Here is a 60,948-nt window from a genome sequence, read left to right as displayed (position 1 = left end):
TTTTGGAGACCATGGCATGCAAATAGATAGAGATAGCTATAGAAAAGGTTATACGTTATTTGCTTTTGACTTAACACCAGATCTTTCCGCACATAATGCTGGTCATTGGAACTTAATTAAGAGTGTAGCCTGCGTATTGAAGTACGCTTCAGTGAAGCTTTGACGCAAGTCGTTAATTGTCTTGTTTATGCCGAATATGATAATATTATCGAAATAGACTCCAGCCGTCAAGTTATAATGGATTATAGTAATTAAATATAAAGAAGAGTGAAAATAAAAATATATATTAGTCTCAGCAGCGCAGGATAGCGTGATTCATCTCATGGATACTCAACAGCTAGCTAGAGCTTTACCGTATACACACGGAGAGAATTTTCCTTTTGATTTTCGATTAAAATACTTATATAATTCAGGGAGTATCACGAGTCCCCAGGACGTAAGACCATTCCTTTTATTTTTACGTGTAGAAACCAAAAGTTTACGGGAGTATCATGAAAAGTTATGAATGTCATCATAATAATTTATTTTTACGGGAGTTTCACGAAAAAATATTTGGAGCATTAAAATAGTGACAAATGCTCACCAAAAAATAATTTTAAGTTTTTTTCTATCAAATTGAAAAACCTTTAATTTTTACAGGAGTTTCACGTAAATTTCTAAGGGCTTAAGCTGAAAAATAAATAGATGTTAACGTGAAAATAAAAAATTTTTTTTTACAAAATTGAAAAACCTGCAATTTTTACAGGAGTTTCACGTAAATTTTCAAAGGCTGTAGCTAAAAAATAAAAAGACGTTCGCGTAAATATAAATTTTTTTTTTTTACAAAATTGAAATACCTGTAATTTTTACGGGAGTTTCACGTAAATTTCCAAAGACTTAAGCTGAAAAATAAATACATATTCACGTAAAAATAAAAAAATTTTTTTTTACAAAATCGAAAAACCTGCAATATTTACAGGAGTTCCACGTGAAATTTTGAGGACTTGCACTGAAAAAATAAATACATATTCACGTAAAAAAAATAATTTCCTTTAAAATTTAAAACTTTATTTAATAATTAATTATTAATTTTATTGATCAAAGAATTTTTAAATACATATAAAACATAAAGTAAATTTTAATGGTACGCTAACATATTTTTTTTTTTTTTTTTTAAATTTATTAACTATCACTTTTTTAATTAACAGTTAAGTTACTTATAAATAACTGTTCACATCAAAAATTAAATTTCAAAACTAATTTTTATAATAAATATTAGTTATGAAAGTTTTCTACAAAAAATACAATTAAATTATTGATTATGATATTTAAATTCATAGGTCAGTAACTCTTCAGTCTTAACAAACTCAAAATTCACTCTATTATTAATATTGATTATATATAAAATTAACAAACTTTTAAACTCATGTCCAAGTTTTCACAATATATGACGTACTAGTAAAACTACGAGAAATCTTAGTAATTACGCACCCTGACGTCAATTGTTTTTCTGAAAAACTTGTCCACTCGTATAACTGAGAAAAGACTTCATATGCCTGCATATGATAATCAAAAAAAATATCTTTCATTAACTTTCCAACAATAAAAAAACTATCTTCATCTGTTATGAAAATTGTTTTGACGATAAAAAATAAAGGACCTTCGTCAGAAGGATCATCAAAATACAGTCAACAGATAACTCATGGCCTTCAAAAACAATTTTATTTGAACAATAAACTTTGTCAGAATTTTTTATATTTGCTGGCAAAATATCTTGAAAGTCTTGATAATTTTGTAGCTCTATTAGCGAAAGTTCTTGAATTTCATATTTGTCATTTTCATTTGATGTGAGAGCTTTTAAAAATCGATTATTAAGAATTAGTTGATGTTTGATGGCGATCGTTCTAGTTATATTCAAGCGACTTGTTGTTCCTTTGCTGTTTTCTTACCTTCTTGGTGTTTACTCTCGTAACGCATCGCGCAAAATTTCCAAAATGGCCCGCACGTGGCAAAGACTGTTGGATAATGAATTAATAGGTGATGCTTGGGTTTGAAACTGAACGGAAATAAATTTTGCAATGATTTAAGATAGTCAGCTATTTGTTCACGAAGAAAAATGACAATGTTAACTTCTAAACATGGACTTACAATCATTTCAACAAGTTCATGTAATTGTATTAGTAGTTTCCAATGAATATTTCCACGTGGTATTGAAGACCCGAGTATCGTTGGGATATGTCGAATTAGGCATAGCATTTCAGAAGAGGACATTTTTATTTTTTTGCGAATCACATGTTTTTCTAAAATTTGTGTCGGTTTATTTTTTACATTTCCATAATTAAAACCGGAAATATATTCATTCAAATTTTTAAGAGTGATAAACTTGTCAACTTTAATAAATTGATATAAAATAAGACCTAAATCGTACTGACAGATACCCTCAAACAAATCGTGCATGACATCGACTACAATATTTTTCGTTAAATGAAAGTCATTCAAGTTATGAAAAGCATATTGCTTGTTAATTCCTGTTAATTTAGGATTGCCTACTAACAAATCTTTTTCGTAGCTTGCTTCAGTTCTCATTACGCACTCAGATTCATAAAATACAGTATTAATATTTTTACGCCTAATATAGCAAAATCTACAGAAATGAGTTGCATTAAAATTTTCAGCCATTCCAAAAAGTGAGTTAATCCCCAAATTGTCACCTAAAATTAATGCCAGTTTGAAATGAATAGTTTTTTTTTCTCCAAGAAAATCAAATTCAATTCCATGTTCTTCGAGGTAATTCAATTCATTAATAGCTTTCGAAAATACAATACTATCATCGAATGTTTTCCGATCGAGACTATGAAATAAATTAAACAAAAAGATATTTTCTACTTTTGATAATAAATTAGGTGGTAAACATGCGACAGATATATAAACGCCACCACACTTAGCAATTTCAGCATGACTACCCATAGGATTATTATTTTCGTAATCATCATAATACATAAATAACGGTAAAACCAGTTTTCCAGAAAAATTTTGGTTAAATTTTTCCAAAGAGGACTTTGTATAATGTTGAAAATGATATCTGTACTTTCATTTAAATGATCTATATATTGTAGTGTTTTTTCCAAGTGCCCAGAAATTTCGAAAAACTTCTTCAACACATGTCGTATCGGAATGAATTGAGTGGTGACAAGGAGTAATTTTAAAATAGGGGTTTGTTTTTGACGAACATAGTCTTGGCGCTGCCCTAAGGTATAATGCTCGGGTCGAATAAACGTTTCTTGCTTACCAAATTGTTTGAAGCAAAGCCATTCAGATTGAATAGTTGAAAATTTAGCACGATATTTATCAAGAACATTGCTTATTTTTCCGGAACACACTTGGTTGCTGTTACTTAATGCAATCTCTTCCTGAATATCTTTTTCTATGTCATCAATAGTAGTTTTAAATAACTTATCAACATCATGAATAATTTCTCCCACGCGAACTCGAGATACATCAGGAAAGCTATGTCATTGAGATGCAAATAGAATATGTTGATCGACTTTTTTACTAATCAAATTTTGAGGACAACTATCTATCACTGGTGTTTGTAAACAATCTGAATTATCGATTTCTGAATTTTTAAGTTCATTATGCTCGGAAAATTCAACAGTGTTGCATTCTAATTGGTTTTGACTGATTTGAGAATTTATATTTTGAATTGAATTTGAAGCGGACACATCAGCTGATAATTGACTACTTTGTGAATTTACATTTTGAATTAAATTTGAAGCAGAGACATCAGTTGATAAAATTACATAACTTTTGCTAATAACAGGCATCGAAACATTTTCATTTGAAACATTTGTTAATTTACATCCATGCTGATTATTTACGTGTCGGCGAAAAGTATCATAACAGGCATATGTTTTAGCACAAATCAAGTTAGTATCAAGAGATTTATAACCACATGAGAATGAATTTAGATGTTTATGAAATGTAAGAGTATGCTTGATAAACTCTTTATTATTGTTACTAGTAAACTCACATTTAGAACATTGAAACATTTTTTATATTGGATAAAAACAATATTACATATAAAATATTTAAATTAAATAGTATTTAAAAGAGATTTTGAAAATGCCGTCAAATTTTTATGAAAAAAAATTTAATTTAAATATTTTAAATTACATATAAAATATTTAAATTAAATAGTATTTAAAAGAGAATTTGAAAATGCCGTCAAATTTTTATGAAAAAAAAAAATTAAAAAAAAAATATTAAAATTCATAGTGGTGGGTTGGCAATATTATTAGCAGCATTTATTTTTTCATTGATGTTATGATTCAATGTAACAACTGCTTGAGTTAAACGATCTTTCGTGGTTATTTGGTATCCAGCAGTTTGTAAAAACGACCAAATTATGTTTGCACGTAATGGATACTTACAATCTAATACCCAGAAAATTTGAAAGCAGTGATTAAGTGCTTCTAATGGAGAACTTACAGGATATATGATTTCATTGACAAAAACATAAGACGATTCAACAGCATCCAAAGGGCCGACAAACGCGATTGTTGGTTGGAAGCTCAATCCTGAAGATTTTAATAATCTTTGATGTTCTTGAACGCATGAATTGAAATTTGTAGGGTCCTGAAAAAAATAAAAGCCACGATTCTTTGAACTCGAACTTTGTCACTCTTTTACTTAAGTATCGTAGCAATAGCTAAGGAAAAAATGAAGCTAAGGAATTAATGTAGCCAAGGAAATTATGTTTTAAACAACATTGATTCCTTAGCTACAGCCTTTCCTTAAGTACTGCTTTTTCTTGGACATTTGTATTTTTAAAAAATAAATTTACACGTATTTTATTTATAAAATAAATAAAAAATGTCCATGAAAAAGCAGTAGCTAAGGAAAAGATGTAGCTAAGGAATTAATGTGACTAAGGAATTATTTCCTTGAAACATAATTTTTTGGCAACCTCAATTCCTTAGCTACATCTTTTCCTTAGCTACTGCTTTTGCTTGGACATTTATATTTTTAAAAAATAAATTTACACGTATTTTATTTATAAAATAAATAAAAGATGTCCATGGAAAAGCAGTAGCTAAGGAAAAGATGTAGCTAAGGAATTAATGTGACTGAGGAATTATTTCCTTGAAACATAATTTTTTGGCAACATTAATTCCTTAGCTACATCTTTTCCTTAGCTACTGCTTTTTCTTGGACATTTATATTTTTAAAAAATAAATTTACACGTATTTTATTCATAAAATAAATAAAAAATGTCCATGGAGAAGCAGTAGCTAAGGAAAAGATGTAGCTAAGGAATTAATGTGACTAAGGATTTATTTCCTTGAAACATAATTTTTTGGCAACATTAAGTCCTTAGCTACATCTTTTCCTTAGCTACTGCTTTTCCTTGGACATTTGTATTTTGAAAAAATAAATTTACCTGTAATTTATTTATGAAATAAATAAAAAATGTCCAAGGAAAAGCAGTAGCTAAGGAATTAATGTGACTAAGGAATTAATGTGACTAAGGAATTATTTCCTTGAAACATAATTCTTTGGCAACCTTAATTCCTTAGCTACATCTTTTCCTTAGCTACTGCTTTTGCTTGGACATTTATATTTTTAAAAAATAAATTTACACGTATTTTATTTATAAAATAAATAAAAAATGTCCATGGAAAAGCAGTAGCTAAGGAAAAGATGTAGCTAAGGAATTAATGTGACTAAGGAATTATTTCCTTGAAACATAATTTTTTGGCAACCTAAATTCCTTACCTACTGCTTTTCCATGGACATTTGTATTTTAAAAAAATAAATTTACATGTATTTTATTTATAAAATAAATAAAAAATGTCCAACGAAGAGCAGTAGCTAAGAAATTAATGTTGCCAAAAAAATTATGTTTTAAGCAACATTAATTCCTTTAAACAATTTTTTGGAGACATCAATTGAGGGTCCGGATGCAAGAATTTGCCGAGCAATCGAAGACAAGAAAACGCTATGTTGCTACGGGTAAAAAATAGGAAAAATTAAAATTAAATAATAAAAAAAAAAAAATTCGGTTCTTGATAGAATAGAAAAATACACATTTTTCTCCAAATAAATTTTTTAACGGCAAAAAGCGCCATACTATTTGTATTTATATGGATATACAGACGCGTAAACATAGACGTTCGCGAAAAAGTGGTTGACAATCATGCATACCCGAGTAGAAATTCAGGTCAGGTTCGGATCAAGCCCTGATTAGGCTTGCCTAATTCCAAATCCAATCTGGATCTAGATACTGGATCCGAACCTGATCAGGATGTTACGCTTTTTCGTAAGGTTTGGATCCAAAATGAATCAGGATACCTGATCAGGCTGTAGTAAAGATACATGATCCATAACGGATCCAGATTCCGGATCAAAACTGGATCAGGATACATGATTAATTCAAAAATGAAAAAAAAAATTACTAATTTCAAATTTATTTTTTTGAAGTGAAACTTCTTTACGGAGGGTAGCAAAAAAATTCGAGGCCCTGCTAGCGTTACGCGCTCGCGTATACTCTGGCGTATATTCTCGCGTTTACTCTCCCGTATACTTTCTACTATACTCTCTGTTATACCGGCAAGCATTATACATGCACTATATATAGCGTATAAACTTGGAGCGTCAGTGAGCGTCAGCTTCTATGTGTGTATGCGTGTGCGACTTTTTGTTTGTTTATTTATTTAAATATTATTAAACAGTTCAACTGAGTTTAATACTTAAATAATTGATTTTTTAAAAAAATTCATTTGAACGTATCAAGCAATAGTTATCTCGCGGGTTTAAAGAATCATTATTATAATAACAATAAAATTATTATAAATATATATAAATGATAATTATAACAACAATAATTTTGATAATATTACCAATTATTCACAATAGTATTAATATCAATAATAATATCTATAATAATAATATTTTGAATATCAATACTAATAATTATCAATATTTATATTTGAATGTTATTGTCAATATTATTATTCATATTATTAATATCACTGATATTATTATAAATCGATAATATTATTGTTATTATTACTAATATTATATTGATATTATTATTATCGATGATATTTTTGAAATTATTATTTTATTTATACTATGGTTATATATGAATAATATTATTATAAATAATAATAACTCCAATAATATTATGATTAACAAATAAAACAATAATATCAATATAATATTAATAATAATATCGATAGTATCAATTATATCGTCGCATTAAAGAATGAAGGGCCTAAGTGCAAAAAACGTCAATTTTAAAGGAAAAAAAGGAAAAAGGGCGTAAGTGCAAATTTATAAATTTTCGGGTTTTTTATCTAATTTTAATACTTGAAAAAAAGCGAAAATGGGCGTAACAACCTTTGATAAAGGATAAAGAGCGTATGTCCAAGGATTTACGCCTTTTTTCCCGTTATCAAAATAATTTTTGATAAAAGATGAAGGGCATACTTTCAATTTTATTTGAAATTCATTTAATGGCAGGATTTTTTAAATTATTGATTGTTTACTGATAATTATACATAATTTATTATCAATAAGAAAAACATAAAAATAATTACAAATCTTCATCTTTTATTAAAAATGATTTTGAGAATGGAAGAAAGGCGTAAGTCCCTGAACATACGCACTTTTTTTTTTTCTTTAAGCCTTAAAATTGGATGCAAAGCCTGAAAATTTATAAATTCGCACTCACGCCCTTTTTCTTTTAGAAAAAAAAAATTTCTAAAAATGGCACTTACGCCCTTTTTCCATTAATGTGACGATATAAATAATAAAATTTATAATAATAATATTCGAAATATAAATACTAATAATTATTATTAACTAATAATATTTATATTTGAATATTATTGTCAGTATTAATATTATTATTATTATTATTATTATTATTAATATTCAGCGTGACATTACTCTGAAAGAAGTTTCACTTCCCCCGCGCGTACTCGCAACACGCTAATTTTTTTTTTTAATTTGAAAACTACCGCTTAACGGAATACGGATTATTATTACAAACTGACCTCACTGATAATTTATCTAATTATTGCTACGACCAGGGTTCGAACCCTTTGACACGGGATTACAACGCTGGTACTTGACACCCTCGGCCATTGAGGCATTCGATATTTCGTACTAACTTTTTGTCCTCATAGGTTCTACAAATTGCCTGGTAAGGATAGCATCAGGCCATCTCTATTTTGTCCTTAATAGGGATAGCCTGATTCATTCTTCATGGATCAAATCTTGATGAAGAAAAAATTATTAAAAAAAAAATAAATTCAATATTCTTTTCTTGATCCAGTCTTGATCCAGAATGGATCAGGCTATCCCTATTGAGGATAAAATACAGATAGCCTGATGCCATCCTGATCAGGCAATTTTTAAAATTTGAAGAAATAAATTTGATACTTGTTTCTTTATCCATTTCGGATCCAGCTAGCCTTATTCTATCCTTAATAGGGATTGCCTGATCTATTCTGGATCAAATCTTGATCAAGAAAAAATTATTTAAAAAAAAAATAAATTGAATATTTTTACCTTGATCAAGTTCTGATCCAGAATGGATCAGGCTATCTCTGTTAAGGAAAAGATGTAGGTGCCTGATCCAGGCTTGATCAGGATGTGACGGAGTTACTTGAATAGGGATAGCCTTACGATATCCTGATCAGGCCTGGATCAGTGTTCAGGCTATCTTGAACAAGTTTCTACTCGGGTATATAGCCCTAACGGCAGCTTGCATTTTGGCTACATTAATTTTTTAGCAACTTCTTTCTTAGCTACATCTTTTCCTTAGATTTATTTAACAAATAAAACAAATGGAATCTATTTCTATAACTTAAAACAGCTTAGAACAAGTAGTATCTGAGAATAAGACTTAGCTACGGAATGGATGTAGCCAAAAAAAATAGGTGGAAATCTACACTGAGAGAAATTTTAACTAAAAATTAAAACCCATGTTGAATAGAAATTACTATACTGCTTTGTAATTTTTGTTTTATTTCTGGGATTGGCCGCGAGAGATGATATTCTACAATAAAATTATGTAAAATGTCACACAATGTCAAAAAATTGTTATGTTACTTCAAGTCTCTGTACATCGTTATCTATTGCAGATAGACATGGGGTTGAGTGGAGTTAATTATTGAGAATTCAATTCTAAACAATTTATAAAGAATTACTTTTTTTGATTAATCTTTCAGATAATGAGTTATGAGTTAATTAAAATAAAGCACATACATGTTTTGTGGAAACGATAAAAAATATTATAAGTTCGAATAAAAAATAAGAAAAAATTTAATAAATATTCTAATATATATAATAAAATTTATCATGTACACATATAAAAGTTAGCATAGACTTCAATATTTTTTACTATATCGCTTTGTAAAAATTCTGGTTGTGGGGCGAAATAATACAAAGATGGCCGACTGATTGAACAAATGATTGCATTGTCATGCAATTTCAAGCATTTCTACAGCCTTATCTGTTAAAGCTAGGTATGGGGTTAAGCGAGGTTTATTGTTGGTAATTTATTTCTAAACAATTTATCAAGAATGAATTTTTTCTATTTATCAATTAGTTTTCAAGTTTTAAGGGATTTCGTCGATTTTTTAAAACGAAGAGTGAGACAACATTTTTCCTGTGTTTTTTGTCTTTTTCGCACTCATAGAAATATTGTGTTTCTCAAAGTCATCCGCAAGAGGTCTCTAGTGATTTTTCGATAATTCCTCATAAAAATCAATTTTTTCATACTTTAATTATTAATTGTAAAAAAACTAAGCTCCAAACCTCTTTTATTTTTATTCTATACGTTTTGTTTTGTCTCATTTTATAACCCGATAGTTTTTTTTTCACGATGTCATATTATCGATTAGAGATATTGGTATTTTAATGGACTTTTTTTTGACAAAAATCGCATTCTCCATAAGAGCCCATGTTAAAAGTTGTCAACTTTGAAAATTAATAAAAAAATAATGAGCTTCCAAACAATTACCAAAAAATTACGTAAAATGTATTAGTATTTCAAGAATCTATTGTATAAATTTCAAAGCATTCTCATATTCGGAAAAAAATCGACGAAATCCCTTAAGCGTGTAAACAGAAAAGAAAAAATCTTGCCGGGAATTGATTGCCGTTCTCCGTGAATCTAGCACAAACTGCCGAACTTAGCACAAAAAATGTCCAACTTTTAAATAAAATTTATAATAGAATATGGTGAATTCTAAAACCGGTAGTGGGTAAATTCTCAGTCTGCTAGAATTTACTTGTGAGTATCGTGAATTTAGTCATTTTTTTAAAAGAAAAATTACAATAAAATTATGTAAATTTTAGGACTTAGTATTGTATATAGTCAATGGCCAAATTTTTTACATAACTTTATTATAAAAATTATTTATCAATATACGAATAATTCTTACAAATAATCGGAGGAACGCAGTTTTTACTATTCGCTTTGTAATTTTTTCTTATACGTTTGTAATTTTTAGTTAAAATTTCTCTCAGTGTACAAAATTTAGGAGGAAACTGAAGCTTAAGGTGTCGTTGACGGTTTTTACGGATTATTAAAAGGTTATTTGCCCTATTAAAATTGATATTGGTGTTATGATTGTATATATTATTAAATATATTATATTACCTCAATTTGAAGGAAACAAGAATCACGACGTTCTTTTAAAGACAATCGATTTCTTCCTTGTCTTGAACTAGTAGCACTACTTGTCCCTTCATTAATGGTAGATGTGGCTGCTCTTTTTCGAGTATTATCTGGTAGAATACAAGGTAGCAAAAATAAAATCACAGCGACTTTTTCATCTGAAATAAGATTATATACATGTTGAGTCGTAATAAAGATACCTATGAAAACTCTCCTAAAATTTTTTCTCCACAATGTCTCCAAATAACAGTATCGTTTTTTTTTCTCTTCAAATTATATCACTCCCAAGTAAAAAAAATATATTTATTGGAAATATAAAATAAATTTAATTTATATTTAAAATATATGTGAATTAAATTTGATTAATGTTTTAAAAAATATAAATTAAATTTAATTTAAATGTAATTTATATTTAATTCATATGTAATCTATATCTATACAAAAAGTTAATTTATTTCATATTTTTGAAAAATATAAATTAAATTTGAAGTACATCTAAATTTTTTTTTTTGCAATGTCGAAAAAAAAAAAATTTTAAGTAAATTTATTTTATGTTTTGAAAAAATATAAAATACATTTACTTTTTGTATAGATATAGATTACATATGAATTAAATGTAAATTAAATGTAAATTAAATTTAATTTATATTTTTTAAAACATTAATTAAATTTAATTCACATATATTTTAAATATAAATTAAATTTATTTTATATTTCCAATAAATATATTTTTTTCACTTGGGCTTCAAGTTTTTTTTTCATCTCGGTTTTTTTTACAACTCACAAAAATATCGGAATGATAAAATATATAATAATTTTTTTTTTTAATTATGTCGGATTAGTTTTTAAGAAACACAGAAATCTAGATCAACTCCACTATATTACGGAAAAATGTGAAGAAAAAATTTTTCAATTAAAAAATACAGATTATACGTAAAATATTTTTTTACCGTCGCTCAATCGTGGTAAAAGACGTGCAAATTCTGGCTTGTCAATAGTAGAAACTACGCTTGGTCTTATTAGATATTCAGAAAAATAATCAGCGATTAATTTCCAACGTTGAATGAATAAAGCACTTTTTCCAGGAAAGATTTTTTCGAAATCTCTTTTCAACTAAAAACAAAAATATTAATGTCAGTACTGCTAAAATGAAATAATTTTTTTTATGAAGATAAAAAGTATTTGAGGCCGAAAGTTTACTACTTCGTCAGCTACGTTGTGACTGGTTTCGGCATTGAATTTATGTACTTATCATTTAAGGAAGTTATGCAGAAATTACTCTTTTTTTTTTTTAAATATAATGAGAATGTTCTGAAATTTTGTACACAAGTAGATCTTTTCATTCTGAATACAACGGTATACATATATTTTCTTATGTTGATCGGTTAAATTTTTTGTAATTAATTATTGAAAATAATATTTAACATTGGTTCTTATGGAGATTTCAACATTTTTTTCGGATAAAAAAAATGATGAAAAAGTCTTGAAAAAAATCACACATATACTAGAAACCGATTTTTCTTAATTGCGCGAAAAATTTTCATATGTTGAGTGGTCAATTAATGAGAAATTAATTATAAACTTTACAAAAATTAGATGTGGCAACGTATGGCATGTTCAAACACGCATTGTATACGGGGCACAGGCGCTTTTTACTTTATTTTTTTACAGTGTAGCCAGATTTCAGTTTTGTCTGTGACGTCAAAAGCTCCCCGCAACACCCGCAATGAATTTGTGCATAACCTCCTTAATAACTTCTGAAATCCGAGCTAGACATCAATGATGCAGCTGAAACTAGCCGATAAAAGTTAGCGTGAATAGGCTATAGCATGAAACTTTGACACGCTTCAAAATTATTGTTAAGCAATTATTTAATCGACTAGTGATAAGTTAGATGAAAAAAATATAAAAAAAGTCGCGTTTTGATAAATAATTACCATTTTTTATTTGATTAAGGTACCCCTTGGTTGTTTAAAAATCGCAATTTCTCTTATAACAATAGCAAATTAACCGTGACACGTTTTAAAATTATTATAAATAAATAGCTCGAATACGTAACAATATTGGAAAATTTGAAAATTATGGAAAAATGCCCATCATAATAATTATTTATTAACAAATGTACTGATTTTTAATTTTTTTTCGTACTCCACAAAAAAGAAGAACTAAAAATCAGTACATTTGTTAATAAATAATTATTATGACGGGCATTTTTCCATAATTTTCAAATTTTCCAATATTGTTACGTATTCGAGCTATTTATTTATAATAATTTTAAAACGTGTCACGGTTATTTTGAAATTTTTATAAGAGAAGTTGCGATTTTTAAACAACCAAGGGGTACCTTAATCAATTAAAAAATGGTAATTATTTATCAAAACGCGACTTTTTTTATATTTTTTTCTTCTAACTTATCACTAGTCAATTAAATAATCGCTTAACAATAATTTTGAAGCGTGTCAAAGTTTCATGCTATAACCTATTCGCGCTAACTTTTGTCGGCTAGTTTTAGCTGCATGCATCAATGATTTTTTAATTATTATTTTATTAATCAAAGAAGTAAAAGCCGAGCGAAATGGAAGATTTTTGTGAATGGGTTTGATAAATACAACTAAAAACGTACAGAAGCTTCTTATGCTTGTGTGCCGAATGGTTTAATTGTTCTCGATATCTTTGACACTAATTATTTTGGTTCAAACGAGGTAGAAAGTTTTTTAAAAATTTCATAATACAAATAAACTTCACGAATAAACTTTATTTTTTATAAATGAGATTATCTTGGAATCAACTTACTAGTTCTTTGCCAAAATTAGTTTTCAACGCAATGAATTTGTTGAAATATTCTTCTATCGAAATTTGATTGTTTCCTGCTGCCATCAATTGTTTTCGAACAGTGTAGGTTGCAACCCAGTTGATCATAAGCTCATCTTCAGGGCTTGTGTTACTTTGCAACCATTGAATTTTAGCAGTTACCGATTCTGTAACAACGATGCATATTATTTATGTTTTTTATTTTAGTCAATAAGTGTGGAGGATTGCCCTCGGGAAAAAATTTTATAGAAATTATAAAGAAACTTCATGAAACCATTTTATAAAAATAGGCTAAATGAACGACAAATTTATGTCAAAGTTTTGTAAAAATTATATGAAAATTTTTCAAATTTATTTGACTTTTTGCGAATTTTTTATAAAATATGTATAAAAACTTATGAATTAATTTTGAAAATATTTACCCCTCCCCTTCTTCTAAGTTCTATTGCAGTCAATTAATTTCAGAAAAACTTTATGAAATTTTAATCAAGAAATGATCAAAAATAAATTCTTTAATAAGGAATCGAACCCAGGTCTTTCGTGATAAACTTTCGTTTTCGACTGTTATCCGGAAGACCTGGATGCGATTCCTGATTAAAGAATTTGTTTTTGTTAATTTTTTGATTAAACTTCAATAATGTTTTTCTGAAACTAATTAACCGCAATATAAGAGGGGGGGGGGCGGAAAGAGTAAATATTTTCAAAATTAATTCATAAGTTTTTATAAATATTTTATAAAAAATTCGCAAAAAGTCAAATAAATTTGAGAAATTTTCATATAATTTCTACAAAACTTTAACATAAATTTGATGTTCAGTTAGCCTATTTTTATGAAATGGTGTTATAAAATATAATGTTAAACGCTGCTCTTGCAGCATGAAACGGAAGGAAAAAGGTAAAGATATTGATCAATTTATGTGACAGTACCTGAAGGTTTAAAATTAGTTGAAGTAGCACGGTGGCCTAATGCTTTTAATAAATTTTTTTTTCTTAAGTTAGTTTTTATATATTCGAATGAGGAATACAATGGTCCACCTGCATTAAATTGACCTTGAGATGGCCGAAAGTATAAAGACTGATCTTCGTCAAGAAATGTCTGCTCAATCTCTTGAGCTAGTTCAATAAATCTGCTTCTTGAAATTCTAGAAAATTTATTGATATTAGTATCATTGTCTAAAAAAATTTTGTTTAAAAAAATTTTTTAACAAAACTTCATTTCGTTTTAAACATTGTCGCTTTCAAGATTGAGATAAGGATTTATTAAGCATGTCGACAAAATCATTTTGCATGCAAAATAAAAAAAAATGATTTTATTTAAGGTTGATTCCAAGCTGCACAAATAAATAAGTTATGGGAATTGTAGTCAAGTTCCAAAATTACTTTCGACACAGTTGCTCAAGAAGTGAAAATTTATTTTGAACTATATAAATATCTAATAAATGTCAAAATATATTCTTCTTCAATACTACAAGCATCTAACGTCTAGAAAGTTAGCACACTAAAATGAGCACAAACGATTATGGAACCAACAAGTATTTTATGCTCTTTTTGTGTTGTTTTTTAGTGCACCTTGCGGATTCTCGCGCTATAGTATATTTTTTTATATTCAATGTTGTGCCACCTCAAATTTTAGTCAGCAAAACTTTGTCATCTATTATTCGGTTCACGCTAGAGTAGGCGAATAATTATGTGCTTTTAAAAATAGCGAATTTTCTACCACAAAAAAGTCTAAAAAAAAAATTAATTGAATTACTCGGAGTCAACCTTAAAATTAAAAAAAAATCATTTTTTAATATTTATTTGAACGAATAAAAAAAAAATTATGTACACGTTGTGATGATATGGATGATATCGTTCATACTATGTAATTTACAATATTTTTATAAAAAAAAATTTTATCAACGCGGGTAATAAAATTTTGGACATTTGTGAATCTTTTGAAAATCTGAAATCGACAACACAAGGAGAAAAATTTTCAGTAATTTTTTATAGTGCCAGATTATCAAAAGAATATGTTCTGACTATTAAAATATTTATCATCATTTTAACAAAAAAAAAAACAATTCTTGTCTTAAAAAAATTAAAATGTACCATAGCAGTTTTATTTTTTTTGCTATTTCCCGATAAAAAAATTACAAAGCATAAATTAAAATGCGCTAGTCAAATTTTTTTATAATGCGATGTCATAAGGCAGGGAATACCGCGTAAGATTTTTATCCGGAAGTTATGGGGTTTAAGTCTCGGTCTGGGTCAGTTTTTTATGTTGCAATATTCATCGTAGGAAAAAAACCAAACAAGTAAATTACAAGTATTAAATTTGGAAAGAAAAAATTCTCTTTTAATATTTTCTTACGAGCGGAAATGACCAAAATAAATTTTGCGTTTGACCATAGTAAAAATTCCTATGGCACACTGCAGAAGATTGCAACAGCCCGGAGGTAGCGTTCTCCAATAAAAATCGCTATGGTCCATCTCAATTTTTAATATGATGCTCTTATGTTTCTAACTTATTGTAGCACACGGCAAAAATTACTATTGTTTTATAGTAAAAAATAATCTCCTGAATCAAAATCAACAAAACGAAGTCGTCAAAATATTTTTACTAGTGTCAATTAATGATGTCGATTGCAGGTCTTTAAAAGATATGAAAACCATCAAAATTTTATTACGGGGGAAAAATTAATCCTTTTCTCATTCCATCAATAAAGAAGGTTAGCATCGACTTTATGACACCATTACTTGCGACCATAATAAGAATTTTGTGCAAATTTTCTGTAATTATGCGGAAAAAAGAAAGTTTTTGCCCATATATTTTTTCCAGGGAGTTGGTGCTACCTTAATGCCAATAAAGCACTTTTTTTTTTTATTTATTAATATATATAAAAAAAAAAAACAAGCATCGAAATTCATTTCACCACAATTAATTTAAAAAAGTAATTAGTCGATTAATTAGAAAACTACATGGTAACTTGCACAAAAGTTGCTCAAAATTCTGGTTAAGGTCCCAAGTAATAGTGTCATAAAGTCTGTGATAACTTTATGGACCTCAATAAAGAAATAATAAACCATTAAACGCTTTTAACCTAATTTCGTCAATTATTTCGGATTGATTTGTTTCCCGTGCAGTCTTACAAATTTTTTCAACTTCATCTCCCATTACTATGCAAGCCAACGCGCATCGGTGAGATCTTTGAAATTCTTTTAAATTTTTGTACGCGTAAATAATCGACCTTCCATCGTTTGTTTCCTTCAAAAGCGCGGAAAGACGCTAAATAAAAATAAAAAAATAGGATTAAGGTCTTTTTCAGTTTCTTTTTTCAAGACCGATTGAAAACAAATGTTTATAACCTTTAATTATAAAACCCAAAGCAATACAAGTAAAATCATAAAATTATTTTAAGGATGAACAGCTGTTTTCGTAAAAAAAACGCACTTCTTTTATGAAACCTGTTTCTTATTGGGAAACGCACAATTCACCACGACGTCTGGTGGTAAATTTCTGGAAACTATTTCATACACCCATTCATATGTGGTATACACAGTATATATGCTAAATTAATAAACGAATAATATTTTTACAAATTGTTTAAAAGGTCTGGTACAAAATTTCCCGCAAAATTAATTAAAAAAAATAAAAAACAGGACTTTACGTTTCTGGGTGCAACAGTAATTCCAGGAGAAATAGAGATCTCAGTTTCTATGCATTTTCGAGGTTAGACAAACAACAACCTGTCAAAGTGAAATCACATTTTGATAATATATCAAGTGGCAAACACATGATACTCATCACTTGAATCAATTTTTACACCAATACTCGTAATATGTTCCGCATATATAATACGATTTTCTTCAAGGGAATTTCGTGAGGAATTCGTTTTTCCTGCCCATGAAAGTATATACTCAATAGTTAATAACATTTTTTTAATAAACAATAAAATTCAATGTTAATGGGATATACGTGGGTGTGTGTATTTAGTTTCTTTTTTTGCCGACTGCTTACAGCGATTGGCCACGCCCACAGTGCGTTTCTCAATAGTAAAAATTTTCCTTCCTTTAAAATTAATGAACACTAAAAATTTTATTAAAATCAACTTAAAAGAAATTTAAGGAAAAGTACGTAGAAAAAAATCATTCAGATTATCATTTAATTAATTGATATATTAAAATCGAGGTCTTTTTTTTAAATTAATATAGATAATACAGCAAAACTGCGCAATCAGAAGAAAGGGGTACAGAGTTTTAAAAAACTTTGATGGGCAATAAGTTTGTTACTGACTTTTCTTTTTATATTCTACTCACTCGAGAAAAAATTGAAAATATTGTAAAAATAATATTATAAAATAACTCTAAAATAAAAATCTCAAAAATAAAAACGGCGGTCCATCCTTATAGTAATAATTTAAGAAGAGAAAGTCTCGAAATTGCCTTTCATCATGCATCAATTTTCATGCTGATAAAAAAATTTAGCACTGAAAACGCCAAGTCAACTTAAGAAGTATATCTCGTTAATAATAATTGCAGTTGTAAGAATATATCGTAGCTCAGAAATACAGAGATTGAAAAGCAGATCTATGAAAAACAGACCAGCACAATGATAACGTCTGGTAAAAGCATGATCTTAGGTTACTTCTTAATTATGTATACGTTCCAGAAACTACACATACATTTAAATGAATTTGAAATATTCGTTAGTTAGTATCATTTGATAGGGAATAATGGAAAAATTGATGTAAGTAATTAATCTTCAAGATTACATGCACTTTAAACACACTCAATAATCTTAAAATAGCAAATAATAAAAACCTACGGTGCTTTCATTGATTCGACGCAATGATTTATCCGGAATCTGAAAACCAGTAAACATGGTTATCATATAAATAATATAGTAAAGTCAAATTTTACTTTATGAATAATATGAAGAAATAAAAAAAGAAAAGATTATTGATGGCATGAATTCAGTGTATAATTATTATTGATTTTAATGTAAAGGTAAGGAAGTCAGAGGATGAAACTCTTCATACTTTTTTGGTATCCCAGTTTAATGTAAAACATTTCTTTCCCAGTAATTGTAACGCGCCGGACACGTCAGCGTATTTTGTGCCTCGCAGGCATCATTTGCGCACGCTCAACCAAATTAAATTATTAATTGTTAATCATCAATTGAAAAAAACCTGAATTATTCAAATCTTTTTTTTTTTTATTCCAAAAACTGATAAGTTTGTTCGAAAAAAAAAAAAAAATGTAGTTGATATATTCAGCCTTAACTTTCTTTAGTTGTATACGAAAAAAAAATCAAGTAAAATCATATCGTCTTCAGCTGCCTATATACTGTTAATAAATTTGTGTTTCGATCGAGATTCAAACCTGCGGTTACCTAAACTACTCAAAAATTTCCCGCAAGTCTAATTTTACAAGTTAAAATCTGAGATGATTTTCGTTCCCTTAACATTACTACAAATGAATATCAATCAAACTGAATAATTTTTAACTATCACAAAACAGATTTCTGATTGAAAAAAATTATCGATTTAAAAAAAACACTTGATTAAATATTTAAATCATCAGAAATATTGATTAAAAAGCCGTTGAATTTCATACAATTTGAAAAAAAAAAGAACAATAGACTATCATAGAGTATTCATTTTCGAATCTAATGTTTTAACATAAATATAATATAACACTTACTGCAACTTCTTCTTGAGACATTATTTTAACTGTAAAAATAAAAATAATTATAAGTTTGATGAATTAAAATTGTTTAATTTTAGTTTTGTATTTTTATCTTATTTTTTCAATTCACGTTTTTTTTTAAACGCCAACAAGGTATATTAAAATTTTTTCATCTGGAATATTGCTTGAATAAATTGTTTAAAACAATTTAAAAACTAAAATTTTCAAACTTTTCTACTTTTTGATGGGCAATATTATGATATCCGTGGCGACAAAAATTTATGACAGATCCATACATACTTTTCAAAATATCGAAAAAACAAGACATGACGCTGAAACTGGCGTCCGAGCTAGCATCCAAATCAGGAGCGTAGAATAACCGGTGCCCCAAACTAAAATTTTTTTGGTTTTTTTTTAGACTTCGATAAGGTCTCACGTAAATATGCAAAATCGATCTTCCTCGAACTACCCTGATAAGTTTGAACCCTGTAGACCATGTTCTAAGTAGTAAAAATGGAAAATGTATCTTAGTGAAAATAGAAAAAAAATTAATTTCTTCAAAACGACTCGTAGCGACCTCGGAATTTTTTAACCGTAATTATTATAGATATAATTTTAACCCCCTACAAAAATTTCAAACCCCTAGGTCGTGTTTTAGGTGGTGAAATTAAGGTACCCGTTTTATTAAAAATAAAAAAAAATAAAAAATTTCTCTAAAACTAGTCGTAGCTACCTCGAAATTTGGTACCGTAATTATTATCGATTTATTACTAACCCCCAACAAAAATTTCAACCCTCTACGACGTGTTCTAGGGAGTGAAATTAAGGTACCCGTTTTATTAAAAATAAAAAAAAAATATTTTCTCTAAAACTAGTCGTAGCTACCTCGAAATTTTTTTACTGTAATTATTATCGAATAAATTGTCTGATATCCGCGTTTTCTCCCTTTTTACCCCGTAAAACGCCATGCTAAGAGTCGTAATTTTTTTTTCAGCTTGTTACCAGTTTAATATTAATTTATATAATAACTTTTTGTCCCAATTTTTCATTTTAAAATTAGTAAAAAAAATAATTAAAGTTTTTGTCCCCCCTGGCCCCTCTTAAAACGCTATGTTGGGAGTTGATATTTTTTTTTTAGCTTTTAATTAGTCGACCTTTAATTTACATAATATTTTTATGCCCCAATTTTGATTTGAAAATAGAAAAAAAAATTAAATTATCTGAAATCCGCGTTTTCACCCCTTTTCACCCTTTAAAACGCTATGTTGAGGGTCGTAATTTTTTTTTCAGCTTTTATTTAGTTAACTTTGAATACAGATAATATTAACATGCCCCAATTTTCATTTTAAAATTAGTAAAAAAATAATTAAAGTTTTTGTCCCCCTGGCCCCCCTTAAAACGCTAATGTTGGGAGTTGATATTTTTTTTTTAGCTTTTAATTAGTCGACCTTTAATTTACATAATATTTTTATGCCCCAATTTTGATTTGAAAATAGGAAAAAAATTAAATTATCTGAAATCCGCGTTTTCACTTCTTTTCACCTTTTAAAACGCTTTATTAAGGGTCGTAATTTTTTTTCAGATTTTAATTAGTTGACTTTGAATACAGATAATATTTTCATGTCCCAATTTTCATTTTAAAATTAGTAAAAAAAATAATTAAAGTTTTTGTCCCCCCTGGCCCCCCTTAAAACGCTAATAATGGGAGTTGATATTTTTTTTTTAGCTTTTAATTAGTCGACCTTTAATTTACATATTATTTTTATGCCCCAATTTTGATTTGAAAATAGGAAAAAAATTAAATTATCTGAAATCCGCGTTTTCACTCCTTTTAACCTTTTAAAACGCTTTATTAAGGGTCGTAATTTTTTTTCAGCTTTTATTTAAATAACTTTGAATACAGATAATATTTACATGCCCCAATTTTCATTTTAAAATTAGTAAAAAAAATAATTAAAGTTTTTGTCCCCCCTGGCCCCTCTTAAAACGCTATGTTGGGAGTTGATATTTTTTTTTTAGCTTTTAATTAGTCGACCTTTAATTTACATAATATTTTTATGCCCCAATTTTGATTTGAAAATAGAAAAAAAAATTAAATCATCTGAAATCCGCGTTTTCACCCCTTTTCACCCTTTAAAACGCTATGTTCAGGGTCGTAATTTTTTTTTCAGCTTTTAATTAGTTAACTTTGAATACAGATAATATTTGCATGCCTCAATTTTCATTTTAAAATTAGTAAAAAAAAAAATTAAAGTTTTTGTCCCCCCTGGCCCCCCTTAAAACGCTATGTTGGGAGTTGATATTTTTTGATAGCTTCTTATCAGTTGATTCTCAATTTAGAAACAGGCCTAATTTTGTAATAAAAAAATAAAAAAATAAAAAAAAAAAATTAAGCGCGGGGCACCCGACACACCATTTGTTTTCAGGTCCAATTTACGTTTAGCGGCCAGAGTGGCGGCCAGCTTCAGCGTTATGATATTTTTTATGTTTTTAAAATGTGTATTTTTTAATAAAATAATTTATGCACCACTACCAAATATTTTTTTTTATTATTATTTTCATGATGACAATTCTAACGATTCTATGATTCCCAACAATTTATTTCTATTGACAATTTTTTAAGATAATAAACAAATGACAAAATGAATATTTTTAAAAAATTAAATACAGACTAGAAAAAAAAATTTTATTTAAACAATTACTAAATAAAATAATTGTCAATTGAAATAGGAATCATTAAAAATTACACAATTGTTAGTTAACATTGTAAAGATAATAAAAAAGGATATTCGGTTGTGGTGCAATGATTATTTATTAACAAATAAACATTTGAGAAAAAAAATATTTTTTTTTTCCTCTGTCCTCGCTTGCACACACATTCACACAGATATCGTAATCTTGCCTTTTTGTGTTGTTTAAACAATTTAATTAAGCATTATTTTTATATGAAATAACCTTCAATATACCTATAGTTGCCCACTTATAGAATCTAATTGACATAATGTGTCTCGACCAATAAACAATTAAAATTTAACATATAACACAGAAAAAAAAAAAAAAAAAAAAGGAAACAACAACCTGACGGGCGCTACCTCGAGCCGCATTATATTTTGCCGTTGGAACTAACTAAAAATGTACACACATATACAACTGGAGTAGCGACGCGCATAGATCCCCACCTGTGTCATAAGAGTGAGAGAGAAAATAATCTTCTCAAACACGTACTTGAATATTAATTTTTAAAAATCTACAACTAATTATCAATCATGTCTAATTATAAATTATACTAATTATTAATTATACCAAAGAAATAAAAGACTTACCGATTTTTATTTATCTGCTTTCGTTTCCAGAAACTTCTTTCAATAAGTTTAAATCACTTTTAATTATTGACAAACAATTACTAAATAATTGTCCTTACAAATAATTGTTCCCACAAATAATTTATGTATTGTTTTTTGCACTGTAAGCACTATATTATAATAAACTGTGTTTTATTGAATGTTACTCGTAAACGTAAAAAATACAATTATATTTGACAGATTATACAGGACGCTCTTACACGCTTCAACACAATATGGCATCTATGTATGCTTCTCGAGAACAATGGCCTACATCTTGCTGATTTTAATTTTATTGACGCCACCTATATTTGAAAATGATATATATATTTTTTTGGGATAACACTGATAAATTCAAAAGAGACTCCCGTAAAAATAAATCCTATATTTTTAAATATAGGTGGAGACAATAGAATCGAGACTAACATGAAAACGTATAGAGAATTTCGAGGAAACTCCCGTAAAAATAAAAATGAATATGAGATATTTTTTTTTTAGATTATAAAAAACATTCGTGTGTTTTTGTTAGTAAGTTGTTTCACAGGAGTTGCTGTATTTTTTACGTGAAAATCACGTAAAAAATTGGTTCACTCCTGCAATCATAAAAGGGTGATATCAAAAAAACAATGCATCGAGAAGTTTGCGGTGTCCACACTGTAAACATTTCGTGAAATAACTAAAAAATTCACGTATAATAATTTGAAAATTAAAGTTTTACTCGTGATTTCGAACAAACCAAAATTTTTACGGGATGCTCCATCAGAGTTTAATAGAAGCTAACAAAATTTTATAAAAAAAACCCTGAATTATTAAATAAATGGTCTTACGTCCTGGTAATACTGGAGCATCCCGTAATTATAAAAGGAAAATTCTCTCCGTGCAGATATCTCTGTTGGTGGGATTTATCCTGTAGACAAACTACCTTTTGTCTGGCCAAAGCCGTGTGCAATAATTAGATATTTTTGAATTGGCTTCTGCTGGATTCTATTATACCGGAGTTGGTAACTTTGTATGTTGTTTTGAATGTGGAGTTAAAATTAACGATTGGACTTTGGGTGATAATCCTTGGCTTGAACATCATCGAAACAAACCAAGCATTTGTACGCCGAATACCATGTGGAAATGTCCCTGTGGGCATCCACCCTGACACCGTGGCTGTACCTACTTTCTACCCTTATCGGAAATATATTTCTCCTGTAATTTCACCGTCATTCCGTTATTCATATTATTCAGCGGCGGTATCAAGACTTGAACATCGAGAATTTTTAAGTCTTTTTGATTATGTACCACCACCGTACCCTGATCCACAACCTGAGATTGATGTTAAAACTGCCAAGGTTCGACAATACTTGACTTATGACGTACGCCTGAAATCATATGGATATTGGCCTAGGCACATGAGCCAGACAAAAGAAAAGCTAGCTGAGGCCGGATTTTTCTACACTGGTATTGGTGACTACGTTCAGTGTTATCACTGTGGTAATGGTATAAAAGATTGGCTCCCAAATGAAGATGGGCGGAGGTGGTAATTTTACTAAAGAAGACCCAGGATTGACTGGTCTACATAAAATATGTCAAAAGTAGAAAAGCAGATAAAATTGTAGAAAATAATTGTGACTTTGTATCACGACGCCTTCTTTTTTTGGAACAACAACGAAAAAAAATCGCAATGTATACAGAACAAATTAATTCATTATTTCATAAAGACGTTATAAAAACAAAACGTAATGAACCGATCTACCCTATCGTGGGTGCAATATCAAGCTCTTTATTGGGGATCCTGAATAAAGACGATGCCAAGATGATCAACGAAGAAATCAATAAATTAAAACGTGATAATAAAAAAACAATTTCTGTTTTAAATAATACAACCCATTTATTACAAACAGAGCTACATACAGTGCAGACTCGATTAAAAAACAATGACGGCCTTATCAATTATTTTCGTGCACAAATGGAAGAATTTAGTGTTGGATGGAAAAGCAAGGATACACTTTTATGGAAAGTTCACTTTGAAACTATGGTAAACCTCGGTCGTACCTGACTTCAGAATATAAAGCTGAGTTATGATGAATTTCTAATTCCTTAGAACTCGTAATTCAAATCGACTATTTTGCTAGACTCGGATTAATCCACCCTCGAATAACTTTAATCTTTTTTTACAAAATAATAATAATCAGTATGCCATTATCAATAAATGAAGCGGGTATTGATGGTCTGCGGAAAATTGCAAAAATATCTATTACCTACCATGAGAGACGAATTTTTCTGAGTATTATGATACCTCTACTATCACCAAAAATTTATTCAATATATGAAATCCATCCAGCACCGATAAAACAACATACTTTCCAGTCACATATTGCGGCATACATTAAACCTAAAAGTTCTTTGATTCTTATAGCCCAAGATACAGTACCAACGTTAATATCCAGGCATGTCAATTTTCACCAGTCGTACCAACATCTTTTTGGACTCACTCTTTTTCTTTACAAGATACAAGAAATATAAATTTATGTGAAATTAATTTATTAATGACAAACAAACCAGATAATATGTTAGATTGTGATATTCAATTTTATGAAAATCCTCAACCAAATTTTATTCAATTATATAATAAAAAAATCTAGTCAAGTGCGTCCAAGGTGCACCCTAAGTGTTCCGTAGGATTTTTTATTATTTTTCTTCTCGTTTGATTTATTTTTTTATTTAATTGTAAAATAAATGACTATTTTTTGTTTTGTTTTATTTTCTAATTTTGTTTATTTCGTTGTTAAGGAAGGACGAAAGAAAGAAAGAATAATATACATTACCACAGAAATAATTTACTAAACCAATTTATAAACTAATGGTAAATTGATGTTTTATGTGTTCTTGTTTTATTAATTAAATTTTATTATACAACTAATATTTATTTCTTCTCGATTATTAAGAAAAAAGGCTTTTTTATTGAAAAAAGGTTATTAATTGAAAATCAATCGGAGTGTTGGAATTCAATTTCACAGAAATAATTTACTAAATCAATGAATGGCAAATTTATTTTTTAACATGGTTTATATGATAACATTTAATAATATTTTATTATACAATTTTTTAATTTTTTTTTTCCAATTACAAAGAAAAGATCAATTAACATTGTTAATTAAAGAATTATCATACATTTGGAGTACTGACATTTCCTGTTTTACGCTCATATTTCCTGATAACATGTAAATATTATTTATTTTTACTATTCTATATGAATAATATTAGAATACGTCAATTTTAGTTACGTGATATCTACATTAGCCAATTTTTTTTACGTAGTCATTAACTGTTAAATTATTTTCTTATATAATGTTTTATTCTAATAGAACTTTTATTATATATATCGTTGTGTTTGACACCTGTGAACAGTGTGTAGTGGTGTGAGTGAGATGTTGAAATTAATAAATCATTTACTTCATTTTATAAAAAAAAGAGGGCACTGATGACCAGTATGATGAGCAGTGTTGGGTAGGTATGATACCGGAGTATCATACATCTCTATTATCATACACATGGAGTTTAACAAGGAGGGTAATCTGTGACGTCACACTGTGTATTGGCATAGGGAGCTGTTGAAGCTCACGGAATGGAGCAAGTCAGTACGTTTTTCTGCCGGTGATGACGCTAGTAGCGAGAAGATCCAAAGTCACATGTTGTTTTTGTTTATATTTTTTTTTTTTTTGTGTAGCTCAGTTAGAGTATTCCTTCATTATGTAAAAAAATAATACAACTACATAATACATTATTTATTTAACAAATAAAATTAAAGCAATTTATTTTAATAAAATAAACACCAAGGACAAGCAGTGTCTAAGAAAAAGATAAAGCTAAGGAATTAATGTTGCTTACCATATAATTTCTTTATAGTCACATCAATTCTTTAGCTTCATCTTTTTTTTTAGCTACTGTTTTCATTTGGTATTTTTTTTATGATAATGTTTTTTACTTTAATGTTAAATAAATAATTTGGAATAAATAATACGGATTTGTATTTGTATGGTGATAGAAAAACCATGCTGATGGATCTCTTTTAGGATTGTTGTAAGATAATTTATATCACAATTATTTTAATGATAATATAAATAAATAATTAATAAATATCATTGTTTACAGATTGAGAAAAAAGAACGTGTACATTTTTATTTATTTATGCTAGATGTACATAGTAAAATTCATCAAGTTAAAAAAACAATAAAACGTGTTTATAGTAGTACAAAACTTTGACCATTTGATCCAATACCACTAGTTGCTGATATGATTATTGAAAAATCATGGCTAATATATGTTTTGATGATGTTGCTGATGCAACGATATTGAAACCATTATTTACTGAATTATTTGATCGTGTAATTATTGCAATCATTAACATGTTGTTACAACAAGTGATACAGCTCCAGATGATTTATACGAAAGTGGATTACAAAGAGGAAATTTTATTCCATTTATACACAGTAAAAAAAAGTTGGTAATTCGTTTGTAATTTGTAGACTTTAGTCGTTTGTCAAATTTTTGTTTGTTAATTTAACAAAAAAAAATTTGTAAAATCTTTTTAATAATCATATCAGCAACTGGTGGCATTGGATCAAATGGTTGAAGTTTTGTACTACTATAAACACGTTTTATTGTTTTTTTAACTATTGATGAATTTTACTATGTACATCTAGCATAAATAAATAAAAATGTACACGTTCTCTTTTTTCAATCTGTAAACAATGATATTTATTAATTATTTATTTATATTATTATTAAAATTATTGTGATATAAATTATCTCACAACAATCCTAAAAGAGATCCATCAACATGATTTTTCCATCACCAACAGCACCATACAAATACTAACCCTTTGGTGGTTTTTTTGTCTTTTTTCTTTACCAAATAATTCCTCTAAAAAACTTGGTATTTCTGGTTCATATCCATTAATGTCATCATAAACATTTTTGTTATTTTTTTCAATACTTCAATTGGACTATTATTATTTTTTATGTCAGCATTTGCATCACATTCAATTGAAATAGAATTTATTTGGAATGATCTTTTTAATAAAAAATTATTTATTTAACATTAAAGTAAAAAACATTATCATAAAAAAAATACCAAAGGAAAACAGTAGCTAAAAAAAAAGATGAAGCTAAAGAATTGATGTGACTATAAAGAAATTATATGGTAAGCAACATTAATTCCTTAGCTTTATCTTTTTCTTAGACACTGCTTGTCCTTGGTGTTTATTTTATTAAAATAAATTGCTTTAATTTTATTTGTTAAATAAATAATGTATTATGTAGTTGTATTATTTTTTTACATAATGAAGGAATACTCTAACTGAGCTACACAAAAAAAAAAAAAATATAAACAAAAACAACATGTGACTTTGGATCTTCTCGCTACTAGCGTCATCACCGGCAGAAAAACGTACTGACTTGCTCCATTCTGTGAGCTTCAGTGAAATTCGAGAGATTACCCTCCTTATACACCTCCATGATCATACATTATATGTATGTCATTTTGCCTATCCGCCATTGTACATCCGCCAAAAGCAATATGTCAACATACTATGTATTTTAATAATTACGAAATTATAATCACACAGATAATTTAACATCACTAGCACATTCAATAGCACGAATATATTTTCCTTGTCGTTTTCTATGAGGAACATATTATATTAATCTGGGATACCTATTAGCCAAGTTGACCTCTTTCCCATTAGCCAAATAGTCATAATATTAACTGTTAAATTACTTTTTCATATGATGTTTTAATTCTAATAGAATTTTTTAGACACGTGATGAATTTATTTGTTATTTATCGTTGTGTAATAAAAAAAACAATTTGACAGCTGTGTACATTGTACATTGGTGTGAATGAGTTTAATAAACCATTTACTCCATTTCTGAAAAAAAGAGGGCACTATCAACTATCATACACTTTATGTAGTATCATATGTATGATACATTGATGAGTATGATATCGGTGTACACTGTCAATTATCATATGCTTTATTGACGCCATTTAACTATTTTATTGACGCCATTCTGCCATTGTACATATTTGGCGTCTAAAAGCAATATGTCAACTGATGTCAACATACTTTGTAATCCTCTGTAATGTTAATATTTATTGATCACAACTAACAGATATTTTATTTGAATAATTTTAAAAATTATAATAAGAAAATATTATAATAAATACAGAACGATATTTTTTTTTAGGACATATAATCACACAGATAATTTAACATCACACTACGAACGTTTTATATTAATCTGGTAAACCTATTTGCCAAGTTGACCTCTTTCTTTATACTTTTATATATTTTAGTCAAGTAGTCGTAACATTAACTGTTGTTGATTAACTGAATTATTTTCTCATACAATTTTTTTATACAAGTTGATGAATTTATTTATTATTTATCGTTGTGTATAAAAAAAAATAATTTGACAGCTTTTTACAGTGATGTGTAGTGGTGTGAGTGGAGTGAGTTAATAAATTATTTACTTCATTTTATAAAAAAAGAGGGCACTTTCAACTATTATACATTTTATGTAGTATGATACGTATGATACATATTATACGTATGATTGTATGATATCCCGGAATTCGTCGAATGACAGTTGGCTAACTGACTATGTGCTAACGTCGTGCAAGTAGCAAAAACTAATACCATTGCGCACGTAATAATGACAAGTATTTATACAATTACTCAAGGTCTTTTTGTGATTCAATCTTTTTGTTAATATTATATATATTTTGATAACCCAATGCACCGAGTAATCTAATCAATTACCTATTTTTCTGCAATTAGTGACCTATTCAATTTTTTTTTTTTAGAATCAAAATCTTGTTTACCTATCATGGATCTCGAAATTTTCAAAGTTTGTTTTTTTATTTTGTATTATATTTTTATTATGATTTTACCAATTAATTAATAATCAAAAATTAATAATTATTTCTTTTTTTTTCTGTAAATTAGACTTGTTGCAAAATGATTTTTAATGATAGATATATTTTATTCAAATATGATGTTCTATCTTCAAAAGTTATTGAAAAACAATCTAAAAAAAAAATTTCATATCAATTGATTCTCAACATTTTAAAAAAGAAATTTGTTTTAATTACAAACTACCACGGTATTGAACAGGATCAAATCGAGGTTTCAGAATACGAACAGAATTTCTCAATCGATAAAGCAGGTAGTTTGTCTGCATTTTTGAAGTGAAACTTCTTTACGGAGGGTAGCAAAAAAATTCGAGGCCCTGCTAGCGTTACGCGCTCGCGTATACTCTGGCGTATATTCTGGTGTTTATTCTCGCGTTTACTCTCCCGTATACTTTCTACTATACTCTCTGCTATACCGGCAAGCATTATACATGCACTATATATAGCGTATAAACTCGGAGCGTCAGTGAGCGTCAGCTTCTATGTGTGTATGCGTGTGCGACTTTTTGTTTGTTTATTTATTTAAATATTATTAAACAGTTCAACTGAGTTTAATACTTAAATAATTGATTTTTAAAAAAAATTCATTTGAACGTATCAAGCAATAGTTATCTCGCGGGTTTAAAGAATCATTATTATAATAACAATAAAATTATTATAAATATATATAAATGATAATTATAACAACAATAATTTTGATAATATTACCAATTATTCACAATAGTATTAATATCAATAATAATATCTATAATAATAATATTTTGAATATCAATACTAATAATTATCAATATTTATATATGAATGTTATTGTCAATATTATTATTCATATTATTAATATCACTGATATTATTATAAATCGATAATATTATTGTTATTATTACTAATATTATATTGATATTATTATTATCGATGATATTTTTGAAATTATTATTTTATTTATACTATGGTTATATATGAATAATATTATGATTAACAATAATATCAATATAATATTAGTAATAATATCGATAGTATCAATTATATCGTCGCATTAAAGAATGAAGGGCGTAAGTGCCAAAAACGTCAATTTTAAAGGAAAAAGGGCGTAAGTGCAAATTTATAAATTTTCGGGTTTTTCATCTAATTTTAATACTTAAAAAAAAGCGAGAATGGGCGTAACAACCTTTGATAAAGGATAAAGAGCGTATGTCCAAGGATTTACGCCTTTTTTCCCGTTATCAAAATAATTTTTGATAAAAGATTAAGGGCATACTTTCAATTTTATTTGAAATTCATTTAATGGCAGGATTCTTTTATTGATTGTTTACTGATAATTATACATAATTTATTATCAATAAGAAAAACATAAAAATAATTACAAATCTTCATCTTTTATTAAAAATGATTTTGAGAATGGAAGAAAGGCGTAAGTCCCTGAACATACGCACTTTTTTTTTTTCTTTAAGCCTTAAAATTGGATGCAAAGCCCGAAAATTTATAAATTCGCACTCACGCCCTTTTTCTTTTAGAAAAAAAAAATTCCTAAAAATGGCACTTACGCCCTTTTTCCATTAATGTAACGATATAAATAATAAAATTTATAATAATAATATTCGAAATATAAATACTAATAATTATTATTAACTAATAATATTTATATTTGAATATTATTGTCAGTATTAATATTATTATTATTATTATTATTATTAATATTCAGCGTGACATTACTCTGAAAGAAGTTTCACTTCCCCCGCGCGTACTCGCAACACGCTAATTTTTTTTTTAGTGAGAGAAATTTTACATTCCTCTTTTTCTTGCAGAAATAATTAGCTTATTAGCTATGATCAATGAGAGTGTTCGTAATGATTTTGCCTGTTTTATATGTGAAAAAGGAAAATTGACGATGTCATTATCCGAAAATGCTATTATTTGTTCTTTTTGTCGGATGATTATTCCTAACATTGATATAAATCGACTTCGAAACGCGATCCTAAGTTTACAAAGAGAGCATTCAAATAATTGTAATTTTGAACCTGCATTTCCTTATTTATTAGATAACGGCATTCTGAAATACTTGGATTATTGTTGCGAACCCTGTCTCTTTTTTGTAACTCTTATCTATCCAAATAGAATAAATATAATAAATAGAACCTAACTTAAATAAATAAACAGCTTTTTATATCAGTACTTGTTACTTTTTTTTGGTTATTAATTGTGTGAGTAATTACTATATATTTATACAATTTTTATGAGACAGTCATATAATAATTTACATTATAAATTTACATACCCTAATAGAAAATAGAAAAAAAAAACATAGAATTGATTCAGGTACGTGGATAATTTGTATTATTATTTTACAAACATTTTTATTATTTTATTCGTATTCTATTATAGATTTTGAAGCAAGTCGAATTGTTATTGAAAATATTCTTAATTCAATTGAAGCCATTGGTGTCCGTATGTATTTATAATAGTAACTCTAAAACTAAATCTTTTATACAATTTGATATTCTTTTTTTTCTTTGTGTTTAGAACCACAACCACAACCACAACAAGAGTCTGGTTTAAAAAAAAAGGCCAAAATCATGTCAAATTTAATGCCTTCATGTTCTACAAATCACAATTCTACTGACATTATTTGTATGTATTTATACATTTGTTTTTTAATATAGTAATTATTTATTATTTTTTTTTTCAGATGCATCATCTGTCGATAAAAATACTTCCGAATTTATTGGTTGTTATATAATAACTGTTAAGTAAATATCAAATATTTTAATAATTATTTATTAGTGTTTTTTCTTTAGAATCACCAGTTGAGTCTTCTACACCTGATAAAAGTATTTTTTTTTATCATTCATTGTTTTTATTCGTTGTTATTTTTATTGTTCCAGTAATCCAGTACAATTTATTTTCAGATGTTATAAATAATAAGAGCTTGATAAACATTGCTGACATACACCCCTTCGGAAAGTAAGTTATTTATGATAATCAATTTTTATTACTTGAATTAAATATTTTTTATGGATTTACAGTCAAAGGTTCTGTCATCTATAAATCTGAACTACAATTTCATAAATCTGGTAAATATTTTAATTTTGATTTTGCTGATGAGAGTGGTGAAATTCGTTGCACAGCTTTTGATGGAAAAGTTGATAAATTTTACCAAATAATCCAGGTTTTAAATCATCATTTATATCGTACAAAATATTATATTTCATATTAACATTTATACAATTTATTTTTAAGATTTTCAAAACGCTTTATATTTCCGATGCCAATATTAAATATAAAAACAAAAAATATAATAAAACAAGCCATCTTTATGAACTAATTCTGACTGATAGTACGAAAATTCAAGAATGTGAAAATTTTGAATTAATTGACACAAATATAAAATTAACTAAAGTCAGAGAAATTCTTTTGCTTTCCAATGATACTAGTATTGGTGAGTTTTTTTATTATTTTTTCATTTCTGTCATTTCTGTCATGTTTTCGACGTTTATTTATTTTAGATGTTCTTGGTGTTGTCAATGTTTTTGGTCCTATTCAGTATGTGACCTCTAAAACTTGTCAAACTTACTCAAAAAGAGATCTTTTTAAATAATAAAAGTAATATTGATTGATAACAGTAACATTTCTGTAAGTTATTTATTAACTTTTTTTTTTTTTCAATAATATTATTTTATCGATTTTTCATGGTTACATAGATATCTCTTACTCTGTGGGAAGAGAAAGCCAAATTATTTTTTTCTGAAGGTGATATTTTACTTGTTAAAAAAGTCACAGTGACTGAATTTAATAAAAAGAAATCTTTAAAGATCATCATCTGAATCCACCATTACTTGAAACCAGAAAGTAGGATATAGAATCGATACTTTTATATTATGTTATTATTTAGATTTAACTAATGAATTAAGTTAATTTTTACAATATAATTAGTTTACAGAAGTGGTATTCAAGTGTATCTCTAGATAAAAAAAAAGAACAAAAAAATTCTTATGAATTACTGAATTACACTCCTCATGTCTGGACTCTGCTTGACGAAAGTATGTTACTACCACAAGGAAAATATGTATGTAAAGCTGTTATCTTGAAAATAAATACCTCCAACATAATTTACGAGGCTTGTTTATCAAAAAATTGCAACCGAAAGTTGTCTAACGATAATAATATATATGCATGTGATCGTTGTAATACAACTTCAACCACATTCAAGCCTCAGTTTTTAATAAAAGTAAGTCGAAAAATTTAATAAATTAGATAGATTCAATACGTTGACTTTTTTTTAATTTATGTAGATGATGCTATCAGATTCAAAAAGTGGTTTTGGTCAACAGCATTTAATGACATTTGTGAAAAATTGTTGGATATTTCAGCAGAAGAATTGTTTAAACTTAATGATTATAATAGTGTATTGAAAGATAAAATTGAAAAATTGAAATATAGTGCCTATATATTCAAATTTATTGTTCGGAAATATAACTACAACGTAAGAATAACAATTTGAAAATTTTATTAATACAGCTAATTTTTTCGAATTCATTTTCAGGGTGAGGAAAAATTGAATTTAGTTGTTCAAGGATTGACATCGTTTTATAAAGAATATAATTCAAATCTCCTTAAAAAAATTAAAGAAACATGAAGATAATTAAATCATTTATTTCCTGTATTTGTTTTTTTTTTTTTTTTTCAAAATTAAAATTGTATTATTCATTCAATAAATTTTTAAATTTCTTTCTCGTTTAAATTTCTTTTTTATTTATGTTATTAATTTGCGTTAATTTAATTCCAAAATAATCGCTTTGTTTACGAATCATTGATTTATTAAAATAGATCGGGAAATAATTATTTTGAATATAAATATTTTTTTAATTTCATGAAAGAAGAAAAAAAATACTGCAATGAGTTGCTTAACCAGTGATCATATTAACGCATTTCATGAACTATTAAGGCGACAAACAAGATTTAATCCCTATTCAAATTTATATTTAAATGATCCGATTCCTATTGAAGCTATATCAATAAATGGTGAATATTTGCAGATCATTAGCCGAAAAAAATTGAATAATGAAGAATTGAATAATCATTGGTCCTGCATTTATTATAAAGCGGAAGTATTAAATATTTATGACAATTTATACAATAGTTTATCTGATGAACAAAGTAAATATGTTAATCGTTTGTTTCCTTATAAGCCAAACATTTTATTTTGTAAATCTCATGAAAAACAACCAGTTCTTGTTGATAGTGGTTATTATGCTATTGCAAATGCAACAAGTATATCTAAGGGACGATTTCTGTATTTTTTCATAAAAGCCTAGAAAGTCATTAATAATCAAATTCTCGAATTATTTCCCTTGAACCCAATTTTTGAATTATTTGGAAATTTTGGACCCGAATGATCCTAACAAAGACAGATATTGATACAGAAATAAAATGTACTTGTTGCAACGATGAAAATAATAAAATTCCTTTGATGGCCGATCAAATGGAAACTCTTTTAGATATTAATGAAGATACGATAGTTACTATGGCTCCTGGTGAAGGCAAAAAACCATTGTCTCTTCTCACAGACGAATATATGGAAGAACTAGCTTTTATAAAAATTCATTGTGGCCAAACTAGAAAATTAATTGGTAAATTGAGTATTAATGACATAATAAAATCTGAAGTTTCTCGCTTTGATAGACGAACAATGCGAGTAGATTATTTATTCACTTTGTTCAAAAAACAACAACAAGCAATTTTATATAACAATATATCAACTTGTTTAAGAAAAAAAACGTATAATGGAAATCCAATATTACCATGTAACATTATGAATAATGACTTTTTGGAAAATTTGATCCAACATGATGATGGATATAAACTTTTGAATTCTCTTAGAAATTCACCATCACATTGGGAAAAAGAGAAGAAAAAAATTCTCGCGATGATAAGACAATTTGGAGTACCCACCTTATTTCTCACAGTTTCCGCTGCCGAGTCAAGATGGTTAGAATTGATTATACAATTGAAGAAAACAATCGACCATATAAATACAACTATGGATGAAGCAAAAGACATACGAAAGAATTTAATTAATACAATTTATTGCCCATTTATTTGTGCTACCTTCTTCCATTTGAGATTTAAAGAGCTCAGAAAAACGTGGTCATGCAAAAATGGACCGTTCAGAAACTATGAAATTTCACATCATTATTATAGAATCGAATTTCAACACAGAGGATCTCTCCATGCTCATATGATGTTATGGCTAAAAAATGCACCAGTTTTCGATGAGAATGATGAAAAATCGAGTGATAAAGTTGTTAATTTTGTCGATGAAATTATAACATGTTGAAATCACAATAATGATTCTAAGATTAACAAACTGATTGAATTATAGTACCATCAGCATACTCATACATGTAAACCAAAACCAAAGAGACCATGCAGATTTTATATACCAATTTTTCCAATGGATATTACAAGAAAACTAATACTTTTAGATAAAAATTCTGAAAAAAAAAAGAACTGCCAGCCGAAGCAAATATTCTAGAAAGTATCAACATCTTAAAGAAATAACATAAGAACATTACATAATTTATTCTGTTTACCAGTAAATCAGTTTAGAGGACCTTTACCAAAATTAAATCCAAGCGTAGCAAATACATTAACTGTTAAGTTAGCTCAAGCGAAACTGATGAAATTGATAATTGATGAAATTTCGATGGTTGGAAGTAATATGCTCAATAAACTCAATGAACGAATGAAACAAATTTTTGATAATTGGTTACCTTTTGGAGGTTTATCAGTGATAGTTGTAGGAGATTTAAACCAATTGAAACCGGTGATAGATAATTATGTGTTTTAACCATCAACAAGTCCATCAATGTCTATACTAGCAGGACAAAATATATGGCAGTTATTCCAATATTATCCTCTAAGACAGTGCATGCGGCAACGTGGACATTTATTATTCGCAAAGGCATTGAATAATATGGCAAATAGAACAATGGATGAAGAAGATATAAAATTGATGTCTTCCAGATGTTTTACTTTACAAAATCTTCCTGATGAAGCTCATGATGCAATTTACCTATTTTCGTCGAATTTCGAAGTTGATTCGTACAATAAAAAAATTCTTTCAAGCATGAAAACTGAAGGTACAAAAGTAACAGCGATAGATACAATTACAGGAACGGAGGATATAAATATTCTCCGGAAAATAATGAAAAAAATAAATCGAAAACCAAAAAATGAAACATAAGGCTTATCAAAAAAGATTGATTTAAAAATCAACGCACGCTATATGATTACAGTGAACATTGATACAGATGATCATTTAGTAAATGGAAGTTTAGGAATTTTGAAAAAAATAAATTGGGGCAAAAATGAGAAAGGAGAAAGACGACCTTTACGTTTATGGTTGCAGTTTAAAGATTCGAAATGTGGGCAAATAGCAAGGAATAAATATTCGAGTAATCATGAACATCAACCTCAAACAACATTAACTCCTCTAGAAGCAACAACTTATACTATTCAAAGATCAACAAGAAAACAACCTATAACAGTACGAAGAACTCAATTTCCGATAACACTAGCAGAAGGAATGACGTTTCACAAATCACAAGGTTCAACAAAACGAAAAATAGTACTCCATATATCAAAGTATATTACTGCGACGAAATTATATGTTGGTTGTTCAAGAGTAACACACTTAGAAGGGCTATTCATTGTTAGTGAAGATGGTATATTTAAAGCAACTAAACCTAGATTGGAAACAGATTCGATTAAAATAGAATTAGATAGATTACACAGAAACTTGTTAATTCCAAAATTTGTAAAATTTTGTACAATACCATTTGGTACAATACAAATATGATTTCACAATGTGCAATCATTAAAAAAACATTTACATGACATAATTGTTGATCCAATAGTACTAGCATCTGATGTTTTAATATTCACTGAAACTTGAAATAGTATAAATGGTGATATAAGAATAAATCAAATCCCTCTAAAATATATCATAACCGGACCGAATCAAATGAAATCAAATCCGGGTTGGGGATCAGTTGTCCTTATATAAAAAGGACAGTTGTCATCGATCTTCCTAAGATTTGATTGGTTATTCGTTTTCTTTGTCACTCTCATGTTATTTATTATTTTTTCTTTGTCTATTGTTATTTGAAATAAATAAATGAATTTTTAATTTCTTTATCTCTCTTACTCTTATGTCTTTTCTAACGTTTTTGTTGTTAATGAAATCAACAAATTGCTTTGTTTTATTTTTCAAATTTATGTCAGTTTATTATATTTGACATAAAATTGACTACAATTAAGCTACACATAAAAACGTCAAATAAATAAATAAATCATATAATATTTAAATTATTGATTAACATTTCGAATAAATTATTGAGAAAATCTTGAAACATCAATAATGAGTGAAATCAATTTTACTTCAGACGAAGAGATCAATGAATTCCGACATTTCGAGAAAAATCTGTAAGTTTAAATTTACATTGCTTAAAATCTTATTTACAAAAAATTATTTTTACAATCTATTTACAATATTATTTACAAAAAAGAATAGTATATTTACTTTAGTATAAAATAAAAAAAAAGTATATATATATATATATATATATAACCATTAAAATAATAATTAATTTTTTTTTTACTATGTAGAAATTATATTTACAATCTATTTACAATATTATTTACAAAAAAAAATAGTATATTTACTTTAGTATAAAATAAAAAAAAAGTATATATATATATAACCAATAAAATAATAATTAATTTTTTTGGCATTCGTACTTAAAAAAGACTACATTACACCCGTATTTTCATGTGTAAAGTTTTCAATATACACATTAATAAAAATAATGTGTAGTTTTTCATTTTACACATTGTTTTGACTGAAATAATGCGTAAAATGAAAAACTACACATTATTTTTTTAATTTTTAATGGGAAACCACCAACACAACTAAACATTGTATGACGGTGTGATATTTTTTTTTTTTTATAAACTGGTGCAGCCCTCTGACGACTAAACATGCTGAACATAACTAAACATAACCATGGCTTTGTATACATTCTGTCTAAATATAAGTGACAGCTTGAGACAGTTTAACAACAAAATAAAATCTTATTTCAACAAAAATTAATAATTGAAATATATCATATTAACAAAAAAAATTAAATAAAATTGCAAAAACTGTTTTAATGAGTGATAATGTCATATGTGACAGTGAAACTAATGCCAAAAAAAATCAAAAGAGTTTATATATATAAAAAAGCATACATGGAATTTAAAAAAAAAAAAAAAAAAAAACATTTAATAAATTGATGAGATATATCAAAATAGATAGATATTTTATAAATGTAGGATACTATTATTTTTTTTTTTATTGAGGCCATCTGATTTATTTGTTATTCTTATTTATTCAAAGCAATATTGTTATTTATTAATGTCAATTTTATTTTTTGTATTCATGTTAATTTTTATTTTTTGTGATCATATTAATTTTTTTTTGTTTAATCATATGATTTTGTTTATTTGAATCATATTAATTTTGTTTATTTAAATCATATTAATTTTGTTTATTTGAATCATATTAATTTTGTTTATTTAAATCATATTAATTTTGTTCATTTAAATCATATTAATTTTTTTTTTTTTTTTAATCATATTAATTTTTTTAATAGGTTTCACCCCAGACGATTTAGGCTCCGCCCTTCGAACCCGCCAGGGCTGCTCGCCCTGGACCCAGCCAGGGGTTGCACCCCTGGACCCGCATTACGGCCCCACGTATTTCTTGATCGTAATTAATATCAAATGGTCTAATTATTTTGTAGTCTCTTTCAAGTACTTATGGCAAAAAATAGTATGCTTTACACGGGTGTAATGCTGATGACTCTTACGATATTGAGGCTTTGCTCGTCACATGCACAGCGTTGCCTCAACGGTGGAATCTGATGTCTCGGCTTCGCCTCGACATCATCTCCACCGTCTCAGCAACGCTGCGCATGCGCCTCGCTTTGCCTCAAAATCGTGCGAGTATCATCAGCCTTACACCCTAGTAAAGCAATGTACTATTTTTTTACTATGTAGAAATATAACTGGTTACGTCGATAAGATTGAAGGTATAAAATTAGTAAATGCAGGTCAGAATAAGGTTTTTAAGTTCGACTTGAATAATGACAGTGAGACGAGAATTAAAATATTAATGTGGGGTACCATGGCCGAAGATTGGGAATCAAAAATTAAAATAAATAACATAATCGAGATAATTGGTGGATCAACAAAAATATCAAATGCTACTTATCGTGATCCAGCTGTGCATATTATGGAATTTCATGTCCAAATGACAAGCCAAGTTACAATTTTAGGGAATCATACTGTAAGTAGTCGTCATATGAGTCCATCAACCACAGTCTATCGTTCAATCGACTTATCACAGGTCATGTTTCAAGAGGGGAATGTTGGTAAAATAAATAATAATAATAATATAATATTATTATTGATAAATAAAATAATAATATTTTGTTTATTAGAAATTGAATGTTATATAAGACAGCCATTTAGAGAAGTCCAGTTTAACAGGTCCATGTGTGGTCAAGGACAAGTGACAGATGGGTTTTATCGGTTTACTGTTAACATTACAAACTATATTAAAAATGAAGATTTAAAATCTGGTGTTTTAGTGAAAATTCAAGGAAAAATGGACAAAACTAATTATTATTTTGAAGTAAAAAAAATGGAGGAAATAAAAATAATTGAAAATGATACAACATTAGCAAAGCAGAAAATACAGAAAGGATACCGTCCAATAATTGACGCTAAAAGAAAAATTGATGATGATGTTGATGATGATGAAATCGGTAATAATAATAATAATAAAAATAATCATAATAATAATAATTTATTTATTTCTTTCTTTATAGAAATGAATGAGAATGAAGGTGGTGAATCATCATCCAAGATAAATCCAAAGGTGGATGCAGGTAAAGATTGTTTTAAACAAAAATATGTTGCATATATAATTACTTGATATTAATTATTTCAGTCTTGCAAACAAAAGTTGAAGAAGAACCCTTGAAATTGAATAATTCAAAGAAAAATTTATCCAAGAAAAAAAAATGTTAAATAATTTTTTTGACTTAACGACTTAAAAATTATATATCTATATTAATTTGTTTTGTTTGATGAATAAATATTATCGCAAAAATATATGTTGTATTAAATTTTTAAGTATATGTATTTAATTAATTGCAATGAAGTAATTGATACATAAGACTTTTTTTTAATATATATATAAAAGATAAATAATAAATAACTTCATATTAATTTTTTTTTGTTTTCAATTTATTAATAACAGAAGAAATATTAATTTTATTCTGACTGTGTCATCAAACAGATTGTGTGATTAATTTGTGAATGAATATAATAATATATTACTTGATAAAAAAAAAAAATAGTAAAAGTATACAGTCAATTAATATATAGTGAAAGTATATAATCAATTACTATATACTAGGATTCAAATAAAATCATATTATAAATTGCGAATTAATATCTGGATTCATAATTAAAAGATAACTAACCTTATTAACGTAAGTGTGTTATTTATTTCTTTTTTAATATTATCAGTATATATTTTATAAAAAAAAGTAATTAATTTAATCAATTGATTCCATTGAAGTGATTTATTTATTCAAAAAAAAAAAAAAATTATTTATACGAATTTTTTACCTCAAATGCTATTACTTGGAATAGATTTGTCATATACCTCCTCTCAGCCTTCTCTGATAGACTGTTCAAAATAAAATTTAAATTTGAATATTCACCAGTCTATATAAGAATGTATACATAAATAATAAAGATGATCAAAATAATAATAGCTCGGAAAAATAATTCATATTTATAATATAAATAATAGTCATTTTGAATGTATTAAATTCCATTATCAGAATATTCAAATAATTTCAATATATAAATCACCGAAATATCCAGTAAAATTACTTGTGGAAACTCTGAAATAAAAAATTGATTTTAACATTGATACGATCATTGTTGGTGGTTTCAACGTAGATTTTCGAGAAAAAAAACATAATGAGATAAAAGTATTTTTTGAAGAAAAGAAGTTAAACCAAATATTGGATCACACAAAATCAACAACTAAAAAATATACTCAAATAGATCAAGTTTTCTCAAATATTAGTTTAGAATCAGATGTCATACCTTGTTTTTTCAGTTACCACGATCAAATTTGTATCAGAATAAATAAATTATGATAAGAACATGATTTCAAATTTTTTTGTATGTTTGTTTATTGTAAAATTTTGATTTTTCAAAATATTTATTGATATTTGATTTTTTTTAGTTTCTCTGATTGAAAATGGCAAATTGTTCAATTTATAAAGATGAGAGAGAGTTCATAACAGATTGCAAGATTTATATATCAATTCCAATATTGTCATTAATATTTCTTGTCATCTACAATATTACCCATAAATTGGACTCTGCCATGCAACAGTACGTTAAATATTAGCGTTCAATTTTATTTACAAATTTCATTTGTTTGATGTTTTTTTTCATATAGATGCTTGTCATCAAAAATTTTATAATGAAGAAGATACTTTAATATTTAAAATATTTAATAAACGAAAACCAACTTTTGAATGCTATATAAATCATCTATGTTCAAATTGTTCAGCGATACGTGCACAAAGATGTCGGGGCGTCACAGTGGTTAATTCAAAGGGAGAACCAATGATAAATGATAATGGAATTATGGGTTGGTTCTAAATTACTTATCCACATTGAAAAACTTTCCTCAATGGGATTGGTTGTGAGGAGTATTAAACCAGTTGCACTACATATCGCTGAATAAAAAAAAAATAAAGGACCGAAAAATTTGAAAAAAATATCGTAGAGTCTACAGATGAAGCGTCATCGATTAAAACGTTGAAGGAATTGATTGGTCAATATTTTTAATTGGGCCATGTCCAAAAATTGGCATATTAAATCTAGAAAGGCCCAAAAAAAAAAAAAAAATATCATATCTGTTTTTGGAAAAAAAAGCAAACCTAAATTTGTTTTAACATCGACTAATTCGGTTCAGCGGTTCAAAAAATATCGCGAAAAAACAGTTTGTGACACTACATATCGCTGAAAAAAAAAAAAAATAAACGACCGAAAAATTTTAAAAAAACATCGTAGAGTCTACAGATGAAGCGTCGTCGATTAAAACATTGCCGGAATTGATTGGTCAATATTTTGAATTGGGCCATGCCCAAAAATAGGCATATTAAATTCAATAAGGCCTCAAAATTAAAAATAAATATGACCATTGCTTTTGGCAAAAAAAAATAATGAAAATGAGCATCCTACAAGCCAATTCGATTCAGGACTTCTCGTTTTATCTCAAAATAACAAAAAGTCACAGAAAAGCGAAAACATAAGTGTCCTACGGAACACTAAAAATGGTTATATAGCATGGTTGAAAATACTGAGTTACGAGTTATTTGTGGTGATGACATGAAAACCCGCAAACTAAATTATACAGGTATAGTGGATGTAGAGCCCGTATCGACTCTGTGACATTAGTCAGGGTTCCTGGCATATCCCAAAAGAAGAAAAGTCCTCCATCCCTATATGGTGGATATGATTTTTTAAATTTAGTTGAAGGTAGGGTTACCATATGCACCGAACGCCAAATCAGGACAATTCATTTTGTCCACCAACCCCCCCCCCCCTCTTTTCTAATAGTTGAATACTGTTACGTACCAGGCTAAGTAATTTGAATTAACTATGAAAAGAGCAAAAAAAAAGAAAGAACGTTTAACAAGAAAATTAATAATATATTAATTTGACAATTATACAAATTAATGAGCCTGATATTTAACGTATTTTAATAAAATCTTCTTTTTTTGTTATTCCCTACAGGGTAACGGGTTAGGAGGGAATGTGTAATTATGTAGATTCTACCTTGTTGTTGCGGTTTATCCAAAATTAAAATGTAGAGAGCGTGTCATTCCGGATGGTCACCTGATGATGTTGATAATTTAGAATAATCCAATAGGTAACACAAACTCGTAGCACGGAAAAACCACACCCCGGAGAAAATTCACAGTCAATAATTTTTGTATAGGATTAGGAAAGGTTAAATAATTTAGGAAAAAATAATTTGTCACTAAAATAACAATTTTTAATTTGGATTTATTATTTTGTTTAATTTGATTTATTTGATTTAATTAATGATTTGAATAGAACGAAAGTTGTCGTAAGAGTGAAGCTCCTTAATTTATTAAAATAATAATTCCCATAAAAATTTAATTACAAAGTAGGGATGATTAAAAGTGAGAACATCTTGACCAATCATGTTTAACGGTTCCCATGGTAGTCATTTGTATAAACATTTTATTATTAACAATTTACTGAACTCAACGGATACAAAATATCAAGTTGCAAGGTGACTTTGAACTTCGGTTTGCAAAAATGATTTTAAATAAAAAAATAAAAAAATATAATATTGAGAGAGAAAAGGTAAAATGTTGATTTTGCTAAAATAAATAAAAATAATCTAAAAAAAAAAAAAAGGAAAAATTTTAATTGCTTACTCGGTACTTTATATGCCCTTGAATTTACTAAATTGTTAATTCATTTATTTATTCATTTATTATTGATATCAGTACGTAACAATACATTTTATTGTATCAAAGTTGAATAAATCATATTGTATCAATTTTTTCAAAATCAGTACATGAATAATTTTCAAAATTATATAATGCAATTATAGAGTGTTTTATATTTTATACAAGAAATTTCGTTTCTTCCACTCAACTTATTGACTGTGCGTTTATTATCGAAAATACTTCTTTACAGTGGGCATTATATCCTGGTATAGCAGAAAAATTCTGCTGTTTTTATAATTTCGGAGCAGCTTTCATCACAATTATTTGAAACAAGAAAACCTACAATTTTTTTCACAACTTTGCCTAAAAAATGCATCATAATTTTGTTTAGATTTCTAAAAAATTTTTAAATTTGAAAATTATTAAAAATTTTTGTTTCCTACAATATTAATGTTTTTTTATTAAACAATATTTTATTACTTTTTTGGTATTTCTCAATTATCAAATGCACCCGAACAGATAATAACATTCAATATTAAACACGTGCAATGATGAGAGTTTTTTTGTTATTAATTAGCACCACCATGCTCCGTTGAGTTGGATTTTTTCGCATTGTTGGGAATTCCCGAAAAAATAATTGAATTAAAAAAAAAAAATGCCCAATCAGGACATTTACGTCAAATCAGGACATTTTATCAAAAAAGGACATTTTCACAATTGATGAGGACATCTGTTCTCAAATCAGGACATGTCCTGATCAAATTTCGCATATGGTAACCCTAGTTGAAGGTATAAATGAAACTAATAAAACAGCGATTGAAAAAATTATTGTCAACTTAAGTCCTCTAAGTCCCAAAGAAATTGTAAAGACATTAAATGCTGTGAAATTTACTGTGACTGAAAAAGAAAAAATTCACGATACTCACCTAAAAATTTTACTGTGTCAAATATTATTAGGACTTGTTCTTTTGTACCATATTTTAAAAAAACCAACATTGAATTGTTTTTACACAATAAGAAAAAAAATTAAAAAATTCAACGACATAAACGTTGAAAATGATGTTGGATCCTCAGACAGACCAACCAAGTAGATGTCGATCTATTAAAATCTGTAAGCTCTCCCACTCTTATTTATGATAGAGTCTACACGAGATATACACTAACTTACTCTCTGCATTTATTGAAAAAGATTATCTATACAAATATACTTCTTTGGTTCAAGTTCGTTTTCGTGACCCACACAATCAAGTTGAAGTTGAAGAGTCGAATTGCTGAAAAAAAATGTCTATTGAATGGATCTCAACTCAACGAGTTTCGATTAAGGTGTCACCGATTTTACCAGGCAGCTTGCAGTGGAATACTTAAAAGATTTAATTTTGCCGATCATGACACAAATATTATTAGGAAAATATATAGATATTTTTAGTCAATACAATTAAAGTCATGAATAGTCAAAATTCATCAATTGTGTCACTCGCGAAGTGTTTTCCAAATCTTGCACCACCTGATTTGATAAATAAACATGATAGAGAATGGCGCCAATTAATGAATCATACCTACTACTCCTACTGAGTGTCTCAGTAACTTTGGCGAATGATTTCTAATATAAAACTCGGTAATATACAAAACTTAATCCTTCATTGTCAAGTTTTATGAAATTAGCAAAGTAAAAGAATTTAGAATAGTCATATTCTTATCTATATATTTATATATATCTATCATAAGAATTCCGGCTTCGAGGTAAAGTACTTGCTTCACACCCAGAAAGACCCGGGTTTATTCAGAAAATGCAAGTTGATATTGATACATAAAAAAGAAAACCAAACACCACAAATAATTTCTTTTACAGCAGTTTGTAGTCTTTTCATTTAATTTTAAATTGATTTTATTATTTATATACTTATAAATAATGGCTACTTTGGTGACTCTTGGCTAGATTGGTGACCGTCACCAATCGTGACCGATTGTACATTTTTGGTGACAGTTACGAAACTAGCCAGTATATACCGTCCGGCTGATTTGGTAACATTAAATTACTGATGTGTGTATTAAATGGTAACAATGATTTTCGTGATGAGAGAAATATTATGACAGTCCCGGTGATCACCAACAAAAGAAAAATAATACACGACATTTGTTGCCGGGTACTTTCTGTTTCTTGAACATTATCGGTAAGTTTTTTTTTGTCTGTTTGTTTAACCGAAATTCGAAAATCCCATGAGTATTGATTGTCAGTAAGTAAGTAAGTCAGCTTTGAAACTGCAAAGATTTGTTCTTGGACACTGGTTTTGAGATTCCTTGACACTGACCCAAGCAATAATTAAGAAAAAAGTCAAAAACTATAAAAATCTAACGTTTCGGATATTCGGGCGTAACTATAAGAATCTTACAATGAAAACTAAGAATAAACGACGTTCGTTGACTAGAACTAGATGTTTTCTTTCATATATCATACCACAGATCCAAATTCAATTTGCCTGGAAGCATTAATTTTCTTAGACAGTTAGTTATCAGGGAGTTTCAGTTTTTTAGTTCGAACGGACGCCACTTAAAAATCCTGTCAAGTGGCGAGATTGGTGAGAGTGAAAAAACAGAATCATCGTCAATCATCTTAAAAACTAATGAGATTCTTTCTAAGTCACTGGTCTTTCATGACCCTGACCTGAGCGATAATTCAGAAAAAAATTCAGAAACTATGGACGATTAACGTTCGTTACAATGGACAACATACGACAATAACAAAAAATAGACGACGTTCATTGAAGATGAGTAGACATTTTCTGTCATATTCAATACTCCGATCCTGAGTTATTAGGAAGTTTCCGTTTTACAGTTTGACTGGTCAAAACGTAGAAATCTTGTCAAGTGGCTAGATTGGTGACAGTTAAAAAACAGAAATCACGTAAATTACCTTAAAAACTTTCTTTCTAAGTCATTTCTTGACCCTGACCTGAGCAATAATTGGGAAAAAAATTAGCTAGAGACAATAAAAAAACAGAAATCACATGAATCAGCTTTATAATCGCAAAGATTCTGCCTAAGTCACTGGCTTAACATTTCTTGACCCGAACCTGAGCAATAATTGAGAAAAAAATTCAGAAACTATTGAAAATTAACGTTTCGGAAATTCGTACAACATATGACAGAAACTAAGAATACACGAGGTCCATTGAATAGAATTCGACATTTTCTGTCATATTTTATACACCTGATCCGAATATAACTCGTGTAGAAGCTTTTCGATTTTTGACAGTCCGGTGGTATCTGTTTTTTAATTTAACCGGACAAAACTTCGAAATCCCGTCAAGTGGCTAAATTAGAGACAATAAATAAAAACAGAAATCACATGAATCGCTTTATAATCGCCAAGTTTCGTTCTAAGACACTGCCTGATCCTACTATAACTTCTCTGGAGGCTTTAATTTTCTTAGACAGTTAGTTATTAGGGGGTTTCTGTTTCACAGTTTTACTGGACCAAACTCAAAAATCCTGTCAAGTGACAGAAGTCAAAAAACAGAATTCACGTCAATCATTTTAAAAACTGCTGAGATTCTTTCTAAATCACTGGTCTTAACATTTTTTGACCCTGACCTGAGCAATAATTGAGAAAAAAATTCAGAAACTATCGAAAAATAACGTTTTGGAAATTCGTACGTTACTTCGGACAACATACGACAATAACGAAGAATACAAGACGTTCATCGACTAGAATTAGATATTTTCTATCATGTTCCATACGTTTGATCCTAATATAACTTCTCTGGAAGCTATAATTTTCTTAGACAGTTAGTTATTTCTGTTTCACAGTTTGACTGGACCAAACTCAAAAATCCTGTCAAGTGGCTAGATTGGTGACAGTGAAAAAACAGAAATAGCGTCAATTAGCTTTAAAACTGCTGAGATTTTCTTTCTAAGTCACTGGTCTTAACATTACTTGACCCTGACCGAAGCGATAATTGAGAAAAAAATTCAGTAACTATGGAAAATTAACTTTTCGGAAATTCGTACGTTACGACGAAAAAATTACGACAGAAACTGAGGATACACGAGGTCCATTGGATAGAATTCGACCTTTTTTGTCATATTTCATACACCTAATCCGAAAATAACTCGTGTAGAAGCTTTTCGATTTTTGACAGTTAGTTGTCCGGTTGTCTCTGTTTTTTATATTAACCGGACAAAACTTCAAAATCCCGTCAAGTGGCTAGATTAGAGACAATAAATTAAAACAGTTATCACATTAATCAGCTTTATAATGGCCAAGTTTCGTTCTAAGACACTGCCTGATCCTACTATAACTTCTCTGGAGGCTTTAATTTACTTAGACAGTTAGTTATTAGGGGGTTTCTGTTTCACAGTTTTACTGGACCAAACTCAAAAATCCTGTCAAGTGATTGTTGTGATTCTGTCAAAAAACAGAATTCACGTCAATCATTTTAAAAACTGCTGAGATTCTTTCTAAATCACTGGTCTTAACATTTTTTGACCCTGACCTGAGCAATAATTGAGAAAAAAATTCAGAAACTATCGAAAATAATAAAACAGAAATCGACATGAATACAAGACGTTCATAATAGAAACAAGACTTCATCGACCAAATCTACTGCCCCTAATATTTCTTGGAAGCTATAACCTGAGACAAGTTATTTCTGAGTAGGCACCAGAACCAGTGAAAAAAAAGAAATAGCGTCAATTAGCTTAAAAACTGCTGAGATTTTCTTTCTAAGTCACTGGTCTTAACGACGTTCATTAACTAGAACTAGATGTTTTCTTTCATATTTCATACAACAGATCCCAATATAACTTGCACGGAAGCATTAAGTTCTTTAGACTGTCAGTTATCAAGGAATTTCTGTTTAACAGATTGACTGGACGAAACTTAAAAATCGCGTCAAGTGGCTAGATTGGTGACAGTGAAAAAACAGAAATCACGTCAATCATTTTAAAAACTGGTAAGATTCTTTCTAAGTCACTGGTCTTAACATTTCTTGACCCTGACCTGAGCAATAATTGAGAAAAAAATTCAGAAACTATCGAAAAATAACGTTTTGGAAATTCGTACGTTACTTCGGACAACATACGACAATAACGAAGAATACAGGACGTTCATCGACTAGAATTAGATATTTTCTGTCATGTTCCATACGTTTGATCCTAATATAACTTCTCTGGAAGCTATAATTTTCTTAGACAGTTAGTTATTTCTGTTTCACAGTTCGACTGGACTAAACTCAAAAATCCTGTCAAGTGGCTAGATCGGTAGACAAATAAATTAAAACTGCTGAGTTTTCACACTTCTTAACGACGTTCATTAACTAGAACTAGATGTTTTCTTTCATATTTCATACAACAGATCCCAATATAACTTGCTTGGAAGCATTAAGTTTTTTAGTCTGTCAGTTATCAGGGCGTTTCTGTTTAACAGATTGACTAGACGAAACGTAAAAATCCTGTCAAGTAGCTAGATCGGTGACAGTGAAAAAAAAGAAATAGCATCAATTAGCTTAAAAACTGCTGAGATTCTTTCTGAGTCACTGGTCTTTACATTACTTGACCCTGACCGAAGCGATAATTGAGAAAAAATTCAGAAACTATGGAAAATTAACGTTTCGGAAATTCGTACGTTACGACGAAAAAATTACGACAGAAATTGAGAATACACGAGGTCCATTGAATAGAATTCGACATTTTCTGTCATATTTTATACACCTGATCCAAATATAACTCGTGTAGAAGCTTTTCGATTTTTGACAGTCCGGTGGTATCTGTTTTTTATTTTAACCGGACAAAACTTCGAAATCCCGTCAAGTGGCTAAATTAGAGACAATAAATAAAAACAGAAATCACATGAATCGCTTTATAATCACGCTTAAGTTTCGTTCTACAACCATCACTGCCTGATCCTACTATAACTTCTCTGGAGGCTTTAATTTTCTTAGACAGTTAGTTATTAGGGGGTTTCTGTTTCACAGTTTTACTGGACCAAACTCAAAAATCCTGTCAAGTGATTGTTGTGATTCTGTCAAAAAACAGAATTCACGTCAATCATTTTAAAAACTGCTGAGATTCTTTCTGAGTCACTGGTCTTAACATTTCTTGACCCTGACTTGAGCAATAATTGAGAAAAAAATTCAGAAACTATGGAAAATTAACGTTTCGGAAATTCGTACGTTACGACGAAAAAATTACGACAGAAACTGAGAATACACGGAGTAGGGTGCAAAATTCATAGTGGGACAAAATTCACAGTGGTACAAAATTGCTAGTCAAACTATGAGACAAAAAAAAAGCAATAGATGGCTCTGCAAATGATTTTGAAAAACCCTGACAATGAAACCCCTATTATGATTGATAAAAATTAGAGATTACATAAACAATTGACTATAAAACCCCACATACATTTTTATCATTAACAATAAATTTTATTTCTTTATTTCTTCGTAAATTAATAACAATACCCTTTATTTCTCATAAATTAATAACAATATCTATCACAAAACCCTTTACTAGAATGACCCTTTATTATTTAATAACTTATAAACATTAATATCTACAACGCCCTTGATTCAAAAGGCCCTTTACTTTTTTATAAATTAACAACAATATTAATCACAAAACCCTTTATTGGTAAGACCCTTAATTTCTTTATAAATTAATAACAATATTAATCACAAAACCCTTTATTAGAAAGACCTTTCATTTTTTAATAACTTATTAAGAATAATATCTACAACGCCCTTGATTCGAAAGACCCTTTACTTTATAAATTAATAACAATATTAATTAGAAAAACCCTTTATTAAAAAGACCCTTTATTATTAAATAACTTATAAACGATAATATCTTCAACGCCCTTATTTCAAAAGACCCTTTACTTTTTTATAAATTGACAACAATATTAATCACAAAACCCTTTATTGGTAAGACCTTTTATTTCTTTATAAATTAATAACAATATTAATCACAAAACCCTTTATTAAAAAAACCCTCCTTTTTTAATAACTTATTAAGAATAATATCTACAACGCCCTTGATTCGAAAGACCCTTTACTTTATAAATTAATAACAATATTAATTAGAAAACCCTTTATTGGAAAGACCCTTCATTTTTTGATAACTTGATAACAATTATATCTATAACACTCTTGATTTGAAAGATCTTATACTGAAAAATTATATTGAAATCGACTCACAGATATAAGGGACTTTTGAAAGACCCTGTGTCATAAATATTATAATAAAAAATAAAGAATTATTAAGTTGTTCTGCTACCAAGGGTTAATTGATACAGGGTCTTTCTGACTTCGGGAATTTTCAAGTTTTATAAAAAAAAAAAATTATAGGGGTATGTAATCGAGACTCACGAATCGAATGGTAGGGTTCAAAATTTGATAGAGACAGGAAAAAGGGTTGAAAAAATAATTAATCATAAAAAGATCAATTTTGCGTATCCTGTTTGCTTTAGAATAAAATGATTCAAATAAACGTTGTAGAGAATATTATTTTGGGGAATATATTGATGTCGCGCTCATACTCGGTTACGCTCGGCCACGCTCGTTCATTCGGTTCATACTATATCTGTCTTCTTTAAATATATATCTTTCCTTTTTTCTTTTAAATCAAACTCTGAGCTGATTTTCGTTTTCGAAGCATCCGCGGCCGCAGAATAATAACAAAAGCAATTGTTTATTGTTAAATTAACATTAACAATTGGATACTAGCTTCAATAGTTGACCGATTTCAATAATTTTTTTTCTGTTTTGAAAGGCTTGAAACGTGCTATTATCTTATTGAATAAAAAGAATTATCACTTGAAAAACAACAATAAAAGAAATTGTTTATAGTAAAATTATTATTTAAAAAACGAATTTCTATTTTAATAATTGATTGCGATTTTTTTTTTTTTTTTTTTTTTTTAAAAAAATAAAAAAAACTTCAATATTACTTTTAAAAAAAAAAAAAAAAAATAAAAAAAGCAATCAATAAATTATTAAAATAGAAATTCAATTTTCAAATAGTAATTTTACACTAAACAATAAATTTCATTGTTATTTTTCGAATGGAAGTTTTTTTTACCGTATTATTGAAGTTCTAAACTTTTAATAAAAAACTAAAAAACTAAAAAATTTTTAAATCGATTAATTGTTAAATTTAATTTTGAATAATATCATTTAATATTATTTATTGTAAAAATATTATTTAAAATTGAGATTCCAATATGATCGATTGATTTCTTTTCTTTTTTTATAGTTAAAACAAACTTCAATATTAGAAAAAAAAAAATTTCTCAACTTAAAAACAACAATAAAATTATTTGTTCATTGTAAAATTCAATACTAATAAAAAAAAACAAACTGCAATCAATTATTAGAACAGAATGTCAATTTCAAATAGTAATTTTACAATAAACAATTAATTTTATCGTTACTTTTCAAGTGATAATTTTTTTCGACAGTAATATTAAAGTTTGTGTTGGCCCCTTTAAAAAAAAAAACAAAATTTTTAAATCAATTAATTATTAAAATAGAAATTTAAGTTTTAATAATAATTTTACAATAAACAATTAATTTTTTTGTTGTTTTGCGAGTGAAAATTTGATTTTTACAGTATTATTAAAGTTGGTTTTGTTCCCTTTGAAACAAATAAAAAAAAAAAGAAAATCAATCAATTATTAAAATAGAAACTTAATTTTTAATAATAATTTTACAATAAACAATTTCTTTTATTGTTGTTTTTCAAGTGATAATTCTTTTTATTCAATAAGATAATAGCACGTTTCAAGCCCTTCAAAACAAAAAAAAAATTATTGAAATTGGTCAACTATTGAAGCTAGTATCCAATTGTTAATATTAATTTAACAATAAACAATTGCTTTCGTTATTATTCTTCGGCCGCGGATGCTTCGAAAACGAAAATTGGCTCAGAATTTGATTTGAAAGAAAAAAGGAAAGATATATATTTAAAAAAGACAGATATAGTAGAAACCGAATGAACGAGCGTGACCGAGCGTAACCGAGTGTGAGCGCGACATCAATATATTTCCCTCTCAATTTTCTTCTCTCAATACTTCGAAGTTTTTTGACTGGACTACTAATACTTTTACGGTTCGAGTAAATACAACAGCAGTTTATACGTGTGCGCGTCCAGTCGGATACAGTCGGGTAGCGTCGGGAAGCGTCGGGTCGAAATAAATCTCTTTTTTTGAAATATCTATCAAGGTCGCGCAGGGGAGTTTTGGGTGGGGATTTGTAAGGGGTAACGCGTTAATCGAAAATACAAAACTTTGAAAATTAATTATTTAAAAACGGGTGGTTATAAAAAAAAATTTATAAGAAGTACCCCCCCCCCTCTCTTTCTCCCAAAATAATATTCTCTACAACGTTTATTTAAATCATTTTATTCTAAAGCTAACTGGATACGCAAAATTGATCTTTTTATGATTAATTATTTTTTTAACCCTTTTTTCTGTCTCTATCAAATTTTAAACCCTACCATTCGATTCGTGAGCCTCGATTACATACCCCTATAATTTTTTTTTTTTTTATAAAACTTGAAAATTCCCGAAGTCAGAAAGACCCTGTATCAATTAACCCTTGGTAGCAGAACAACTTAATAATTCTTTATTTTTTATTATAATATTTATGCTACAGGGTCTTTCAAAAGTCCCTTATGTCTGTGAGTCGATTTCAATATAATTTTTCAGTATAAGATCGTTTAAATCAAGAGTGTTATAGATATAATTGTTATCAAGTTATTAAAAAATGAAGGGTCTTTCCAATAAAGGGTTTTGTAATTAATATTGTTGTTGATTTATAAAAAAGTGAAGGGTCTTTTGAATCAAGGGCGTCGTAGATAATATTGTTAATAAGTTATTAAAAATAAAGGATCTTTCTAATAAAGAGTTTTGTGAGATACTGTTATTAATTTATAAAGAAATAAAGGGTCTTACCAATAAAAGGTTCTGTGATTAATATCGTTGTTAATTTATAAAAAAGTAAAGGGTCTTTTGAATTAAGGGCGTTGAAAATATTATTGTTTATAAGTTATTAAATAATAAAGGGTTTTTCTAATAAAAGGTTTTGTGATTAATATTGTTGCTCATTTATTTAGAAATAAAGGGTCTTTCCATTAAAGGGTTTTTCTAATTAATATTGTTATTAATTTATAAAGTAAAGGGTCTTTCGAATCAAGGGTGTTGTAGATATTATTCTTAATAAGTTATTAAAAAATGAAGGGTCTTTCTAACAAAGGGTTTTGTGATTAATATTGTTAATAATGTATTCAGAAATAAAGGGTTTTTCCAATAAAGGGTTTTGTAATTAATATTGTTGTTAATTTATAAAAAAGTAAAGGGTCTTCAAAAGAGTCCAAAAAAAGTTTTTAGAAGACTCCAAATGGTTATTCTAAAAATGAAAATTGAAAGTTGAAAGGGTTTTTTAGAATATCCTTAATGTTTTTGAAACAACCTTCTTTGATAGGTGGCGCCTGAATCAGTCTCAACTGTGAATTTTGTCCCACTGTGAATTTTGCACCCTACTCCGATAGGCATACGCCTATGTATACATCACGTGTACGGTAGTGGTAGTAAACGATACATGCATCGCATGAGTTTGAAATATTTTATTGTTGATTTTTGAATGTTTTCTTCTGGTTTTATTTTATTTTTATTATCCATTTGTTTATTATTTGTCAATTAAAACTTGTAGTTAATATTTAGGTCGATGATCTCCTACTGAGCCATATTTACCTTGCTTTACATAACCATAATATGGTTCAGAACCTCGCAATGATTTAGATATTTCAAAATAATTTTTCCTCGATTCTTTTTCAACTTTTGATTCGTATTGCATTCCACTTGAACGCGAGGAACTATTACCACTTGTATTTTTATCCATTATTTCGAAGCAAAACGTTTTTTTTAAATTATTTTCCTTTTTTTGACCAAGCAGAAAAAAGTTTAGAATCTTTAGATTTCGGTTCGTTGTATTGTTGTTGTTTTCTCTCTTCTTTTTCAGCTTTTGTCTCTTTGATCAAAGGAGTTTTATCAGAATATTCGTCAGTAGATTTATTTTTTTTAAACATTTCGATGTTTACTCCATAAAAGTTAAACATTGAATGAAAGATTTTGAGTTTAGGATTAAATTTAAACTAATTTTCTGACGGAGCCACTGATTGGATTGTACTCGACAATGCGATCATGTAATATTAAACAATAAGCTGATGTTTCAGCGGGAAACTGTCTGAATGATTCGAATTCAAGTCGTATATCAACGGGTCCAGATTTTAAAAATTTATTTTGTTTTGAACAATCAATCACAATAAGAGGAGCCTGATCTATGTATTCTTTTTTTGTTAATAATGGTTCTGACTCTTTTCCGTAATACGAAACTTGAAATTGAGCAAACATGTCATATAATAAAGCATATTGATTTTGTGTTATGTTAATATTAAGATTACCATATGGATATGATTGAGAATTCAAGAAAAGTTTAATATCTCTCATCTTACAATGATCAAAAAGACTGGCATCTTTATTTGCAACATTTTTTCGTGCTGTTTGAAAACCAACGATGACGTATCTTGGTTTTTCAAGTTGTGTTGATGTTTTAACACTCCAAATATGCTTTGTTGTTGCTGGTAGCAAAGGATAATCATACAGCTCCCAAGTACGAAAACTCATTGCTATAGATGGATCTTTTGCAATAAAATTAAGTAATTGAACTTTTTGTTTGTCTGACACTCGTATATATGGCACTATCCACTCAATTTTTTCCAAACTAAAAATTTTCCTGTAAATTTTCCTGTAATATGTAGTGAACTTTTACTTGGTAATAAACACAAGTCTTGATGTTAAACTCCAATTCTTATTTCATCACTATTATTAAATTTTGAAGCGCCATATGGCAGATGAGTGTGAAGCTCATAGTGAGCGACTGATTCATCAAATATTATAGGTTTTTGAATATTTAAGATTTCTTCCATGGTTGAAAGCAAAGAAAACAACAAAATTGTTTAACTACTTTTTCTTTTTCAGTTTTAAACCGAGATTTTTCAGAAACTGAATGTTCTGACGTGTTATCACTTTCAGAGGTCTTTGAAGACTGCTTGACTTTTGGCATGTCAATTGATTTTTATAACTCTGTCCATAAACTTTTCTAGTGAAAACGATTCCCATTATTATAGGCGCTCTACATGCAAACGTATTGTTATAGTTTCTCCTCGAAAATTCACTAAGTCTCCGTCTTGATCAACAATTTTTAATTGAATATTGTGTATTGCTTGTACGGTGATTGGAAGATAAATGACATGCGATGGCACTTCTATAATCTTATATCCTTTTGGAACACAAGGAAAAAATTCATGAATCGTGTGAACTGGTCGATCATTCATGTAAGCACCTGTCGTTATATTACATTCAATACGTGAAGCATTGACTTTTATAATAGTAACAGTCAAATCTGCTGATTTAGCAATACGTAACTGAACGAAGTGTGATGAAAATCCTAGCAATCGACCTATAGTATTATTTTCTTGGAAATTTATAAAATTATCACATAATATTTCACAACATAATTCATTTGTATTAGCTTTAATACTCAGAGAAATTTCTGGTAATTCTTTCTTTATATAGTCTTCAATATCTTCAATTTCATAAGTGCCAGTAGGTATTGTAATTATATAGTCACCTACATGAAATTTATTATTGTATTCATCAATATTTGGTATTGAATTGAATGTTAATAATTCAACGAGTCCCATAACATAATTTTTATCTTTAGATAATTCTATTGGTGGAAAATATTGAGCCTCTAGAATAGAGGAGGCTCCAGACAGTGTTAGCGTGAACGAATCACTCATGACTAATATTGAAACTGTATGTACATATGTATTTATAATTTTCCAGCTAAAAATTTTAAACATAAATGACCACATATAACTGTATCATATTTTTGATAATTTTTATAATTTTATTTAATGCTACCAACACCGAGATATTTTTTAAGTTCTTCGGAAGGACCTAAGTCTCCAAAACTATCAAAATAAATAACTTGATCATTTTTTTTTTTATACGCAACCCATTGTGTGCCGGGACCATCTTTATCATCAAGATTGATTATTGATGACTGATATTTCCTAGGACCTGATTTAGGTAAATCATTTCTCATAAATACACCTCGAAAATATGGAATTTTTAAAATTTTTGCATATTTGATGAGATCAACATCAGTCAACGCTCGATGTGGTAGCTTTACTTGTTTTTTGATGGCTTTAAAAATAGACCAAATCCTTTTTTATGAGGCTGCAAAAACATACCATTTCCCAAAGCAATTGATTCCATTTTTGTATTATGGCGTTTATTTTCTTCAAGTCTACTTTTTGCAGCATTTGCTTCATTGATAGTTTTTACTACTGTAGCAGCTCCACCCGATAAAGCACCCACTGCACTAAGACCAGCAAAAATAGGCATTAAGAACGGTAAAAATCCTCCAATTTTTGCTGGTAATGGTAAAACACGAGGTAACCGAACATTTTTTTTACCACCAGATTTTTTCACAGCATCACGTGCTCCCTCTATAATTGATTTGATAGGATCGCCTCCAGGCTGAGTAAGTTTTTTTGTTAAATTGATAATTTTCTTTAATGATACCGAAGGTCTTTTTTTCTTTTTTATTTTTCTAGTTCCCTTTTTTTTCAATGTCATACCCATTTTTACTTTTGCTTTCATAGCGTTTGTTATTCCCCAAGCTGCTGCTTTTTCAGCAATAGAAGAGTCGTTAGCAAGAACACGTTGCCAAGCTTTTTCAGCAAGTTCTCTGCCAGTCTGATGTTTAGCGACTAAGTTATCTTTATTTTTTTCGTATTGTATATCGTGTTCTTTACACGATTCGTCTAGGGGATTTATACCTCGATCACCTCGTTCTAATCTTTTTGCTAATTTAGTACCAGGCCCACAATAATTGTATTTTGGGATATGTAACTCAAAAAGAAGTTTATTAATGATTTTATTGACAACACCTTTTCCTGATTTTTTTCGACGTCTGTGCTCAATCATAGTTTAAATGTAACTGATGTTAACGATTATAAGAGCACGTATTTATATCAAAACGATTCAGTAATAATCAGGACTTGTTCCAACGTACACGATGCAATTTAATAAACAAAACAAAAAATTACCAGTAACCAATTTTGATAAACTTATTCAACAGAGTAGCGACAGAAAGAAAAAAAGACATGGTGAATTACTACCAAACAGTGTTCGAGGAATATTTTGTGGTCCTAGCGGTATAGGAAAAACGAACGTATTATTTGCAATAACCACACATGAAAATGGTTTAAGATTTGAAAATGTTTATGTTTACTCAAAGTCTTTGAATCAGCCAAAATATAAATTACTAGAAAAATTATTACAATCTGTAAAAGGTATCGGTTATTTTCCTTTTAATGAACATGAACAAGTACTTCAACCTCAAGATACAAAACCAAACTCTGTTATGATTTTTGATGATGTTTCATGTGAAAAACAAGATAATATTAGAGCTTTTTTTTGTATGGGTCGACATCAAGACGTAGATTGTTTTTATCTCTGTCAAACTTATGCTCGGATACCTAAACATTTGATTCGAGATAATGCGAATTTTTTAGTTCCTTTTAAAGAAAGTTGATCTCAATTTAAAAAGAATATATTTTGATCATGTAAATACAGATATGACATACACAGAATTTAAAAATTTATGTTATACATGTTGGAAAGATGATAAACATGGATTCATTGTAATTGATAAAGATAGCGAATTAAATAATGGTCGATATAGAAAAGGCTTTGATTGTTATATCAGTATAAAATCAAAGTAAACATTATGTTGACAATAGTATTATCATAGATGTCAAGTAATGAACATCAATATGGACAATAAAATAAAAATAAATGAAAAGAAAGAATTACTAAGTCAAATTGCTAGAGCCAGTCATGCTATTAGACAAAAACATAAAATTTTAAAATTAGGTCAAGAAACATCAGATAATATTTCAAGCAATGTATTCAAGCCTATTGTGACACCACTTCAAAAATTAGTTGAGGCTTCAAATCAAAATAATAATCACAATAATATAAAACAAGAAATTAAAGATGAAATCGATAAAGTGTCAATTAAAACAGAGGAAAAATATGAAAATGATTTATTAACTGATGATGATGATGATAATGATGGTCGAGAAGATCAAATGGCTGATTCATCATTTGCAAGTGCTCTGGGCTCTGATAATAGTTTGAATCAAACGCTTCAATCTACCCCAAAAAATACTCAAAAATATTTAAAAAAACTTAATAGACAAAAGCATTCAGATAGTGGTTATAATATTCGGAAATTGAAACAAGATAATATGCTCAAATTTGGAAATTCACAAGTTGAATTTAAAGATAATAAAATTTATATTGCTAATTCAATATATGATGAAACACCAGGCTTACTAGAATTATTATTTTCAAGTAGCCCTAATGCATCACTGATCGAAAAAAATGATGAAAAAAATTTTATTGATATTATAAAATTAACAAATATTCATCATAAATATTATGACCCAAAAGGTGATTTAAGAACCGAAAATACTAAAAAATATAGGGAATATATTTTGCCATTTATCAACTCAATAACACATCAAGGCTCCGGCTTGCCTAAATATAAAATTACTAATAATTCTGCAATTGATTATGTTCATTGGAATGATCCCAATGAGCTTATTGATCGTCTTAGACTTTTGATAGCTTCTCAAGCAGCTGGAAATCATGGAAATGATAATGAAATAATTTCAATTATAGAAGAATTGAAAGAGGCTGAAATAATCTATTAATTAATGTGCATAACATAAATTTATTCAGTTGATATCCATCGATCAAACAAACATGAGCATCGATGTTTTCGGACATAATTGACACAAAGTAAAATAAAAGCTAAGGGTACACGTGGACCCCCTGGTGAGGGTTTTAAAATAACAAAAGACGGACATTATGATATTAATTATCGAAGACTGTGTAATATCGCTGATCCTGTATTGATTACAGATGCAGCATCGGTAAAAATAGTACGCAATATTGTAAAAGAAGAGACACGAGCTTTGTATCAAATAACATCGTCTTTGAGAGATATAGCTGATACTAATACTACACTCATAGATTCCCTTAAATCTGAAATAAAAATAAATCAAAACAATCAATCTATTCTGATTGAATCACTACAAGATCTTGCAACACGTAACGCTGATGTAATTTATCAGCTTGATAAAAAAGTAGTTGAATTGGATACCAATAAAAATTATATCGTAAATCTAATTACAAATCTCGAAAACCGAGTTTCAATTTTAAATAAGTTTGAAAGTGATAATCAAAACTTCACTGGATCTTTAAAAAATCTAGAAAATAAGCTCAATATTCTAGAAGGAGCTAACAGCGACATAAAAATTTTTACACAGAACATAAAAAATAAATTAAGTTATTTAGAAAAAAATATTCAAGAAAACTCTGAAAAAAATTCAAAAAACACGATAAATATTTCAGAAATTAATTTTCAATTAAAAGAATTAATTGATGGAGGACAAAAAAGCTCAAGTAGTTGAAGAGCTTCATAGGCCAGCACGTAGAAATTATATTCGACGTCATGTAGATATAAGAGGTCTCGATGAAACGTGGCAAGCAGATCTTGTTGAAATGATCCCTTATTCATCTGTCAATAATGGTTACAAATATTTACTTACAATCATAGATACATTTTCTAAATATGCTTGGGCAATTCCTGTGAAATCAAAAAATGGTAAAGACGTCACCAATGCCATGAAATCTGTCCTAGTGCAAAAACGTCGTCCACAGAATTTAATGGT

At 28.2% G+C, this 60,948-nt stretch overlaps 1 protein-coding gene across 3 annotated transcripts; it reads right to left on the bottom strand.

Moving 5' to 3' along the window:
• Nucleotides 1-4,208: 4,208 nt before the first annotated feature.
• LOC122854949 lies at nucleotides 4,209-22,709 on the bottom strand. 3 transcript variants are annotated; one of them, XM_044155984.1, is made up of 7 exons: nucleotides 22,477-22,709; nucleotides 19,169-19,197; nucleotides 14,411-14,625; nucleotides 13,466-13,650; nucleotides 11,623-11,785; nucleotides 10,655-10,830; nucleotides 4,209-4,614 (listed from the first exon to the last, which is right to left on the bottom strand). In XM_044155984.1, the coding sequence occupies exons 4-7, from the start codon at nucleotides 13,589-13,591 to the stop codon at nucleotides 4,249-4,251; spliced, it is 831 nt and encodes a 276-aa protein (XP_044011919.1). In that variant the 5' UTR covers nucleotides 13,592-13,650; nucleotides 14,411-14,625; nucleotides 19,169-19,197; nucleotides 22,477-22,709; the 3' UTR covers nucleotides 4,209-4,248. The 3 variants fall into 3 exon arrangements, with proteins under 3 accessions (XP_044011919.1, XP_044011920.1, XP_044011921.1); XM_044155985.1 differs by lacking the exon at nucleotides 22,477-22,709 and adding an exon at nucleotides 22,120-22,152; XM_044155986.1 differs by lacking the exons at nucleotides 14,411-14,625; nucleotides 19,169-19,197.
• Between the last annotated feature and the right edge of the window lie 38,239 nt (nucleotides 22,710-60,948).

The sequence above is a fragment of the Aphidius gifuensis genome, linkage group LG4 (assembly GCF_014905175.1).
Source record: "Aphidius gifuensis isolate YNYX2018 linkage group LG4, ASM1490517v1, whole genome shotgun sequence".
Classification (NCBI taxonomy): Eukaryota; Metazoa; Arthropoda; class Insecta; order Hymenoptera; family Braconidae; genus Aphidius; species Aphidius gifuensis.
Note: the sequence above shows the minus strand (reverse complement) of the source record. Positions and strands in the feature narration are given on the sequence as shown.

Excerpts from the sequence above, each read along its gene's own strand:
- LOC122854949 (XM_044155984.1), bottom strand. The coding sequence starts at position 13,591 with ATGATCAACTGGGTTGCAACCTACACTGTTCGAAAACAATTGATGGCA. Across the intron at positions 11,786-13,465 it reads CTAATTTTGGCAAAGAACTA|TTGAAAAGAGATTTCGAAAA; the intron begins GTAAGTTGATTC and ends TTTTGTTTTTAG. Across the intron at positions 10,831-11,622 it reads TTTACCACGATTGAGCGACG|ATGAAAAAGTCGCTGTGATT; the intron begins GTAAAAAAATAT and ends ATCTTATTTCAG.